Raw genomic sequence first — 72089 nt, forward strand, 5'->3', positions numbered from 1 at the left:
GAGATGGTCTGCTTTGGAAAGAAACTGGAAGTAGATGAATCAGGTAGAAAGTACCAGTAGATTATACTAAGGTGACAAGAACATGAGTTAAGGTGTCATTGGCGATGAGGCTGATGAAGAGAGTTTGGCATTTAGAAGGCGGAATCAACGTGACTGATTGGCCAAGGAAATAAAGGATGAGAGACAGGAAGGGTATCCAATAATGCCAACCTTTGAAACTGGGCAAGTGAAAAACAGTGGTTTTACCAACTGCTTATGTTCTCTCCAAGGAAAGTGGGGAGAGAAGAAGAAGCAGTGTAAGGAGTTTAGATGAAAGCTAGTGGGCTAGTAGGCAAACACTTCTGAAGCTACAGAGACAAATAAGAGTTGAAGTTGCTAAACACTAACATTCAGTGGATGTGCAGAGGAAGAAGACCCCACAAATTAAAGTTGAAAAAGTTGGAGGACACCGAAAGAACTAACAGAGAGGCATTTCACAAAAGCGTGTGGAAGAATAAGTTTTGAGGAAAAAGGAACAGTTTGAGAATCAAAGAGAAGCTACTATGAGGAAATGTGCAGCCCATTACGAGCAGTTGTGAAGGGTCATGGGTCGCTGGCTTTGGCTGACAAGTTAATAGGAAGTGAGGACCGTGGAGTCCGTGAGTGTAGATTGCTTTCATTACAAAGCTTGGTGGAAAGGGAAAGAGAGAAATCAAGGGTAGCTAGAGGCAGGAATAAGGCAAGTTTTCATTTCCTACAATTTAAAAGAATTAAGTTTGTTTATAAGGTGAAAAGGGGACAAGACTCTGAAAGGAGAGGGTGACATTAAAAATAAGAAAGGGGAAGGTAATTAAAAATGCAGTTCTAGGGACACTTGGGTGGCTCAGTCAGTTGAGGGTCTGACTTCAGCTCAGGTCATGATCTTACGGTTCATGAGTTCGAGCCCCACATCAGGCTCTCTGCTGTCAGCACAGAGCGTGCTTACGTTCCTCTGTCCTCCTCTCTCTCTCTCTGCCCCCTCCATTCTCATTCTCATTCTGCCCCCCCCTCTCAAAAATAAATAAACTTTAAAAAAATGCAGTTCTATAGAAGAAATGAAGGGCTGGGATTCAGAGCCTTGGTGGAAAGAATAAACTAAAACAGGAGGGAGCAATACCTACAGAAGCAAATCTCCCACAGTAGGGGGGTGGAGTTGGTATATGCATACCCAGGGGTCAAGAGGAGGAAGTTCTGACGTGCTCTCTCCGAGGCCCCGCTTGTCTAAGGCTGTGGCCCACTCACGAGGCACGCCCTCTCCCATTCCCAACTCCCGTCACTACTCCCTCACTTACGCTTCCTGGAATCACCACCCCAATAACCTCCTTGCATCCCAATCTTTGTGTCATGCTCTGCTTTCGGGGGAACCCCAATTTTAAAAGATTGTGAGTTAGAACATTATCCCAGGCTGTCGGATTCCAGGTTTTGGGCTTTCTTTCAGCCAAATCATAATTTATCACTTTTATTCATTTTTTTTCCAAATGGAATACATGTCATTGCCAACAAACAAATTGTTCATTTTGCTTCTAGGTCTCTGTCCATACCGGTCGGGCTATATCATCAGATGAGGCGTCTAGAATAAGACTGTCCTGAAAAGAGATCTGTGAAAGTAGCAGAAGCTGTCACTCATTGTGTGTCACTCGCCTTCACTCCCATGGTTTCTGAATCTGACCCTTCATTTGGGGGGATAGTTAGATTATGTCAATATCTAATCCTTCATCTACTCCTTCCCCTAGGTCTAAAGTTACATAACCTTTTCCTCTACAAATATGTCTATGTCAAAATCTATATATATCTACATTTTAAAAAATAGATTATCAGCCAGGGCGGGACAGGAAGTTGAGAGAAAAATCGGAACAAGGAGGTAATAATGTATCAGAGTCCTCTATTGGTTTCTGACTGGCTAATTTAGGCAGAAGTGAATTTACTATAATTTACTGGAGAATGTGGGACTCACAGAATCTGAAGTCATCCGTACTTCAGACTTCAGGATGAACAGGAATTAAGGGACCTATGGAGGGGTGTCTGAGTGGGTCAGTTGGTTAAGCATCTGACTTTGGCTCAGGTCATGATCTTGCCACGGGTGAGTTCGAGCCCTGCACAGGCTCTGTGCTGACAGTTCCGAGCCTGGAAACTGCAAAATAGAGAAAGGGGGATAGGAACTATGGAAAGCCAAGGAGCAGGAGGCAAGGAGAGAGCAGCCATGTCATAACCTGAATGTCTGGCCAGTATACCGCTGCCTCTACTCTTTCTGGGATGAACAACCTTCCTTGTGTCTCTCCTGAAAGGTGCAAGTTCTCCGGAGAGAGCACTCAACTTCCTCATGCAACTACCCACCAGCGCCCCTGAAGGGGTGAAAAAAGATCTCGCCCTTTTGGCTTTTGCCAGGGAACTGCAGAATTATTTTCCCCAAAAGTCCTGGTGAAGCCCCAACTAGAAACAGAGCCGCGATTCGAAAGGAGGATCAGAAGCCAGGAGACAAAAGAAGAGCAAATGTCAACTGCAGATCCATCAGGTAACCAGACAAGGCTGTTGGCTGCGGCTGTCTGCTGACTGCAGATGACACGGGACTGGCCCCTGATAAGTGAATAACCATAAGAACTTTATAATCTAGAATGCACAACAATCCTTGGCCACTATATGTGTAGTATTTAAAGGACAGACTGAGAAATACGGAATACATCAAAATAGGCTTTAGTAGTGGAATAAAATGATGCTAAATAAAATCACCTTAGAACAGGAAAATAGTTATTGGCATGTTGCTGTGTTTGGAACTGCAGGTCAGAGTCGGCTACATCACGGCTCCTACGAGAAAAGCTTTCTGCAGGCTGAATGAGCAGCCTGGGCAAAGGCACAGAGACAGAAAGTACAGCTTGTGATTGGGAAATGGCACGTATCCAGTTTGGCTGGGGTGCAGGGAACATGAGATGGTTCAGATATAAATTTTTTTGTAGGCTTCAATTCTTTCAAAAGCTGAACAAATCATTTTAAGACATCTACCTGCTTTGCAAACCGGTTTTTCATTCTCACTTAGCCTACACAATCGAATAAATACTCAAAATCTGACACTAGATCTCACCAATTGAAGTTCATGGCTCCTATTTTGGCCTCTTGCTCTCTTTTGTTCTCTAGCAGTCACTGAAAGTAATTACAAGGCAACTGACATATTTGTACACCAGTGTTCATAGTGCGTTATTAACAATAGCTAAAAGGTGGAAACAACTCAAATGTCTCTTGATGGATGAACAGGCAAAATTTGGCTTATACATACCATGGAATGGTATTCAACTTTAAAAGGAAAGACATTCTGGCACATGCTACAACTTTGATGAACCTGGAAGACGCTGTGCAAAGTGAAATTTGAAACAAAAGGACACGTATGAATGATCTCTTGTGGGAGGTACCTACAGCAGTCAAATTCATAGAGACAGAGTCAAATGAGATTGTCAGTGTCCGGGGGAGGGAGGAACAGGAGTTAATATTTAATGGGGACAGACTTTCAATTTGGAAGATCAAACAATCGTAGAGATAGATGGTGGTGATGGTCGCACAACAATGTATGTGTACTAATGCCACTGACCTATACACTGGGAAACGGTTAAAATCGAAAAAACTGGTTAAAATGGTAAATTTTATGCTATGTATATTTTATCACAATTTGTGAAAAAGGCAGTAGTCTTTTCACTGAGTCACCAAGAAGGTACAGCAAGAGGCCATCTTTTAGGGTATCTGGACTCTGCTTTTCTCCCCAGAGCCAATGACTAATTCCTGTAATTAGATGTAGTGGAAATGGTGACACAGTGCCGCCAGGTCCCCTGTCTTCACGGGAAAATTTGCTGTCCCATGGCTTGGTGTGTGTAGTCAGGGATCCTCTCAGATGCCCACCTCCTTCCGAGGTCTCTCCCCTTCCTGGGGCAGCCCCCACGAAATGATGAATCCAGCAGGGGGTATGGCCCAGACATTTGGGTCCAAAGCAGGCTACTTCTGATGGACTGTCTTCATTCTAATGGACCATAGTACCTCCACATAGGTTCTCCCTTCCCCCAGTCCTTGTAAACATCCTGTGCGCAAAACTCTTCGAGTCAGCGTACTGAAGACACCTCAGTATCCCTCTAATCAATCCAACCATTTTTTAGAATTTTATCTAACTTTTCAAGTTTTTCTTGGTAGCAGCGTTGTGCTCCACAAGCTCTTCCATCACCGATGATAGAAGCAGAGGTTCCTGTTACATTTCTCTGTTGGAATGTAAGACCCTTGTTCTGCTGAAAACGGGAGTGAATTGGGCAGTGTTAGCAAGTGACTTTAGGAGCAAGGTGTCCATCTATACTCACTGCTTCTCCAGCTCACAAATAATTGTAGATTATTAAAAATCATTTTCTTCCTTCCCTTATGTAAAACAATAGCTTTTTTCAATTTTGTGTTTTATTTATTTTTGAGAGAGAGACCAATCGAGTGGGAGAGGGGCAGAGAGAGGGAGACACAGAATCTGAAGCAGGCTCCAGGCTCTGAGGGGTCAGCACAGAGCCCGACACGGGGCTCGAACTCACAAACCGTGAGATCATGACATGAGCTGAAGTCAGATGCTCAACTGAATGAGCCACCCAAGCGCCCCTATAAAGTAATATCTTTATAAAACTATTATCTGCGTGTATATATTGCTGCCTCACCTTCAATAAATGAAATTACAGTCCTGATCTTGTTTTAAGACAAAAGGAAATTAAAATTGATTCTGTTTCTTCTGTGTATTAGGCATTCTGGTAAGCTCTGCATGTAAGTTACCAAGTTTGAAATCAAGTGTGAATATTTATACTACATGCTGCTACAGATGTGGAATTTTACTGTTCCATGAATAACAAATATTCCTGAGCTTCTCCTGCGTGGAATGTGTATGCTGGATTCTGTGGGTATAGAAATAGGAAAACAAGTCCCTGACCTCTCTCAGTGAAGAGAGAGAGTTCAGTTCACAATATAGTGATGCACAATGTAAGACAAGAAAACACATAGGAGAAACATGTAGTCTATGTGGATGGGGCTGGGGGAAGGACATGTCCCCAGGGGAGTCCTGTTTCATACAGAAGGGCTACATAGAAATTATTGAAATAGGAAAATAAATGAGAGGTCTGGAAAATACATATATGCACTCATACACATACATGCAGACGTATATGTATATATGTGTGTGTGTGTGTGTATATATATATATATATATATATATATATATATATATACTCTCAGTAATAATAAAAGGGCACATCAATGTGATTGATTCGTTGGCAAAAACAGTCATGGGACATGAGATTTTAGGCTTGTCAGGCATCTTTATGGAATGAGACAATCTTCTGCGAAACTGGATAGATCCTCCTTTCTTTACTTTTTAAATTCCCTGATGGGGTAGTAGGAGCCTGGGACACGCTGGGAGCCTTCCTTACGTATAAAAGGTACCACAGCAACCATGTTTTGTGAGAATCTCTATCCCTGGATCCATCCTTTGTGGGCAAGAGAGCAGAGGCGTGGCCCGGATGTGTGGTCGCCATATGTCTCTGTGTACACTGTCTACGTGCAGGTGACTGAGCTAACTGGATGCTTTCTCCTAGGGATGCAGGATTTGTACAGAATGACAGGGGGGCTGGATTTGCAGTTGAAACTAAAACATGTCAAGGGCTGCCTGCTACAGAATAAATTGCAGGACTCCTCTTGCCGAGGTTCTTAGAGCTGTCCTTATTCTGCCTTCCCTCTGCACGTTTGGTCCAGTCTGTTATTGGTTCTGTTACTTACTTCGGCATCTCTCTAATAAACCCAATTATTTTCTTTACTCCAGATGGCTGGATGAAGTTTATTTCTTTAGCTTGCAAACAAAAAATATATATATATATTTTTTAAAAGCCAGTGTAAGTGAATTACTCTGAAATTGGCCCTTGATCTTTCATAATCTTTGATTGTTGCAGCTAGGGCCCAAGGGTCTACTCTAAAGGTTCTAGAATTTTCCCTCGATATCTAAGGGGGAAATAGGAGAAAATACTTCAATATTAGAGAATCACCTGATTTTTTATTTAAAAAAATTTTTTTAAATGTTTATTTTTGAGAGACACAGAAACAGAGTGGGAGTGGGAGAGGGGCAGAGAGAGAGACAGACAGACAGAACCTGAAGAAGACTCCAGGCTCTGTGCTGACAGCTCAAACTCACAAACGTGAGATCATGACCTGAGCCTAAGTCAGACACTTAACTGACTGAGCCCCCCAGGCGCCCCGAGAATCACTTTAATACATACTCTTGTGTCTTGCACATGTGAGTCAGGTCCCTTTTTGTTTCTGATGTAGAAAAGTAATTATTAGTAAAGTAATCCAAGTATAAATGTAAACTTTTTAAGTGTAAAGTTTAATGTGCCATCGTCTGGTCTCCAACATACATGCCGAAAAAGAAGTTCATTGTAATGAGCCATGTGTGGGCTCCCAAAAAAATGAATCGGAATGTGCATGTAATTGTGCACAATGAACTTTTCTTTTTCCTCAGCACATGTACAGTTATTTTGAAATCAAAGCAAGGAGCTATATCTCAGGGCATTGTGTTAAAGTGGTCTTATTTTTTCTAAGAAATAAAAAATAATAAAAGATGAATAAAAATAAGGGCAAATCATAAATTCAAGCATGCAAATACATTTTTTCAAATGTATATTTTTAAATTCTCTGCTAGTATTCAGAAATTTGGTTGGAATAATTAACAACCCTGAGAACTCTACTTTGAGATGTGGTCATAAAAGTATGAATCATCATGTGCTTTCCAATTAGTTGAATAATGTTTAAGAGGAGGTAATATTTAAAGAATCTGAAACTGGAGGCAAATAAGCACACATGGAGAGTTGATTTACATATATGAGTGAAAGAGATTAATACAAATTTATCAAAGCAGAGAATTCATACTGTGGAGTAGAATAAAAAAGACATTTTGCATTCCCCATCTCTTTTACATGCAAAGGCATACTTTAAAATGTGATTTTACTTAATGTGAACTTGATTTCTTTTTTCCCCCACATATTTTTACACAAAAGCTGAATTTCTTCATCATGTGTTTAGTGTAAAAAATCTGTTTTCTGTTGGGATTAAACATTTATTTGGTGGCCATATTTTTAATAGCATAGGATCTTATGGAGAAATTCTTCTTTAATAAAAATGATATTTATTTTTCAGAAGCATAAAATATATGCAATTCTGAAATTCTTGCATACACATAGAAAGAAAAACATTCCTTAGCCAGAGCTCTTTTCATTTTTTGCAGGGAAAAAAATTGAAGAAGAAAACATCTTCTGCACATTGCTCCCTTAGGGAACCAATTTAAACTTGGTTAGATACCAGCGGGAAAAAATTTCAGGTAGACAAGGATACTCTGAAACGAAGAATAGTGAATAAGCATTTCATTTTAACTGTTATGCAGGGAAGGCTACTGTGCCATCTGAAGCGACACATTTTGGGTAATCTGTCCAATTTCTACCAGGATTACTTTTCACAGGATTCATGCAGCAGGTGTAGGGAGTGAGCAATCCAGATCTGAGCAGAGGAACAGAGGATTCCAAGATTAAGTGCTCTAGAAAAAACTGCGTTTGGAAAATTCCTTCTCAGAGATTTGGTTTTCCTGTTTGGGATTCTGTATCAGTCAGAAAAGCAGAACCTCTAGGATATATAAGGGATGGTTTTATGCAATTGTGGGGGCTGGTGAAGCAGTCTTTAAAAGTCCCTTTTCTTCACATTTGATGCTGGAACTCAAAGTATGCCAGGCAAGTTAAGTAAGAAGGATAGATAGCTGGCTGTAAGGGAAGGAGGGTTGACTGAAACCTGTTTCAGATCTTGTTTCCTCTGCCCTTGGTGATGTGGGACTGAACCTTTATCTTGAGCTGAATCCATGACCCAGGGCAAGACAGAGCAGCTGTAGGCCTGACCAAAATCTTAGGCCAACAGTATGAGCCAACAGATCAGCAACAGCAAATGAGAGCCACAAAGATGGCTGCCTTGTTCCTGACCTCCAAGTCTACAAGTATGTCAAGCGTGGCTGACCCTTGGGCAACAAAGGAAAGGGAATTCTGGGAAATGTAGTTTAGCCTAGCCAAGCTGACACTTTACAAAGTCCCCCACTTTTTCTTTGTTCCTTTTCTTTGTCTTGCTCTTGATGGATATCTGTGCTTATTTTTCTAGATCATATTGTGTCAGAGTCTTCCTCAGAGACTACATAAAGGTAGTTTTGGGTTTTTTTTTTTCTAGTCCTTGCTTGTCTGAATTGTCCTTATTCTGTCTTCACGCTTGATGCTAGCTTGGCTGTAGAGAGTCCTGATTTGGAAGATATAAACTCCCTCAGAATTTCTAAGGCATTCTTTCTGTGGAGAAGCATGATAGTATTCTGAGTCTCAGTTCTTTTTAGGTAATTTCATTCCTTGTGAAAGCTTTTTGCAACTTATCACTATCATTGTTCAAAATTCCATCATGATATGCCTGAGGAGTGGGTGGGTGTTTTTTCTTTCTTTCTTTTTTTTTTCCTTTTAATTCATTGTGCTGGGCACTGAATAGGCTCTTTCAACTTCATCTCTTTCATTGCTGGGAATTATTTTTCTATTGTTTCTTTGATAATTTACTCCCCATTGTTTCCTGTGTCCTTTTTGAAAGTTCTATTATGCGTATGCTTGACTCCCAAAATAAAACCTAATTTTCTTATCCATGCTTTCGTATTTTTCATACCATTGTATTTTTATTCCGCTTTCTGGAAGGTTTCCTTGAATATATATTCTAATCCATTTAGTTGAGTTTTATGTTTTGGTTTTTAGTTTTAACTATTTAATATCTTTGCCACTCTTTCTGCTCTGAACTAATTGTTCCTTTAAAAAAAAACAGCATTTTCTTATTGTTTCTCACTTCTCAGATAATACTAAATACAGTTTGCGGGGGTTGTCATGCAAACATCCCCCATCTTAACAAAATACAATGTTTTGTTTCCCCTACTTCCTCTTTTTTTCATATTCATTTATTTCTTTATTTTTATTTTTTTAATGTTTATTTTTGAGAGAGAGAAACAGAACATGAGCAGGGGAGGGGAAGAGAGAGAGACACACAGAATCCACAAAAGGCTCCAGGCTCTGAGCTGCCAGCATAGAGCCCAAGGCAGGGCTCAAACCCATGAACCCATGAGATCATGACCTGAGCCGAAGTCAGATGCTCAACTGACTGAGCCACCCAGGCACTCCAATGTTCATTTATTTTTTGAGAGAGAGACAGACAGAGAGTGAGCAGAGGAGGGGCAAAAAGAGAGGGCGACAAAGAATCCAAAGCAGGCTCTAGGCTCTGAACTGTTATAGCCCAGAGCCTGATGCAGGGGTCAAACTCATGAACCCAGAGATCATGACCTGAACTGAAGACAGATGCTCAAACAACTGAGCCACTCAGGCACCCCTACTCCACTTCCTCTTATAGCAATAATACCCCTATTTCTCAGTCCCCCTCTTAACGTTTGCACTAGTTGCTCTCTGCCTGAACTGCTTCCTTCCTCCCCCTGTCCTCAGGCATCCCCATGCCTTACTTTTAAGATTTTGCTCAAATGCCATCTCAGTGGAGGCTCCTCTGACCCACTTTATTTAATTTGCATCCCTTTCCCCCATCCACTCTTTAGTCCTCTCCTCTGACTTACTTTTCTTCACAGGATATAAGAGACATCACTCTCTAACATATTGTATAATCTGTTTATTTTGTTGAATGTTTACTTCCCCATCTCTGCTAGAATGTAAGCTCTATGAGGGCAAAGACTTGTCAGTTTTGCTCATCGCAGTTTCTCCAGCATCTAGAACACTGCCAGGCATGTAGTGGACTCTCAGTATTCAGTGTTCCTTGGTTCCTTCTTCCCTCTATGCTTGTTCTTAATATCTGGTTTTCATACTGGGGAAATTCTTCAAATGCCTGGCGATCCTTGGCTGTCACTATGTGAAGCATCAAAAACATGTACTAAAAGCTTTATGTTCATGGGTAGAGTTTGTGGGCTACTGGGCTTTAATAGATAATCTAGAGGTGAGCTGGCATATCTCCAGAAGGAACTACTATATTTTAGTGTCATTAATTTTTTTTTCCCTATGGGACCATTCCATTTCTCCCAAGAAGCATTCTTGTCTCCTCCCAAGAAATCTAAAATGGTCTGACAGCTATATGGTTTGAAAAAGGTGGTTGGGCACATTCGTTCTGTGCATGTTTTCATTTAATATCTCTGTTTATGGCTCCTACCTTCAAATATTCCTGATATCCCCAAATGAAACCTTCCAAATCAGATTTTTATAGGAATAAAAGATGAGCAAATGGTACGTAAATAAAGAGTTACATGGGGTGGGGAAGGGCTATTGGGTCCAAATACACCTTTTATATTATTTCATCAATCCCTCCCCCAACCCATTTTCAGTTCTTTAGAGGTACCCTTGAATTTTGTGGTTCTGTTAAAACCTTTTCTGATAAATTGTAATCTCTTATCTTCTCTTGTATCATTTCTGTTTACATTGCCATTGTAGGTTTATGCCTTTTTATTTCTTTGCTGCCATGTTTGAGAAGGTTTGGAGAGAGAGCACAGGTAAAAGTGTGTGGTCAGTCCACCATATTTAACAAGGTTTCGGTGACAATTTTTTGTTTAACTAGGGGCAAATCATATGTATCTTTGGAAGAAAACTTTTCCTTTTCTTGGTGGGTGACATTTTAATGGGCTTTTATAATACAAACTATAGCCCATATTATATTCTGAAAGGGAAAGTTCATTGATGTAAAGAGCAAAATTTCTCAACATAACCCTACAAATAGTTTCTTTTACTGTGGGCATAGCTGTATCACTAGTGCTTATGACTTGGTTGGCTGGGAAGATAGAATTTTTCACCTTCTTATGAAGCAAGAAAAGAGTTAGAGGTAGGACATGGTCAAGGGCACTTCTGCACGTGGGAGGTTACATAGCTCCCTCGATATGGCAGTAGTTTGGGTCCATGGATATAATGAGAGAAGCCTCATGGGGAATCTCTGTGGAGAAGAGAAAAGCCATGGTTAAAATACCTGCTTACATTTTCCTTCTCTGCATTGTCATTTCCTTCCATTATCCTCAAGTTTCAGAACAGTTTTGCAAACATCACAGTCTACTAAGAGCTTGTATTGGGGTTTCAGAATGGGGCTATGTCCAAATCCAGGTTAGATTAGGGAAAGACAAAGTAGCTTTTCCCCATGGCCACCACATCCATTTTGAAATTTCCCTGGTGGCAACAGCAGTATTTCAAGACACCACCATGGTCCCAGAACATCAGCCATTGGTGAGGAACAGAGTAACTTTTTTTAAACATAATAATATGGGTTTTCCCTTATATAATGTTATGTGTCAATTGAAAACATTTTAGAAACAAAGATTTTTACTGGGTAAAATAATAATAATATGGGTTTTCCAACTAGATAATTACAGAAGCTTTGCCCTTGCCTGCTTAGAGCACCAGAGAGGCTATGAAAGAGTTTGTAATTTCACAGGACTCTGTATCCAAGTCTCAGCTCCAGTCTAGTTGACTCATCCATTACACACATTTATCCGTGTTGCCTAGTTATCCATGAGCTCTCCTAACTTTGATATAAAACTTTAATCCTCATTATGTTCTAGGGAGGTTCCTTGTAGATAATAATAAATGATCAAAAGAGAAGAATTTCGGAGTAGGAGTGGATTTGGGGGACTATCTGATCGAATAGCTCTATTTTACAGATGAGAAAGTTGAAGTTCAGAGAGCCACCACAGAGCCTGAATATCAGGGCAGTTCTTGCAGTTTTCAGTAAATTGTTTTCACTCATTTGACTATATCATTCATATTGTCATGGCATGGGTTAATTTCAGAGCTATTTACTTAGCATCTATTAATTTAAGTTTTCACTAGTTATATGGACAATAGAAATAGGATGATTCCCTGTAATATTGGTTTAGTTTTACCAATTTTAAAATGCTTTTCAGGGCATCTGGGTGGCTCAGCAGTTAAAGGTCCACCTTTGGCTCAGGTTATGATCTCTCTGTCTGTGGTTTCGAGCCCCGCAGCAGGTTCTGTACAAATAGCTCAGAGCCTGGAGCCTGCTTTGGATTCTGTGTCTCCCTCTCTCTCTGCCCCTCCCCTGCTCACACTCTGTCCCTCTCAAAAATAAATAAAACATTTAAAAATAATAAAAATTAATAATACGCTTTTCTTTGGAAATTTCTCAGACCTGTGCTATGTGAGACCAAGTTTTGTATCCTTAGAGAATTCTGCCTGAGATGATACCCAAATCAACATTTCAGGAAGGAGTTTTGTTACCTCTACAGAGAAGGCTCTGTTAGTTGCCTGAATGAAGATAGTTCTTTGCTTGAAACTTACAATATGCTGCATTCTAAATATTTCCGTTAAAGGCACATTTTGAGTTTAAAACGTGATTGCTGTATTCAGAACACAGGATTTTAAAAGTCCCATAAAGAGTGCATGTCCCCGAAGTGGGAGTTAAGGTTGGAAAATATAACCGTCTGAAATATATGCTGTTGCATACGCTAAGGGATATAAGATCAGTTGTCTGAGTCTAGGTTATAATGGGGCTGAGGACAGACATGTTTGCTGCCCGAGGCTCGGGCTACCTGGAGGGGGTGAGAGCTGGAGTTAAGCCTTCCCCCCGGGACTGGGTCAGATATCAGATAACCGGCAGGTGTCCAATCCAGGGCCCAGAGGGGTGGATGACAATTATGCTATAACTGATGTATGAACCAAGAGTTCTTTGAATATGATCTTCCAAAAGGAGAAGGAGAGAACTTGTCGGTGCTCATCCAGTCCTGTGCAGGAGCCAGAGCCACCTGGTCTTGGTGCCACTGTATCTCTTGTCAGGGGAAATATTCTCAGGCCACAGAAGAAAAGTCTATTTAATTACTTAACTCTGAAAACCAAAAAGGCCTCTCCATGCCTATTAATGTTCTTTGTGCACCCAAACTGCTTTTGACTTGATGTTCAGGGTGATTTGCATGCAAATAACTGAACAGATGATCTTACTAAGCAAGTCTCTTTTTCTAAATTAATGTGTTAGCTTTTCTGTTTTATACATCCCTTGAGAAACTGCTGAGTGTAAGTTAGTTGCTGAGAAACTAATCACGCTTTGGGTAAATGCATAAAATGCAATTTCTAGACAAGCTCATTTAAGATGTAAGCCTTAAGAACCTAACTATTTCAGTGAAGCCACATTAAGATTTGTGCCTTAAAGTGTGCATCCCAGTGCTTCTGTTTCTGGTCCATCTCCTCCAACACTGAATGCAACCCGCTCCTCTCACAGCATTTCCTCACGCTTCCATCAGCCAGTGATCTCAGGTCTCATTCTGTTTTATAGCATTGGTACAGTTGTGCAAGGTCACAAATTTGACCTTTCCTGTTAACATTTCTTCCCGCATGCATCTGTGGACTGAAGGAATAATGTTTCTCCTAGCAAACTCAATGTCTGGCATGCTTTCCAGAACACTGTTCCTAGATTCGGTATTACTGTCTGACTAGCTTTTTTCCAGGTTCTCCCTGAGGCAAAGAGCCTGGCTCAGTCTTCAGTAGACAGAATTGTCTATTTTTAATGGTGAAGAGCATAGATTCCCATCCCTACTGACTTTGAATCCAGTCTCTACCTGGTGCTACCAATGTGACCTTGGGCAAAGTACTTAAGCCTTTGGGCCTCGGTTTCCTCATTGGTCAAATGGAGATAGTAATAATATCTACTCAAAGGACTGTTGTGGCTGACTGGGTTATGATATTTACCATGTCTGGTAGATAAGTATGACACATGTGAGACTTATTGTTATGGCTATTCCCTCTTCTGAAGAAGGGAGCACCGGGCTTAATTAGGTGCCTGAGTGGGGAGAAGGCAAAAGAAATAAAGAAGGCGGAAATAGGTTTGTATTTCAAAATGTTTCTTTTCCTATTGAGGTAATTATCAAGTCAGCCAAATGATCCCCGCAGTTTTGCTTTTGACATTTAATGTCAGCAGCTTGACTTCTCTACAGTTACGAATGTATAACCTCCACTCCTGTGTGCGCACATCACTTTGTCAGGGAGGAAAATTTTTTCCTTCTTCCCCTCCAGGTTCTTTGACTACCCTACTAATTAAATTATCACACGACAGATTAACAGGAAAGGAGCACATTTTGTATGTATGAAAGTCCCAAAGGCAGGTCCACAAGGCAGCTGAGGCTCAAATGCCGGGATGAGCCAAGAAGACTGATGCAGGGTTGGGACTTCAAAGGAGAAGAGAAAGTCACGGGAAGAGAAGCAGAGCACAAGCTTGGTAAACAACGTGTTTGCTAGTGTCTTTCCGATAAAAGGTTATCTTTAGTATTAACTCCTTCCTGGTACAGACCCTCTATTAACATTCTTTTAAGCAGTAAAAGAGAAGGCAAACGGCTTTCTTTTGTCTGTTGGGCTTGATTGTCTTGAGCTCAAAATAATCCACATGCCAAAGAGGCATATTGGGGGGTCGTGTTTCCTGCTTCCCCCTCAACTTCAGCCTAACTGCTCTTTTTCCCAGAAAACCATCAGGATTAGCTTTTTCTGAGTGAATGACAGGAACGTGTTCAAAGGGCAGGTCAAACATTGGTAAAACTTGACGGTAGAAAACAACTGAGAACAGAGAGAAAACGCAACTTCCGCATTTTACTGGAATCTGAGTTAATAAATAGGGATCACAGAATGAATAGCAAACAACAGCCCGAGTTACATCAGAATGAAAAAAGAAACGATGAACCTGGATTTCCAGTCTGAAGCCATTTACTCAACCAGAGGAGCGCACAAGTCGCCTGTTACACATTCAAAACTCCTCTAGAGTTGAAAACAAAAGGAACAACTCGTTCAGAGTTAAATTGATGCTTCCAGATAAATTTCATAATTTTGCACCTCAGAGAATTTTTGTTTTTCTTAAAGATTAAACTGACCATTTCTTCTTGGCAATTATTAGCTTGACACATTTTTTTATAACTAGGAGAAATTGGCCTTTCTCCATAATGTAGGTGAAATGACATTTTAATCCGTATCTTTATAGGTAAAACTTTATTATCATTAGTACTATAAAGCAAAGCTTCAACTGAACTTTGGTTTTCCTTCATCTTCAGGTGAGCATTGCCAAAGTTCAAGTACAAAAATTCTCTGGATGAGCACAAAAATAAGAGTTAAAAAAAAACCCAACAGAGATGTATTTTCCTAATGATATATTATTAGCTCTTTTATAAAAATTCTTATAAGTAGGGAAAAAAAAGAAAAAGATCAGAGTACTGCAATTTGTCATTGAATCTCCTTTTTTAGCTTTCCTTCCAGTTAAACTGATTTCCTCATATATTTGTTTCCAGAGGAAAGCCAGAATCAACATTGCCCCTATTTCTAATCAAATAACAGAGAAGCAATTACAAAATCTGAATGCAATTAGAGAATCCCGGGAGACAGAGTGCAGAGATCTACCCTGAGCTGTGTCTCTGACCCATTTTTGACTTCAGGCAAGGTATTTAACGTCTCTGTACTTTTGACATAATTGTATTAAAGCTGATTGATTTTATAGGTACGATATTAAGTGTAATGCAAGAAACAACCGTGGCTTCTTAGAGAGGTCAGGTTAACTAGAGAGAAGCCTGCCTTTGCAATTTGGAAAATAAATTTAGGATTATCTCTCCTTTCCATTCTCAGCACATTTTGAATGAATTGGCTGGGAGTTTGATGTAACTAATAGAATTTGCAGTTTTAATATACAAGACAGAAAATGGGTCATGGTACAATTTCCATTTCAGAAGTAAAGTCTTCAGAAATGCTTTTCTTTATTTCTACCTTTTGGGAATCTAACCTATTTAGCTTTTTAAGGTTTTTGCTGAGTGTAATTCTTAAGATAAATAACAAAGATCTTGTTATATTCCATTTTCAGAAAAAGAAAAAAAATTGGAAAAAAATAACCCCAAAGGAGTCTCTAAGTCTGTGTTTATGGCTGAATTTTTAAGTAACTGTCTTTCATTAAGGGTGTAGTCCATTTATGAATGCTAATTTACAAACCATGTTTCCTTCAATACCTCTTTTCTCTTTTTTCTTCCTTTTATCTTGTATCCTTTCATTTTTAAAAAAGTACGTTAATATGTACTTTTGTTTTGTAATTGTGTTTTTTAAGGTTATATCAGCTGTACAACTTTTCAGTTCCAAACTTAATATTTTTGCCTTTAAATGTAATCCACCACCAACTAACTTAAAATATTTTTAGTGGGGAGGAAATTGGACTTTAGAGATTTAGAATAATTTATATCAAATAATACAGTATGTCAAAAACTAGCCATTTGAAAACTATTTTAGTTTTATAAAACTTGAAAGTTTTGAAATAGCCCAAAGCAAAAACATTAAAAAAAAAACAAACACAAATGTATAGTCAGGAGTTATATTATCTGATACAACTTAATCTTAAACCAGATTTGCAAAATAATAATGGTTGACTCTGATGAATCATAGAGACCAGACTTCCAAAGCATTTGAAATACCTAATACTGAAACATTTCTTCAACATTGTAGAAGATGTTTATGATTACAATGAGGGCACTGAGGAATTTTAGATGACTTGAGATTTTTAGATGACTTGAGATGTTGAATTATTCTAACAATGATTATATTAATATAATGACTTTAAAAAGTAATTTTGGGGGGCGCCTGGGTGGCTCAGTCGGTTAAGCCTCCGACTTCGGCTCAGGTCAGATCTGACGTTCGTGGGTTCGAGCCCCGCATCAGGCTCTGTGCTGACAGCTTGCTCAGAGCCTGGAGCCTGCTTCCGGTTCTGTGTTTCCTTCTCTCTCTCTGCCCCTCCCCCTCTCATGCTCTGTCTCTCTTTGTATCAAAATAAATAAAACATTTTAAAAAAAAGTAATTTTGGGGCACCTGAGTGGTTCAGACGGTTCGGTGTCTGACTCTTGATTTTGGCTCAGGTCGGATCCCAGATTCATGGGATAGAGCCCCGCATTGGGCTCTGCACTAGCATGGAGCCTCCTTGGGATTCTCTCTCTCCCTCTTGGCCCCTCCCCTGCTTGCATGTGTGTGTGTGCCCTCTCTTTCTCTCTCTCAAAAAAGTACAAAAACCAAAAAAAAACAAGCTTAAAATTTTTATGACTCTGCAATTGATTACATGCCAAGATATTTCCATCATGTGTGAGGGTACTTTTTTACTTTTTATAACTTGAACTTTATGACAAATTTACAAATTAAATGATAAATAACCATAAAGGTACAAATGAGATTTTAAAAAAATAGCAGCCTAGCTGTGGTAATTCTGCCGGATATTTATCACCAACCAAAAACTATGAGTCAAACTAATAACTTATTATGAGATAGGTATGATAATGGCTTCAGCCTATTAAGATAGCCAAATTTTAAATACATCAAGTTTTAAGTTTTCAGTTATTGATTTTTTCTTGGGATTTATAAATTCAAATATCACTTTTTAAAGGCTTTATAAGCCAGCACACACCACAATGTCATATTTGCAAATCAATACAAACTTCAGAAAAGCCATGGAATATTATTAAATGTTCTTAGTCACCACTAAAAGATGGGAGATGGCAGAGGGCATCTAATAGGGACATCTAACAAATTCAGCCAACAAAAAGAGTTTGCTGTCTAATAAGCAACAGTAAAATTATAATAATGGATGCTGGGAAGTTCTAAAAGTCTAACTTTGATTCACAATTTTCTTCTCATTGATTCAACAAATGTTTTGTTGAATAACCTGAACCGAGTTGAATTGTGTCCCACCAAGTGACACGTTCAATCCCAACTCCCATTACCTGTGAATGTCATAGGGTCTTTGTAGATGTTCAATCATCTTTGTTCATAATTACATCTTTGTAGGCGTAATCAAGTTAAGACAAGGTCATATTGGATTAGGATGAGCCCTAATCAAATGGATTAGTGTCCTTATATGAAGAAGAAAACTTAGACACAGAGACACACAGAGGGAAGATAGCCATGTGAAAGTGGAAGCAGAGTTGAATGTTGCTACCATAAGCCAAGGAAGGCCAAGGACTTCTGGCAGCCACCAGAAGCTAGAAAAGGCAAGGAGGCATTCTTTCCTAAAGACTTACAGAAGGCACACAGCTATATTGACACCTTAATTTCACACTTATACCCTCCAGAAATGTAACAGAATAAACTTCCGTTGCTTTAAGCCCCTCCACTGTATGAGAATTTGTTCCAACAGCCCTATGAAACTAATCCAGTACCTATCTACCCAGCACTGGGATAGATCAGAAACAAACAAGATCATGTCCTCCGTTTCATGGCACTTACATTGTAGACAACAATGGGGGAGGGAAGGGTAGAGGGGACAGACAATAAACATATATATAATATTTCATTACATTTGAATATATAATTTCAATTTCTTTAGTGCCTTGCTGTTCCTTTCTTAATACATTAGGTTGAACTGTAAAAAAATGTCATTTGTTTGAACATTTTTGACCTACAACAATGGCAATTGCATGTACTTCAAATAACACATCTTATGAATCTGACTACTCTAGGTATTTCCCATAAGAGAACCACACAACAGTTGTTCTTTTGTGTCTGGCTTGTTTTACTTGTCATAAACTGTTCAAGGTTAATATTGTGTGTATGATCTCATTCTGATTATCCATTAGTCTGTGGATGGACCTTTGGATTTTTTACATCTTTTGGCTGTTATGAATAATGCTGCTATAAACATTGATATACAAGTAACTGTTCATATGCCTACTTTCAATGATATCTGTTTTTTACATGGTGAAGGTTTAAATTTTCTTCTTAAAGTTAGAATTTTAAAATCATAGTTTTATCACAATTTTACTTAGTGCTGAACAATATGTTAACTGAGAGAATTAACAATAGTATTGAAATAAGTATAGGTAAGTCAGAAGATGGGCAATATAGCAGAATATATTGGCCTTAAAGTGTTTCTGATTCAAATAGGGAAATACTACATATATTTTATAAACAACTAAGACAAGTTCAAATCTTACATAGAGAGCTTTTCCTTCTTGATGATCTTTAGAGGGCACCACTCATCATCTCAGCTTTTCTTAGGAAAGATCAGTCTTGTTTCCAATGAAATACTATAAATAATTATTAGAATTTACTACAGGCAACAATGGACACATTGACAACCCATATTGTTCTCCAATATGATTTATGGAGAGTAAACATTGAAAGTAATTGGATTGTATCTCTTTGTAGCCTCCCATTTTTTTTTCTCTTTCATTCTGATGGAGGAAAGGAAGAAACATATTTTAGAAATGGTTGTATTTTATTAGGACTTAGTTATGTATAATTATGTTTAAATGAGCAAAACCATGGGCATAGGAAGTCTTTAAGAAAATGAATCTTCCTATAACAGTGTTTGATTGCTATGCCTAATTTGAAAGACAGAAATGTCATCATACTTAAACATATACAATACATTTAAAGTATATTATTATGGGGCACCTGGGTGACTCAATCCATTAAGCATCCCACTTCAGCTCAGGTCATGATCTCATGGTCCATGACTTCCAGCCCCACGTTGGGCTCTGTGCTGACAGCTCAGAGCCTGGAGTCTGCTTCTGATTCTGTGTCTCCCTCGCGCTCTCCCCCTCCCCAGCTTGCACTCTGTCTCTCTCTCTCTCTCTCATTCTCAAAAATAAAGAAACATTAAGAGAAAAAATTAAGGTAAATTATTGTAATTGTCATAAGAATTTGTTCTTCTGTGGGCTCTTTTTCACAGACTCTTGACAGATGAACCAGTGGTAGTGACAGAAACTTCCAGGAAACTCCCGGACGAGAGAACCATGAAGCTGCCCCTCAGCGCCCTTGGTTAGGGAATTCATTCCTACCTGAAATTGTGCTTAGGTTGTAAATATCTCAGTGTCTGCAATGCAAAGTTGAGGACGCTACTATATCGTAAATAAGGCTTTTTAGTGCAGTTGGTGCTGACTTCTTAAAAAAAATTGATCATGGTTTTCATGGCAATTGTAAAAGCTACCTAGAAAAGTTTTAAAAACAAAATTGCAAGCTTATTTTATCAATTAGAAAATACTAGTTGATAGTAGAGTTATTCATCTTCTCAATGTGCTCATACCTCTATTTCTTGGCAAGTCTTTTCTCACTTCTGTCCCCTATAAAACTCACAGACAGAGGGTGTTTCTTTACATTGGAAACAGTTTTAAATGTCATAATTAAATTTAATTTTCTCTATATTTTAATATGTGCTAATATTTTAGATGTCATTCAAATATATTTAGTATAAGCGATATATAAAAGCATAATGTGCATAGCACCTGACATAAATGGTTACTTGAATTTTAAGTAGTTACAAGGAAAACAGAGTAAAATACCAATTTTCCCAAACTACATGACTATAAACTATATCCTGCGAATGTATAAAGGGATGACTTCCTGGGGCGCCTGGGTGGCGCAATCAGTTAAGCCTCCGACTCAGGCTCAGGTCAGATCTCACATTTGTGGGTTCAAGCCCCGAGTCAGGCTCTGTGCTGACAGCTAGCTCAGAGCCTGGAGCCTGCTTCCGGTTCTGTGTCTCCTTCCTCTCTGCCCTCCCCCTCTCATGCTCTGTCTCTCTATCAAAAATAAATAAAGCATTAAAAAAAAAAGGATGACTTCCTGAAAAAAAATGCATCTAACAAATGCTTTTTAGAGCTTTTCTGTAATGATGTCACAGATGATCTAGTGTTTTGTCTGATGGCTTTTGCCCATTTCGCTGTGTAATTTACTCAGCAGTCCACTTCTTTCTTCATTTACAATGTTTACTTTGTTTACAATGTTAGATGAAAGGGTTAAGTTAAAACAGGTAAGTTATACATCTTCAAGGTGAATTAATTGCCATTATATGGATTTCTGCCCAGTGTTACACAGAACATTTGGTCATGGAGTAATTCTCTTTAGATGGTTAAGTAAATATAGATACAGAAAGAAACTTAATTTATGCCTCCCTTCAGAGAGAGCTCCTTGGAAAGAAATAAGCAAAATATTGTGCCTGTACCTTTCCTGTACATGAATGAGGCTTGGCAATCCACCAGCTTCTTTGGAGAATGATTAAGCAAGGTCAAGACTCTTTAGTTGGAGAATTATTCTACGTTAGCCTCTCATGCTCTTTCTTGTGAGCCTATTCATTCCTCTGGAGATAAATCTCATGGTCTCTAGCCTGGAGAGAGGTGGAAGGAGTAGAGGGACGGCTGTCTGGATGCCAGGGCAGATGGATGCTGGTGGCGTAGGGGGAGGCGTCTCCACCTAGAGAACAGAGTACTCTCCCTGACCTCCCCAGTACCTGCCGTCTCTGGTTCAACCTCAGTGAACAGTAAGTCTTGCTCAGGATGCTACTGGCACAAGGACAGACACAGAGATCAAGGGAACAGAAGAGAGAACCCAGAAATGGATCCACAAACGTAGGGCCAACTAATCTTCGACAAAGCAGGAAAGAATATCCAATGGAATAAAGACAGTCTTTTCAGCAAGTGCTGCTGGGAAAACTGGGCAGCAACATGCAGAAGAATGAACCTGGACCACCCTCTTACACCATGCACAAAAATAAACTCAAAATGGGTGAAAAATCTAAACGTAAGACAGAAAGCCATCAAAATCATAGAGGAGAAAACAGACAACAACCTTTTTGACCTTGGCCGCAGCAACTTCTTACTAGACATGACTTCTGAGGCAAGGGAAACAAGCAAACATGAGCTATTGGGACCTCATCAAGATAAAAGGCGTCTGCACAGCAAACGAAGCAATCAGGAAAACTAAAAAGCAACCAATGGACCAGGAGAAGACATTTTCAAATGACATATCAGATAAAGGGTTAGTATCCAAAATCTATAAAGAACTTATCAAACTCAACACCCAAAAAACAAGCCAGTGAAGAAATGGGCACAAAACATGAATAGACATCTCTCCAAAGAAGACATCCAGATGGCTAACAGATACATGAAACGATGCTCAACACCACTCATCATCAGGGAAATACAAATCAAAACCACCGTGAGATACCACCTCACACCTGCCAGAATGGCCAAAATAAACAACGGAAGCAACAACAGATGTTGGCGAGGATGCAGAAAAAGAGGTCCCTTTTGCACCGCTGGTTGGAATCTAAACTGGTGCCGCCGCTCTAAACAGTATGGAGGTTCCTCAAAAACTTAACAATAAAATTAACCTACAGCCTAGCAATGGCACAGCTAGGTATTTATCTGAAGGATACAGGGGTGCTGTTTCAAAGGGGGCACATGTACCCCAATGTTTATAGCAGCACTAACAACAATAGTCAAAATATGGAAAGAGCCCAAATGTCCACTGACTGATGAATGGATAAAGAAGATGTAGTATATATATATGTTGTATATAGATAGATGTAGCATATATATAGTATATATAATAATATATAGATAGATGTAGTATATATATAGCATATATAATAATATATAGATAGATGTAGCATGTATACACACACACACAATGGAATACTAGTTGGGGATGAAAAAAATGGAATCTTGCCATTTGCAACAATGTGGATAGGATGAGATTATACTATGCTAAGTGAAATAAGTCAGTCAGAGAAAGACCAATGTCACACGATTTCACTCATATGTGGAATACAAGAAAAACAACAGATGAACCTAGGGGAAGGGAAGCAAAAATAGTATAAAAACAGAGAGGGAGAAAAACCATAAGAGACTCCTAAAACACAGAGAACAAACTAAGGCTTGCTGGTGGGGTTTGAGTGGGGGAAAGGGCTAAATGGGTGAGGGGCATCAAGGAGGGCACTTGTTGGGATGAGCACTGGGTGCTGTATGTAAGGGAAGAATCACTAAATCCTATTCCTGAAATCATTATTGCACTATTGGTTAACTAACTTGGATTTAAGTTAAAAAAAAAAAAACACCTACATCTTGTTTTCTGATGGGGTAAGAGAACAGTATTCATGGAATGCTCAGGGTTTAGGTAAGGATCTGAATGTCAGCCTGTCACCTCCACCCTGCCTTCCATGCTGGCTGGTGCCTTCAGCCCTGCACTGGGCTGGGGCTCGGCAATACTGCTTGGCTCCCTTTACGGCTGCTTGTTCCTCAGTTGTAGCAGGGCTGCCACCTCCCCCACATGCTTTTACAACCTACGAACAGTTGACCTTGCACGCCACTCCCTTTCTCTTTGACCTAGTCAATTCATGTCTTTGTCATTTTTCTTTCCTCCTTTTCTAGTGGGGTTTTGCAAGAAAGGAAATATAAATTCATGTGTTCAATCCAACCAAAAGCCTCTAACTCCTTCTCTTAAAAATTTTTTTTTATTTTAGAGAGAAAGAGCACAAGTAGGGGAGAGTGGCAAAGGGAGAGAAAGAGAGAATCTTAAGCAGGCGCCGTGCTGAGCATGGAGCGCAACATTGGTGGGGGAGGGGAGGGTTCCATTCCAGGACCCTGGGATCACGACCTGAGCTGAAACCAAGAGTTGGATGCTCAAATGACTGAGGCTCACAGGCGCCCCAAAAGTCTCTAAGTCCTCCCTCACATTTACTTTCAAAAATACACTTAGCCCATTGTTTTCCCCCTGACCAGGATAAATATAGAGGAGGAAGGAGGAAGTATTGTCACTGCAAACAGACTAGTTTTACAGCAAGAAAAGCACATTCTCACCTCTGAGAAAGAATTTTCCTTCCTGGGGAAATGTCTGGCAGAGACAACCAAAAATTTATAGGGGTCACAGTAATAAGTTAGATGCTGGGTATACAGTAATTAGCAAGGTGGGGACTTTGCCTTCAAAAATCTTATTCTAAGCAGTTTTTCTATCTAGACATGTGAAAAACTGACCAAATGATAATCCATTCACTTGGCTCAGTGCCTCCAACACAGCAGGCATGCAAACAATGTTTACTGAATGGACAAATGCTATTTTGGTCTGTAAATATAGTTTGGGGAGGGGGGGGGGGTCACAGAGGAGGAAGTAATTAATTTTGTCCTGAGGGGTGGTCTAGGAAAGTTCAGGTTTTTTTATATTGAATTACATAAGGTTTCACGTATGCTTAATTTATACTGTCCTTAATTTCCATTTTAATAGTCATTGTCATTTATTGCATGAAACATTGCCTTAAAGAGGCTGCTATGTTTATTCTTCCACAGCGCATAGCACAGAATGGAGCAGAGAGACAGCGGATAATGAGTAAATGTTTGCAAACACTACATCCCCTGGGATTGCCTCTGCGTCAGGCCAGCTGCCCCCTCTCCTGCCAGATGAACCGAATGTTCCTTTGGAGAAGTGTGTGACTCAGGAACAAATAAGTCACAGCCATGTTCAGGAGTGAGACTTCTGTTCCCTGGAGAAGGCGAAGGGGAGGGCTCCCGTTCGTCCATGCAGCCTGTTTCCCTGTGTATTGCAGGCATATGTGGATAACGAGGAAGGCCGTGTGGAGTTCAGGTTAAGGGCATGAGCTGTCAAGGTGGAAAGCCCTCAGCTCAATTGCTGCATATTCCATAAAGTGGCTGTGTGACCTTAGGGAAGTGACTTAACCTCTCTGAGCTATTCATTTGTATGATGGGGATAATGATACTTGCTATATAGAGTTATTTGAGAATTGAAGAATGTGCTTATAAAATATACAGCATATTTCTATGCTCACAGTAAAACAAACGTCAGCCAGAAGTAAAATTATACAACTCTATTACTGTCTATAACGCGCATATTTCACACACTCTAAAAATTCACACTCTAGGGGCCTTTGTGTGGCTCAGTTGGTCAAGTGTCCGTCTATCTCTTGCTTTCGGCTCAGATCATGATCTCACAGTTTGCGAGATCGAGCCCTGCATTGGACTCTGCACTGACTGCTCAAAGCCTGGAGCCTGCTTCAGATTCTGTGTCTCACTCACTCTCTCTCTCTCTGTCCCTCCCCCATTTGCACTCTTTCTCTATCTCTCAAATATAAGTAAACATTAAAAAAATTTTATAAAAATCATCTCAAGAAGGGGTAAAGTGAGTTTTCGTCTACAACTTGAAACAGAGCTGAAAGCTTTACAGTATCTTGGTAGCTTGCCTATCCATTAAGACATCAAGAAAAACAACGTCTTTAGTTGTATTTTTTCCCTTTATTCTTCTTTGAAAAATAAAAGCAGTCTTCCATGTACAAAATAAGTATTTGTTAGGCACGTATCCTATGCCAGGGTATCTAAAAATATTACGTCAAAGTTGCCACCATCCTGTCAGGTAGAAATTGAGATTTCCATTTTATAAATCAGGAGCATTTTAGTGGATTGTATGGGATCCCACAACCAGGAGTGGCTCAGCCAAAACACGGAGCAGAGCCTTCATGATTACACAGCCTCTGCCTTTTCTGCACAAGTGCCACATTAACAGTAGGACCCTCAAAGAGTCAGAGTCCCTTGTCTATTTCTTTTTGCTTAATGTTTAGTTATTTTTGAGATACAGAGAGCATGAGTGGGGGAGGGGCAGAGAGCGAGAGGGAGACACAGCATCTGAAGCAGGCTCCGGGCTCTGAGCTGTCAGCACAGAGTCTGATGCGTCGCTTGAACCCCCAAACTGAGATCATGACCTGAGCCAAAGTCAGAAGCTTAACCGGCTGAGCCACCCAGGCGTCCCTTCTCTATTTCTGCAATTGGACAGGTTCGAACCTATTTAAGGTCACACAGAACATCATCCTGTGTGAGAGACGCATAGGGAAGCCCAGGAGAATTCCCCCAAAGACTCTCAGATTAAAGATGGCCTCGCATCTGGCCTCCTGGATCGCCTTGGGTCTGAACCCAACTCTGGTCTCATGAAAAACTCCCAGTAAATAAGTTAATGAAAAAAATTTTTTTTTTGTTCCTGCAGTTGATTCGGTGGAGAAAATGGCAAAGATGTTCAGTTTTCTCCTTGTCACCACTGCTCTGGTAATGGGCGGGAAAAGCTGGGTAAGCTCATTTATTTATGTTTCTAGAATGCCTGCTTTGAAATGGATCTTCTTTAATTTTGCAGAAAACCTGTATTAATTTGTCACTGAAAAAAATTAACTAAGGGGGAAAAATGAAAAAGGTTTGTGGAAGCACAAGCATGTAATAGGGCACTTAACCAAGTGCTTTCGATTTTTTTCTTAAGGTCAAAACCAGTATTCGGGATAAATAAGCAAAATCTTTTTGGCTTTACTAGGGTTTTTTGGGTAGTTAAATAATGTTAGAAGTTTAAAACTATCCATAGTAATTAAAATTGACTCATGGCTTTCCCAATGTTGAGCTTTGCAACACTGACCACTGTTAATGTAAACTAAACAAATTATTTGATAGTAATTACAATGAACTCACATACTGCCTTCCTCTAGTCACAAGTAAAAGGGAGAAAACACTCATTTACTCAAAGTTCTGGGAGAGAGAAAATGCCTAAATTTTAAACAATCTCACGAAGAACACGTATGCAGACGCTTTTATAAAGATCAAAGATACTTACCCTGCACTTTCAGTTATTTGTAAGTTGCACACTGCACTATTTTTAACAACATCACAGCCAATGGCCACCTATTGGAAATGAAGTGTTTGCTGCTCATTTTTTAGACTGGTCAGAATCTGGAAGCTAAGTAAATAATTCTTTCAGAGGGGCCCAATCCAGGGGTATTGAAGAAGGAGCACCACGAGCAAATAAGAAATGGTCTTAAAGCAACAGCTAGGAGACATTCAGGGACTTGGACTTGAAAATGAGAGAAGAACAATTCTCTCATACTCTTGCTGTGTGACTTCCCGTTTTGAGGTTGAATCTCTGGGTTTCCAGGATAGGCTTTCATAGGATGGGAATATACCCCTTTGTCCCAAATAGGGTGTCCAGCTGTGCTATTCTGACCAACCAGTAGAGGGCCTGGAACATACTGGGACCTCCTGTTTATCGAAGTGCATAAGGCAGTACATAAAGTTAGAAACCGAGAGGCAATTGTAAACTGGGAAATATATCTGATGGCTGTTTCAGTTAATAATGTATATAAAGGTAGTAGTATAAAGCAACTACACATGAAAATTCATAGTTTCTCAAAAGTAAACATTTACACTTAGCACAGGAGATCATTACATAAGTTGTAAACAGATGTCCAGGTAAAAGTGAAAAATGACCCCAAAAAATTGTATTTTGTCCCTTCTCCCTCCACTATACCTCTAGTAACTCTTCCAACACTGAGTACCCAAGAGCCTTTCTTGCAGCTTCTGGCCTCAGTAGCTCCTCCAGGAGACCCCCCTGTGGAGCTCACCTTCCCAATTAATTCCCCCTGCCCTGCCCACCACATTTGCTTTCTCTTCGGAGAATTCTCAGTCAGATGCCAGTTCAGAAAGGATCTGATAAATTCTTGCACAAGCAATATTCTTGGGTTTTTGCCCTTTTGGAGAAGATAAATGCCTTCGCTGGAAAATTCAGGCTCCTCCCACCCTTTTCTGAAATAAATGAAGGGAAAACAAAAACTAAGCAAAAAGTTAAAGTGACTTCAGTAGAATTTCCAGTCACAGGTAAATGTGTGACATACTCAGGGATATGAGGGTCTAAATTAGCATCTTCTAATAGAGGCGACCACATGTCATCAGATTATAAGTATTTGATTAAATTTTTAAAACAACACCAAGAGGTCATTCAAAAGCCCTGTTTATTTTTTTTTAATTTTTTTAATTTTTTAAATATTTTATTTATTTTTGATACAAAGAGAGACAGAGCATGAGAGAGGGAGGAGCAGAGACAGAAGGAGACACAGAATCTGAAGCAGGCTCCAGGCTCTGAGCAGGCTGTCAGCACAGAGCCTGACGCGGGGCTCGAACCCACGAACGTGAGATTTGACCTGAGCCGAAGCCGAAGGCCCAACTGACTGAGCCACCCAGGCACCCAAGCCCTGTTTATTTTCGATCCTGACACACAAGGATGCCGTGAAGCACTTAACTGTCAAGAAAGCATTTAGGTGGTGTCAGGTAGAGACTGAGAGTAGGGATCTGGAACTGGATTTGAATCCTGACTCCTCCTCCTGCTGGAAATTCCTGGGCAAGTCTCTTTCCTCACCAGGATTGAGCCAATTCCCCCCTCCCGGAATCATTATGAGGACAAAATAAGATGAGTCTAAAGCTCTTAGTGTGGTCATTTAGATTATTTCATATTAATGTTTAACTTTCTAGTTCAAGCACTTTACTATAGCCATAATTACTTATTCTTCAGATAACAAACCGTATCCGTTTCAAACCACGTTCTGGTTAGAATAATATTCTGAAATGGGAGTGGGGACAAAATTGAATTATTAATTTGTCCAACTTGTTAGAGCGTCTATTTCCCAATGAGAATGAGCGGCATGTTCCTTTGCAGGCTCTGGAGGACTGTCTCCGGGAGCAGGCCCGGCTCAGAGCCCAGGTGCACCTGCTAGAGACCCGGGTCAAACAGCAACAGGTCAAGATCACACAGCTTTTGCACGAGAATGAAGTTCAGTTCCTTGATAAAGGAGAGGAGAATATTGTCATTGATCTTGGAGGCAAAAGGCAATATGCAGGTCAGAACCTACTTTTCATCTGTGTGTCAGTAACTTATAATTCCCATCCTTTTGCACTGGTGGTGTTCACTACTTGGTCAATTCAGGTTTTGCTGAAGAGCTTTTCCTATTCTACTAACAAGCAGCATGAAGCATTATACCAAATGTAAGTGTGGTAGAAATTTGATTTTATCCTTTTCTCTCTATTATCTCTGCAGGGGACATTTAATATCAATGCTAAATATCTCAGAATGTCTATAGTTTAAAGAGAAATCAAAGACAGTGGATTGTTTACATATGGTGTACAAATGACATATCTGAAAATTTTAGTTGAGTTTCATTTTTGTGTAGCACTTCTCATTACATTTGTAAAGTTTTCCCTTCTGAGACCCTATGTGCTTTAGGGTAGTAAATGAGGTAATAGAATTAAAGGGCAGGGAAAGAAAAAGGATCACAATTATTTAGGGAAATACCAGAATTGTTTTTATGTGCCTATTTTATGGTTTGATAATTTTCCTTTTGATTAGGTCAGTGTTTCCATCCAGAAACTTAATGATCACAAACTGTCAACACATTCAATGCACATATCATTATTCTTTATAGAAAACTATTCAGTTGCCTTCTCCAGGCATCTTTTAAAGTAAATAAACCATAGTTGTCAGAAACAAGAGAACGCCATCCAGAGCACTTCATTTATATGTCTGCTCTGGCTACTGCCATGATGTATTATAATTCCTTTGTTGATGAGTCTATCCTGATCAAGTGAGCAGGCACTTTGTTAGGATGATGTTTCATCTTCCCTATTGCTCATTAGAGCACCTAGAATATAATAAAGCCTCACATTTATGAATGAAAGCAAGGTAGTAGAGAGATAGGAATCAGTACATAGGCAAATGTAAGTTGGAAAATATATCTGACTGTAATTGAAAAACTGTAGAGGCTAAAGAGATTCCGGGCTGATAGAATAAAGACATCTTTTTTTGTGTGTTTCTAAATATACTCATCAGTGAAGGATATAAGAATTATGAGAATTTTAGAAACGATGCTTCAGTGAAATGTTCCCTTTTTCTTTCTTTACCAAGAACCTAATCTCTTTCTGGTCAGACTTTTGTCCAGGGCTCTGGACCCTGTTGTCTAGCCAGTTGATTTCTTACCCTTGATTCTTAGAATCGACTGCCCTTCCCCCATTTCAGGATCAGAAGGAGGCCTGTGGTAGAGGGAATGGATGTAGGGTGAGGATGGCTCGCGGCTCTGAGGCATGGAACAAAGAGGAACCAAAGACAACTTGGGTAAAAATAGGCTCGGGAAACAAAGGAACTGTGTGAAGCAATCTTGGGGGCAAAGAACAGGAACTGGAGCCTAAGAAGCCAACAATGAAAGGCGGCTCAGGAAAGCAATCCAACTAGGAGCACAATCAGTTGAGATTCCTAGCCAGGTCCACAGTTAGAATCACTCAGTGACCTGTTAAAACGCCAACACCTATGAAGAACGGTGGAAGGTCTGAGGTTTTACTCCATTTGCAACTTACTCCATTTGTAGTTAGCCGGCCTAGGTTTCACGAGGGCTGGCGGAAGTTAAGAGACTCTGGGGTCAGAGACATGAACTTCCTGTTTGTACCAATATCCCCTGATTGTGAATACTAAGGGAGCAAGTGGAGAATGTGCAAGCAGTGGACTATGTCACGGTTGAGGAACCCTGAGTTTAGGAAGCCTCAATCTTCTATAAAGGGTTACAAGCAAATCTGCTCAGTCTTTTCTCCTTTACAAGAGGTGTTATCTCTATGAAAGTGGGCAGAACTAACCTGTCATCTGCTCTAGAGGGAGACACTGTCTCTATCTTATAAGGCTGCTTACTATACAAACCTCCCTGAAAAAATAGTTCAGAACATCAAGTCTGCTTGCAAAATATGGAGAAAGGCAACTGACCCATGAGAAACTCTCTATAAGTAGTGCCCAGGTTCCACTCCAGACCAAGGAAAGGAGAATCCCTACAAGACTGCAAAGGATTTGCACTTTTGTTAATGCATGTGGATGAGATTGTTCAATACCAGAATCAGGTCAGGCTTCTCTCCAAATTTCTTCCCACAGGCTGAGGAGAACCAAGATTTCCTGAAGCCACCTAGTATAGAAGGCTTTAATTCTTTTCAAGTAGGAGGTAGGGCATTGTAGCAATTCAATACATTTTTCATTGGATGAATGTTGAAGGCCTAATTGTAATTTAGTCAGTTATATACTCAGCAGGCTTCAACTACTTATTCTAAGACTGTGGAAAGTGTGAGTAAAATACTGATTTCAGGGTGGGATCTCACTGGCTTAATTAGAGCAATCATTGTTGATACCAAGGCTGATTCAGAGAAGGGGATAACCAGAATGGCCATAAGGCCATTTGACTGATGACTTTGTCGTATGGGCTGAGTTGTGTGCCCCCCCCATTCAAATGTTGAAGCTCTTACCCCCAATGTCTATGAATATGACTGTATTTGGAGATAGGGCCTTAAAAGAAGAGATTAAGTTAAATTGTGGCTAGTAGGATGGGCCCTAATTCAATGTGACTGGTGTCCTTATAACAAGAGACACCAGGGCGGTGGTGCACAGAGGAAAGATGATTGGAGGCTACAGCAAGAAGGCAGCCATCTGTAAGCCAAGGACAGAGGGTTCAGAAGACGCCATTGTTGCTAGCACCTTATGTGATTCCAAAAGTAGGTACATAGCTGATCCCAAGGGCAAGAGAAACACCATTAGTCCAAATTTCAAACTAAGCTCCAAAACCAGATATCTATTTAAACGTGATCTGAACAGGTTGTGAACACAGATCCAAGTGTTCAATAATGTCAGGAGGCAGGTGACTGGAGGTTTATTACTAGGACTATGCATGAGAAAACTCAGTCATGGGAAGACTCAGGTTTAGGAGATAGAACTCCAATCCCTGTGTCAGAGTGCTGAACAGAGATCCTCAGAAACAAGAAGTCACCAAGGAGTAAGGCAGAAATCAGGTACTAGGAAATGAAAATACCAAGATCAGAGCAGGACTGACTGTATACACAGGGGTTGGATGGAAGAATCGTATGGTCAGGGTCTAGACAATCGATTGTAGTGTGTGTCTGTCTTATACTATTATACATATAAAACAAGATAGATGATAGACATTTTCTGGTTTGGGATATAATAGCTAAAAAGAAAATTCCAGGGGGGCCTCTGCGTGCCTTAATTGGTTGAATATGTGACTCCTGATTTTGGCTCAGGTCATGATCTCACAGTTGTGAGATCGAGCCCTGCATTGGGCTCAGCATTGGTCATGGAGTCTGCTTACGAGTCTCTCTCATGCTCACTTGCTCGCTCTCTCTCTCTCTTCCCCTCCCCCAACTCAAAAAAATCCAGAAATTAGTAGAACTATGTGATATTCTTCATATATGCTAGAAGCATGAAGAAGAAGGAATAAATTATGAAATATAAATATAGTTTAACTGTACTTTATTTTGTAGCATATAGGCAAATAGTACTAAGAACCTACTAAAGGCAAACCCTTGATAAATAAAATATATAATAACCATAAATTCTAAAAAGTATGTATTTAACATAAAATATAATGTATAAAATATATAAGAACTTGCTACCAAAGTTTACATTTTTGGTCTCCTTAAAAATATCAAATATTCATGGTGGCACCTGGTGGCTCAGTCAGTTGAGTGTCCAACTCTTGCTTTTGACTCAGGTCACAACCTCACAGTTGATGAGTTCAAGCCCCACATTAAGCTCCGTGCTGACAGTTTGGAGCCTGATTGGTATTTTTTCTCTCCCCCTCTGCCTCTACCCCTTCCCTGCTTGTGTGTGTCCTCTTTCTCTCTCTTAAAATAAACAAATAAACAAAAAAATTAAATATTCATGTATACCATCTGTAGAAATATAAATTTCTTTGTTCTTATTTGCAAGTTACTATTTTATTACTAATTTGTTTTCTGAATTCTAATTAATCTCACAGTAGAAAATACCTAATTGCATACACCCCAGCAATTTGTGCAAATAATGCACTCAGATGATTTTATACAACATATAATTAAATGTATCTTTTTTTGAAGGTTTTGGCTGCTATTAAATTATGTACTTAAATTAAAAAATACCAAATTCACAGTAATTGGTGACACTTACCATAGCCTGTGGTGTTACATCTTGTTCTGCCAACAAGGCCACTGGTTTAACCAGGTCCCCTTCTGCAAGGCCTTCACTTCAATCTTTATTAGACAGTCTCTTGAAGTATGTGACTGATTAAGGTGTGGCCTCTAAAGCCTGGTTTGAAAGGCCGGCTGCCGTCTTGCTAGCTGTGGCCTTTGGGCAGGTTACTTAACCTTTATGTCCTTCAGTTTTGCCATCTGTAAAATGGGAATGATCAGAATGCTTCTTTGTTGTGACCATTAAGAGTTAACACATGGAACATGGTCACAATAGCATTTCGTACAAAAGAGGGGCTCAGTGAATGTCAGTTATCTATCCACATTATTATATACTCTCTCCCTTGTTTTCAGAGGAGAGAGCCTGCTCACCCTACCCTTCAAGAAGCTGGCCCTCTCCAAGGAAACAGCGTCCTTTCTTCTCTCGTTTCCTTCTTCATGTCACCGGCAGAGGGCAGGGGGATGATGACCTAGCCTACAGCAGGCTAGGTCTCGAATTTCCCAGCATGACCTTGGGGGCAGTTGAGCTCCTGCTGGCCTTTATTTTAAACTCTAAATAAGGTTTAGAATTTAGAATGTGGGGGACTTAGTGCCTTCAGTCTTCAGCTTTGAGCGCAGCCACCATTCTGGGGCAAAAGGGAAAAGTCCATTTGGCAAGCCGTCATGTCACTTTGTGAAGCTTGAACACACGGCTCCCAACAGGGCTTGCTTTCTGCGTGATCAGAGCAAGCATTCGCCTCATCCAGTTCAGCGTAGTGTTTGTCACAGGACAGGCAGCCTTGGCCTCACTCTAGTATTATGTAAGTATCCAAAAATCCCTTTTTTGTTTTTTAACTCCCAGAAACACAGAGCTTTCTAATCCTGCCCTTGCCTGCTTATTATCTGGGGAGTTGAGTGGGTCAAAACATTTTGAAAATCATAGTTTCAAATATCTAGTTAATGTTTTACACACTACACTGCTTGAACATCCTGCTATCGAGGAGCAAGTCCTATTTTCACATGTCCCCAAGGCAGCCTCCTTATTCCTAACTTCTTTCTTATGAGCAGTTTTGCTACTGGTGCTTCTTTTATGTGTGTGTGGTTTTTTTCATTTGTTGGGTGTTTTTTGTTTTAGTTTTTTTGTGGTTTTTTTTTCCTTTTTTTTTTTTAAGTTGAAAGCATTGCTCTGGATCTTAAATGGTGTTTGGCTTTTTCCTCCGGGAAGAAGGACAAATTTTTAAAAACACAAGCTTGCAGTTGGCATAAAATGGAAACAAATAGAAAATGTTGGCTACACATGCTATATTCACAAAGAGGCAAATGTTTGAGCTAATCGTTTCCATATTTGCCTGGAGAGCAGTCTGAACCTTCGGAGTCTTGACTATTCAGCTCTTTGGTTAGAGGTTATATGGAAGCAGAGAGCTCCATCCTTAACAAGGTTAAAATGTGCTTACTTTAATGAAAAGTATTGTACAATCTACTTGACCACAAAATGCACACTTTTGAACACTGAACTAATTTTAAATAATGCTTTTCTTCCTGTTTAATTGCCAAATAAGGATCTCTCTCTCTCTAAGGATCCAACATGCATAAAGAATGTACTTCTGAATCTCAGAAATAAATATATGAATAAAGCCTAAATCATTACAAAGATGAACATCTCACCAAACAGTAGTACATAATTGGTCTTAACCTGGTGAGGACTTTAGAAAGTGACAAAGGTTCTTTATTTTCTCTTCCAATTCCTACAGCCTATTCCACCTATTTAGTGGGCAGTATATTTTACTTGTAACAAAATGGAGTCATAGACAATTTGGCATCAAAACAATGAAAATGAAGAAAGAACTTTAAAATATGCTAACAGAATGGAATTCTCCAATCAGGAACAGAAAATGTTGGTTGTTTTTTTAAAGGAAGGAAATTAACAAAATACTAAGGGTAAAATGTGAAAGTTAGCTATGATTTAAGCTATAGTATTTTGACTCAAAACTCTGTAATAAAGGTTTTTTTGTTTTGTTTTGTTGGTTGGTTTTTTTTTTTTTTTTTTTTTTTTTGAGAGACAGCACAAGCAGGAGAGGGTCAGAGAGAGAGGGAGACACAGAATCTGAAACAGCCTCCAGGCTCTGAGCTAGCTGTCAGCACAGAGCCCGACATGGAGCTTGAACCCATGAACCATGAGATCAGGACCTGAGCCACCCAGGCACCCCTGTAATTAAGTATTCTTGAGACCACCTCTTTATCATGGCCACTACCTCAATCAACCCTTCCATAGCTTCCTGGACATTGAAACTATAGTGAGGCCCATACTGGTCAAATTCTCTAGGTGTATACAAGTCAGCCTAGATGAGACCCAGTGGATATAATTTATCCTATCTGAAAGTAGTTTAAGAAATATATACTACTTTTTGGTGACAAACTGGTAGCTATGTTTGCTTCAATGGTCAAAGAAATATGGCAAAGAAGAATGCAGGCATAAAAGGAATAGCAGAAACTTGCAGTTTTTGGCAAAAGCATCTAAGAATGCATGGACTGTTAGAAATTTCAGTGGGTTAGTAAAAAAATCTATTGAAACTGGGAGGTTATAAGAATCTAACAAGAAGATTACTATTTTGAATTCATCTGCAGATGTTCAGAATGATTTATAATGCTCTAAGTCAAGATAACCCTTATTATATTACTTGCTTGAGGTTCTAGCTCTGCTTTAATTTTAGCTTCATAGGAGAGATAAGTTTTACTATTCTGTCAGATAAGGCCATACGTTCCACTTAAATATGCTGAACGTATATAATTTTTAAGTGTTTTGCACAAAAATCAGAAAAGAGAAACCAAATCTCTATTTTATTTCTTTTTTATTTTCATAAGCACATTAAGGAGTCAGATATAATTAAATATTAGGAAAGGAAATAAGACTTTCCTAATACCTACTGGAAGATATACAAGATGCAATTTTAAAAAGCTGATTATCTATACCAGTGTTTATCTATTTCTGTTGGTATTGAGTAGTTTTATCCAGAGGCTCCTACGGAGGAAAAATATGTATATAACAAATGTTACATTCTTGTCTTGCAAACAGACTGTTCAGAGATTTTTAATGATGGGTATAAGCGCAGTGGATTTTACAAAATCAAACCTCTCCAGAGCCCAACAGAGTTCTCCGTTTACTGTGACATGTCTGATGGAGGAGGATGGACTGTAATTCAGAGGCGATCTGATGGCAGTGAGAATTTTAACAGGTGTGCTAATTATGCCATAAGAATTTATTTGGAGTAGCATGTGTGAGATTTATAACAAGTAAAGCCTTTTTATTATATCCTGAGGTCTATAATCAGAATTTCACTCTTTCCAAGTAAGAATACTGAAAGTGCATTTGCTAATCAAAAAAGTATGAGGGGTGGTAGTTGGGGGTGGTGGGCACCTTGGTTGCTATTGCAAAAGTCCTTTTGGGTTCTGCTAAAGTCAACTTTGACTTTGAATTTTTTAGACACTGGAACGACTATGAAAATGGCTTTGGAAATTTTGTTCAAGAAAATGGTGAATATTGGCTCGGTAATAAAAATATTCACTTACTGACTGCACAAGGTAAGGTTTGCCTGGTACCAAATTCACTTGAAGTGTAATTAAAAACATCAATAACACTAAAGGACCACATGGGTGGCTCAACCAATTGAGCTTCAGACTTTGGCTCAGGTCATGGGCTCATGGTTTGTGGGTTTGAGCCTCACACTAGGCTTTGTACTATGACAGCTCAGAGCCTGGAGCCTGCTTCAGAGTCTGTGTTTCCCTCTGCCCTCCCCCCCCCCACCCCCGGCTATCTCAAAAAGAAAAAAAAAACATTTAAAAAATAACAATAAAAAACATAAAAATGTTTTCTATTAAACCATAGGCAATGGAACGAATTCAGTCATGTGTATTTTGCAGATGCCAATGATCCCTTGTGGGCAATAATCCGCTTTATAAAATGTGACCACTTAAAACTAGGACTAGAGGAAAAGAAACTAGATCTGGGCTGGGGGCGGGAGATTTCTCATATATTTATTTTCTATTTCTGGAAAATATATAATGTCATAATCCTTTATTTGAATGCCTCAAGTTCCTCAAAATAGCCATACGGGGTCAACTATCTATTGCCATGATTAAGTGTGTAACAAGTCACTTCAAGATTGACTGGCTTAAAGCCACACTCATTTATTATTCCTCACAAATCTACAAGTCGGCTGGGAGGTTTTGCTCATCAGAGCTGTGTTCTGCCGATCTTGGCCGGGCTTGCCCTTGGGTGTGTGACCACTTCCTGCTCGGCTAGAGGCTGGCTCTTGTAGCTGGGCTCAGATGAAGGACTTGATTAGGCTGGGCTCTGTATGGCCTCTCATGTTCCAGGTAGCTAGTCTGCACTTGTTCATGTAGCATAGGCAACGTTCCAAGAAAGAGAGTGCTAGTACAAAAGTTTCTTGAGACCTACCCTTGGAATTGGCACATGGTTATTTTCACTGCCTTCATCTGGTAAAAGAAAGTCACAGGCCCAGCACAATTGAAGGGGGAAAGAAGTAGACTTAATGGAAAGAGTTACAAAGTTGCATTGCAAAGGTTGAGGCGAAGAATTGGGCACTTGGGGCTATTTTATACAGTTAAGTACCCTAATCAATGTCCTGTCTCCACCCCCATCAACTTTAATTTGAAAATTTTCAGATACAGCAAAACAGAAGATTCAACTTACCATCTAGATTCTACACTAACATTTTGCTGGGGTTTTTAAAACTGTTTTAATTACATATCTATCCATCCATCAAGCCACTTTATTTTATGGATATATTTCCAATTGCAGACATCTACCCCTTTCCCCCATGTGCTTCCACGAGAGTTCAGTATTTGTCTAAAATATCATTCACTGAACTTTCTAAGCTTCTCTTTCCCATGTTCATTTACTCCAGCTCACTGCCTTCCTTGCTTCAAATGTAAGTCTGAGGTTGTAGGCAGCCCCGCTTGGGTCTGATTTAGAATGTTTCATAAAAGGCGATTGTGTTGCTCAAGAAAGCATGCTATATCACACTGGCAATGCATTGAACATTAAAACAAGGGTTTGCTTGTTTCATTCAAGTGAAGGAAAGTGACTGGTGTTTCTATATTCATAATTCCTAAGTAGCATTATAATTACAGGGATCTTTGAGACACCAGAATAATAGGTAGAGAAGATGGATAATCCTAGAAGCCTGCTTGTCCTTCTTGTGATCAACGCTATCTAAATTTATATAAGATTTCCCTTCCTTCAATGTATTTATTTTCCCAATTTTGAGTATTCTATGATACATATAACATTTATCATGGTTTCCTATTGGAACTATGAAAACTCCAAGAAGTAACCCTTGGCTCCTTCCAAACATACAAAGTTCAAAATTATCTGTTAAATGATTATTAAACGCTCATTCACCCAGATGCACTTTGCCAGCACATCTGCTAGCCCGTCATGTTTTAATTAGTATTCAGGCTGCTACGCTCATGACAGCAAGAATGTACTTATCAGTTCTAGGTTTCACAACCACATATCACATCATCTAAGGAAAAGCATGCCTTCGTCCCTGCATTCTTTAATTGTGAAAGCACGTAAGGCACGTCAATTTACTCTGAAAATAGCTTTGTCTCCATTACATAAATTTTGACCGCACGTGCTTGCAATAAAATTAATTTAGGAATGGTCTATAATCATCTTTTTATTCATTTATTGACCATCAAGATATTTAGATCGTTACCTGAAGCCCTGAGATTGACTTTATGGCTCTTCCATAATGCAAAGTATTTTGTAGGGGAGTTAACTTGGCCTGCCTTACTGTTCTCAACTACTTCACAGTCTTGGCTCACATAACCGTTACTGCCTTTGGATCATATTAGAGGGGCCTCTTCAAAATCCCACCTTAGAGAGCTCCAGGAGAAGCAGGGTCTGCGGTGCTCAAGGGCCAAGACCAATGGAAGCCCACACTCAGTAAAGGGCAATTCGGCACTTCCTGCCCCAAAAGCCCTGAGCTTCTTTCCAAGACCTGTTCATGCCTCTTCTTCATCCAGCCCCCTTGAGAAGATGGTGTTGCTGGTGTACACACCTGAGTCTGAGGGGAGGTGAAGCAACAGCTTTAAGTGGAGGTGTAGACAGAGCTTGGATGGACAGCCTAAAATGTCCACAAATAGGTCAAGGCCCATTTTTGTGCATGATGGAGATAAGAGACAGGGATACAAGGAGAGGAGGCTGGCCATCTAAATGACCTACGTGAGGGGGTGCAGAGGATCTCTCTCCCTGGGCCTCCATGTTCTGGCTTGGATCCCAAGGAGACTAAGACTCTAAGTTCAAACTTGATCTTCAAGGTCATTGTGAAATATTATTTATTGAAGTAGGAGGATAGAACATATATTATCTAACAATTGGTTTGATTTATAACTTGCTGGTTCCTGACTCTTTTCAAAAAGAAGAAAGAGTAATATTTGTGATTCATAAATGATGGGATAATGGAGAAAAGATTACTTGACAATAGCAACTAGTTCAATTATTATTTACTTTTAAGATCAACATTCTTACTGAAAGGAATAAAAAGAAGATAAATGTGTAAACTTCTTAAAACTTCTATTCTTTCATTGTTAGACATCTTAATCTATTAGCTAAATAATGACTTAGTTTCTGTTGTTCTTTGTCAAGTGAATTGTGCTAGATTTTACCTATGATAAATCTAGTAGAAATTTTCCACCTTCAGTATTGTGTCCCTAGTTCTTTTCAAGTAAAATACACAGTGAAATGTTCATGGTGTAAATACAATGGAGGCACTGTTTCTTCTTTGAAAACTGGTTTATGGCAGAAGGAAACAGTTTTTTTTATTTTTTTAATGTTTTATTTATTTTTTGATACAGAGAGAGACAGAGCATGAAAGGGGGAGGGGCAGAGAGAGAGAAGGAGACACAGACATGGAAGCAGGCTCCAGGCTCTGAGCTAGCTGTCAGCACAGAGCCTGACGCGGGGCTCGAACCCACGAATGTGAGATCTGACCTGAGCCGAAGTCGGAGGCTTAACCGACTGAGCCACCTAGGCGCCCCTGGAAACAGTTTAAGTAAAATAGAGCTATGAATTGTTTTTAAACTTCAATAAATCAGTGTCATCTCACACACCAATAATATCCTATAATTTCTTGGTTTCTTTTTTTTTTTCAGGAGACTACACTTTAAAAATTGACCTTGCAGATTTTGAAAAAAACAGCCGTTATGCACAATATAAACTTTTCAAAGTTGGAGATGAAAAGGTACTAAAATTTTTGAATAAGTAACATTATGAATTAATGTATAAAATACAGACCCTGAAGTCAGTGGAGACAAAAATATACCATAGAACCTATCTTGTGTTTATTGAATAAACCTATTATCAACATTAGCATTAATTATTAAATTAACATATTACAGTGACCACTGATAGTAGAAGTTCCTTCTTTTCCTTTAGAATTCCTATGAGTTGAATATCGGGGAATATTCTGGAACGGCTGGAGACTCCCTTACAGGGGATTTTCATCCTGAGGTACAATGGTGGGCTGGTCACCAAAGAATGAAATTCAGCACACGGGACAGAGATAATGACAACTATGAAGGGAACTGCGCCGAAGAAGATCAGTCTGGCTGGTGGTTTAACAGGTTTGATGATTTATAAACACAGTTGTAATGGTGTTGATGATATCGCACTAGTGGGCATTAATTATAACGTGAGGTCATGCTGTCTTCTTTGTAGTACTGCTATTAAGTAATCACACTTATTAGAATTCTTCAGTGATGAAGTATTTTTGAGGATTTGTTCATTGTGTGCATGAATAAAGCTTGAAAGGTGTTACAGAAATAAATCCAATTACTACTTCTGCAAAGATTGCTTGCACCCTGAACTGTGGTTGAGTTATCGTAGTTGGCCACAAATTGACATGAAAGAATAGGGAACATTTATTATAAGAGAAACATTTTCGGTGTTCTAATAGCCAGTTTGGTCTTTACCTTCTCTTACCATGTGATAGCCGGGTCATTTTTGTAAAATTTTCTGTGTAGTACTACTTTTCGATCACTGTGACTTCCATTAAAGCATTGAGTCCAAGCTCCTCTCAGTACGGAAAATTCCTGTACAGTATTCCTGGCACTTAATTCCACCCTCTGGTTGAATACTTCAATGTTACTTTATCAGCCAGCTCATTCCAGTTTTTTTTTTAATTGTAGTAAGTTTTTCCTTTTATTCATCTGGAATCTGCCTTCTTGTACGTCACTAGATTTTTTTCTCAGTAGTTAAAGAGTCATTGCAATTCCTTTACAACACAACCCTGCAGGCAGTGGATGAGAAGACATTTATTGTATTCCTCAATACAATAATTCCTCTTCTCTAGGCCAGAGATGCTTGACTCATTGAGCTGTTCTCCGCCCAAGATGGTTTGCAGACAGCTGCCTTTGTTGTCATTACAAAGTTTAGGCAAGAATGGAAACTTCATGCAGTCTTCCTTAAAAATAACCTGATGGGTCTACTATGTCTGCAAAGCACATGTGCCCCAACTGTTAGGCAGCGCAGGAGTTTTGAACATCTTCTTTTCTAGTTAGAAAACAAAGAGGACCTCAAAATGTCTGGACATTTTCCATTATAGATTCTTTAGTGAGTGTTTCTGGAATTTCAGATTTTCCAAGTTAATTGAGGACAATCCGTTTAAGTTCCACAAACCAAATTTTAACCTTTTTTTTCTCATGTAAATACTAAAGCATTTTGGAATCCTCTCTCTTACGAAGTGGAGGTACACCAGGCATATGCTAACTTTCCCTAAAATCATGGGAGACCTCCCTAGGAGCATTCCGTGATTGTGACGTGCTGATTTCCGAGCTGTCGTTTCCATGGAGACACAGCTAGTTGTAGGTAGCATGGTGGGTCAAGTTGAATCTCAGTGGTTGTAAAAAACAGCATTTTATCTGGATTTTGCTTTTTTTTAATTTTGAGTTACCTTTTAAATTTTTGTTCACTTGTAAAGGAACTAGAGCACATACATCAGTGAGAGAGAGAAACAAAGGTAACTTATCTACTTAACAAATCAAAGGTGATGATAGTTTTTTCCCTAGTGGTTTTCTTGTTCTTTTAAAAGGCTCTTTGTCACCTCTTCCTCCTCCTTTTCCTTCCCCTGTCCTTTTAAGTTAGCATTGTGCAAAAATTATCAGCATTATATAAAACTCACCCATAATGCACTAAGTTGCAAGTATCCCTAATGTTTGATTTTGAAAAGAAGCCCATATATAGAAATAACAATCATATCAGTTAATATTACCATATACCTACCTAGTTGACTGGCTTCTATTGTGTCTAATGACAATTGGCACACATATTAACACAGGCAGATAAATGATTTACTTGGCTTTAGATAAAGGGGTTCAGAGATGACAAAGAAAGGTAGCTACTGAGCTCGAGCTGCCTAAGAACCCATCATTAACCTTGAGGTCAAATGAGAGGATATGTCTGTACAGGAGGAAAATCAGTAAAGCTGTAGGAAAAGTCCGTTGTTCCAGAAGCATGGTCCTACTTCTGCCATGTCTCCTATTCCTGTAGTTTAATCCTATCATCTTCTTCCTTCTTTTCCTCTTTTTAAAAAATTCTATAGTTCTTCTAACTTACTTGAAGTGTTGGCACCTCATAATTATTACTCACTTAAAAAACGTTCTTTCTCCACATAGCAACCCAGCCACTGAGTGTTGATGTGTTCTCTGCTATGCATTTGCAAATGCTCACAGCTACTTCACCAACAGAGAGCCCCAACCATCTCCCAATCTAGTTGCAAGTACTGTTCCAGAAACTGAAAGATGCTGGACTATTGGTTTCAGAATAGCTAAGATTTGGGGTGCCCGGCTGGCTTAGTCAGTAGAGCATGTGACTCTTAATTTCAGGGTCATTAGTTTGAGCCTCACATCAGGTTTGGAGCCTACTTTAAAAAATAAAAAGGGAGGTTCCCAGGTGGCTCAGTTGGTGAAGCATCTAACTCTTGATTTTGGCTCAGGCCATGATCTCACAGTGCATGAGTTCAAGCCCCTCATCAATCTCTGTGCTAACAGCACAGAGCCTGCTTGGGATTTTCTCTTCCCCACCCTCCTCTGACCCTACCATGCTCATGCTCACTCTCTCTCTCAAAATAAATAAATAAACTTTAAAAAAGTTTTTTTCTTTTTTAAAAGAATATGTAAGATATTTTATTGACCAGCTTCCTAATGGCATTCAAATCACAGACCAAATAAAAATGTATGTATAGTACATTGTCTCTAGGAAAATAGACCAAAATATATATTCTGGAGGCTCAGTTTAGAGTATTTTCTTTTCTATCATTAACTTTCATGCAGTTTTAAAAACACAGTAAGCTTTGACACCTGCAGATTCAGCATACATGGTTTCAGATATAAATTAGGAGATTGTCAGGGTGGCCAGCAGGAGCAAATCACTAAGCTGGTAAGTGATCCAAGCCAACCATTCAGCATCTATGGGTAAACTATATGCTTTTCTGATTCAATAATTTGGGTACTTTCCATAGATTTTTCAGAACTATCCCTTGTGAATGTTCTCCTGATAGCCTACTGCCTGCCATCTTTTCATTGGTTAATCAATACAGAAATACATAGTAACTCATTCTTAACAGTACACAGAAAATTATCACATGCTCTTAGTTATCCATATCAGAGACAAAATTTACAGATTGTAAAAGAGGAAGTGGAACATTTTAAAATTTATGATCAGCTAACTAGCTTATCTAGATTGGAAAAATAGATGTTAAAAAATTAAGTCAGCAACTCTGACAAATGATTATTGGTCGATTGCTGGGGAAACTTCAAATGGTGGTTTAGGTTTTGTTTTCTTACCCTTGAGGTTAAAATAATGGATGTGTTGGCGATTTTTTAAAGAGGGGGGAGGAAGTTTGCAGCACGAAACTATGTCTTGGCGGCAGAAAGGTGAACGCGTAAGTGCAAATTATCCCAGGAAGCTGGCAACAGAACACCACGCCACGCCCTGTTTCCTTAACTCATAGCACTCTTGCAAAGGCCAAAGGTTACAAGGTCATGTTTTCATTTGCTTTTTTGTTTAAAAGCTATCAAGAACAGAAATGCTTCTTTTACAGCATACTAGAGGTGACCTGTTACATCGTCAGACTTGTTGGGACGCTAAAATCCATCAATTAAAAAAGACAAAACAAAACCATCTGCTGGAGAAATCTCCTGCCTTTTGGAAATTAGTTAAACATTCCCTTGTTGGGGCGCCTGGGTGGCTCAGTCTGTTGAGCATCTGCCTTTGGCTCAGGTCACGATCTTGCTTGGTTTGTGAGTTTGAGCCCGGCATCGCGCTCTCTGCTGCCGACACAGTGTGTTTCAGGTTTCTGTTCTCCCCTCTCTCTAGCCCTCCCTTGCTCACGTGCTTTCTCAAAAATAAATAAAACATTAAAAAGAGACAGACAGACAGATAGATATAGATAGTCCCTTGTCTGAAACATGGCAGAAATCATGTCAAAACGACTTTATCATAAAGGCTTAGGAAGGATAGATTTCCACTCTGATTGTCTTGTGTTTATTTTTCTTCCCACTAGGTGTCACTCTGCAAACCTGAATGGCTTCTACTACAAGGGCTCCTATTCTGCTAAAACGGACGACGGGGTTGTCTGGCACACGTGGCATGGGTGGTGGTATTCTCTGAAATCTGTGGTTATGAAAATCAGGCCAAATGATTTTATTCCAAATACGGTTTAATTTTCCCTGTTGGCCTTTCTCTCTGCAGTCCGTCTCACTTTAAAGTAATTTGAGGGGCGCCTGGGCGGCTCAGTCGGTTGAGCGTCCAGCTTCAGCTCAGGACATGATCTCATGGTTGGTGGGTTCGAGCCCCATGTCAGGCTCTGTGCTGACAGCTCAGAGCCTGGAGCCTGTCTTCAGATCCTGTGAAGATCCTGTCTCCCTCTCTCTCTGACCCTCCCCTGCTCGCGCTGTCTCTGTCTCTCAAAAATAAATTTAAAAATTTTTAAAAATTTTAAAGTAATTTGAAAAATAGCGCTTCTGAACATATACATATGTACGTAGATGGCAATTGTTATGTGTGCTACTTTTCATTCCTAATGACCTTGATTACTTACTGCACTTTCAGGAAAGCAAATATGTGTGTCCTTCAAATAAACATGGATGACTGAATTCTTGCCCTTATGTTGAACAAAAAATACAACAGTGCAGAATATGTACCATGTTTGGGAGATAACACAAGCATAAATGCATAACAAATTAAGTATAAATGCAGTTGAAAAAACACGAAAAAATCCAGTAAAAAATAGATTGGTATGGGGCGCCTGGGTGGCTCAGTCGGTTAAGCATCCGGCTTCGGCTCAGGTCATGATCGCACAGTCGGTGGGTTCGAGCCCTGTGCTGACAGCTCAGAGCCTGGAGGCTATTTCAGATTCTGTGTCTCCCTCTCACTCTGACCCTCCCCTGCTCGTGCTGTCTGTCTGTCTGTCTCTCTCTCTCTCTCAAAAATAAATAGCAAAACATTAAAAATTCAAAAAATAGATTGGTAGATCAACAGTATAGATAACAAATATTATGAATTAGGATTTGAACTCAAGTCTCTGCTACCAAACTGAAACTCAGAGACACAATTTAGGGTCTCAATCACTATAAAACAGTATCCTATATTTTTAGGTTGTTTGTGTAGGTTAGACACCTCTTTCAGAAGCCTCATTTTAATTCTTATACCATTCCTGTGAGGTATTATAATCCCCACGTAACAGAGCTGAACTTCTGTGGCTCTATGATTTGGTGACTGCTCAGAGTTACAAAGCTAATATGTACAAAGACTCAAGTCCAAATTCAGAATCAAATTCTGACATGAAATCCAACGTTTCGCTGCCATGCTACAGCTTCTATGGATGACACTTGGATAGGGGAGGTGGAGAGAGAGAAGCTTTCAAGTGAGAGTCAGAGTTAAGGCAAGATACTCTCAAAATATTCTAAAATATATTCGAGGACCATCTGTCAGGCACAGAGGATATAGTTAAAGCCTAAGAAGAACTCTCTCTCTTTTTTTTATAAAGACACACACTCAACATATAATCACAAAAATATAAATAATTTTAAAAACTGATAAGCATGAAGGAAAAATATGTTCCAGGGGATTGTATCACAGGGACCTGACCTGGCTTGGGGGGAGGGGATCAAAAACCCTCCCTGGAAGAACTAGGTTTTTGAGCCGAGATTTTTTTTTTAACTGGCGTATGTGGGAGATCATTGTAAACCTTTGTGTAAAGCACACAAAGTAGGAAAGTGCACAGAAACAAAAGACAGGTTAGAGAAGCAGTGTAGCATAGTGGTCCTTAAGTCCTTAAGCCAAGAATTCTGCCACTGGATAGCTGTGTGAACTTGGGTAGGCTACTTAATTTCTCCGAGCCTCAGCTGTCTTATCTGTAAGATGATTAGGAGAGTACCTGCCTCACTGGGTTAGGCTGAGGATTAACAAGTATTTCAATGGATGCCTTGTGCAAAGTAAGAAATGAGGAAGAACGGCGTATTGGCGAAGTAGGCATTCAGGCCCAATAATAATAGATGTCTTGAACGAATAGGTCACATAAAGATGTTCAAGTTAGTTGTACTTTATCTTCTAAGCGCTGTTTCCAGAGCAGGGCCTCTCAATTTTTAATGTCGTCCAAATTACCTGGGGTCGTGTTAAAACGTAGATTTCAATTTGGGACTGGGCCCTAAGGTGTTTTTGTAAACAAGTGTCCAGATGATCCAGATGTTGCTGGTCTAGGGATCACACTTTGAAAGCAACAAGGTAGGGACGCCTGGGTGGCTCAGTCGGCTAAGCGTCTGGTTTCGGCTCAGGTCATGATCTCCTGGTTCATGGGTTTGAGCCCCGCGTCGGGCTCTGTGCTGACAGCTCAGAGCCTGGAGCCTGCTTCAGATTCTGTGTCCCCCTCTCTCTCTGACCCTCCCTTGCTCACACTGTCTCTGTCTTTCAAAAATAAATTTAAAAACTTCAAAAAAATAAAAATAAGAAAGCAACAAGGTAGGAAACGGAGTTCTATGGAAAGGTAATAATTCCTTAATCAAATGAGTTTGGGAGATGATCTATGGGACAAAATTAAACAGATTTCTTATTTTTTAAAAATGTTTACCTATTTTTGAGAGAGAGGGAGGGAGGGAGGGAGAGAAGGAGAGAAAGAGAGAAAGAGAGAGAGAGAGAGAGAGAGAGAGAGAGAGAGAGAATGAACCAGTGAGGGAGGGGCAGAGAGGGAGGGAGACAGAATCCAAACAAAGCAGGCTCCACACCAGCAAGGTCTGTGCAAAGCCCAAAGTGGGACTCAAACCTATGACCTGAGCTGAAGGTGGACACTCAACTGTCTGAGCCACCGAAGCACCCCTATTTCCCCTTTGTAATATTCTATTGTGCATTCTGAAGTTCTAAGAGGAACATATGGTATGCTGCACTTTTATACCCAGTTAGGAGTACCGTCAACTGTAAGGTGTACATCGCCTGATTACTGCAGTCCAAACAAATAGAGATTTGTGCATCTTCCCTAAGAACTCGGGAGGCAGGACACTGCCAGCCTACCTGCAGCCTGAAAGCTGGTGTCTCTGCAATTCGCTTTGCATTTCCCTGCTTCAAGTCCGCGTCAAAAACAGGAAGAAGGCTGAAGGGTCAACACACTTCAATTTATACCGTATTGGCCAGAATTGTGTGACCTGGTCACTCCACCTGGAAGTAAGATTATGAAAGAAAATGTTGAATTATTTAGAGTTTCGAACATGCAGGCAAGAGAAGTTCCGCCAGGGCTCCTGGCTGTTCATTTTTTAACAGTCTCTCCGGAACAGTGTTCCATACATCACACTCTGGGAAGGAATAATAAATAAGGGGCTCCAGTGACAATTTTAAATATGGGTATTATTTGCTCAAGTAGTAAGTAGCCTAAAGAATTCACACAATTAGGAGATCAAAAGAAGAAAAGCTTTAAAAGGACGAAAAAAAACCCGATTTGACAGAGAAATGGGAGAGGAGTGAATCAAGTAAGTGTTACATAAATCTCAGGATAATAATTTTTCAGTGCAGAAGGAATGAGAAAAAAATGTTAAGGCCATCAAAAGATGAAAGAGAAAGTGTTATAATAAAAGGCCACTGGATTTAGTGATAATGTTTTTGTGTGTGTTAATTCCAATGGACTAGGGGGAGAACAGCCAGAGACCAGAAAATAAAAGCAGTTAGAGAAAATAGATCATTTGAAAATTTTAGATAAAAATGAACTAGTTTAGATATAAACTGCACTGGTTTACCAGTAGCCAAGCGATAAGGAAGACCTCAGTCTGCTTTCAGCACTAAGGAGTTGTTTATTAAGCTCTATTACTTTTTAGACTGCAAATACAATTTTATTTTATTTTATTTTATTTTTTTTAATGTTTTTATTTATTTTTGATACAGAGAGAGATAGAGCATGAGAGGGGAAGGGGCAGAGAGAGAGGGAGACACAGAATCGGAAGCAGGCTCCAGGCTCTGAGCTAGCTGTCAGCACAGAGCATGACGCGGGGCTTGAACCCACGAACGTGAGATCTGACCTGAGCCGAAGCCGGAGGCGTAACCGACGGAGCCACCCAGGCGCCCCACACATACAATTTTAGAAGCCCCTGGCCTGCTCAGTCCGCAGAGCGTGGGACTCTTGATCCTGGGGTTGTGAGTTCGAGCCCCACATTGGATATAGAGATTCTTTAAAAATAAAATAAAAAATGAAAATATGCTTTTTTTAATGTTTTTATTTATTTTTGAGAGATAGAAAGAGATAACACAAGCAGGGGAGGGTCAGAGAGAGAGGGAGATACAGACTCTGAAGCAGACTCCAGGCTCTGAGCTAGCTGTCAGCACAGAGCCTGACACAGGGCTCAAACCCACGAACCGTGAGATCATGACCTGAGCCGAAGTCGGACACTTAACCGACTGAGCCACCCAGGCGCCCCGAAAATATGCTTTTAATTTATATCAGCTGATTACATGTTAGGGCCAATTAACTCCTGAGTTCTTTTTGGTTTTGTGTTTAAATAGAGCAAAATGCATGAAGGCTGGTTGCCTGCCATGGGCAAAGGGGGTTTCTACCAAGAGACAAAAAGCATCTTTAAGAAAAGAAAAAGGGGGTATGTTCCTGAAGCCTGAAAGTATCGACTTCACACATCTGCCTACAGTTTCAGGAAGGCTGTCAATCTTACAGTCAGTACCCATCCACGGGGCCCGTCATGTACCCATCGGCCAGCACTCAGTAAGCTAAGGAGATAGACGAGTCAGCAAGTAGGAATTACACTGAGTCATAAAGAAGACGGCTTTGTGTTTAGCTATTGCCCAGACTGCTAAGAATTTCAATTTTATCTTTGCCATTTTTTTTTTTTACAGCTCCGTGCTGAGTATTTTCATCTCTAAAATATGAATAATATGGGTGCCTGGGTGGCTCCGTTGGCTGAGCATCTAACTTTGGATCAGGTCATGATCTCACAGTCTGGGGTTCTAGCCCTCCCTCGAGCTGGCTGCTGTCAGCACAGAGCCTGCTTAGCATCTTCTCTCCCTCTCTCTCTGCCCCTCCCCCACTCATTCTCTCTCTCTCTCTCTCTCTCTCTCTCTCTCTCTCTCTCTCTCAAAGATAAATAAACTTTAAGAAAGCTTTAAACTGTGAACAATACTATAGCTATCCCACAGTAATGTTGGGGGGGGATTAAATGAGCTGATACTGTGCTTGGCACACCCAGTAGAGCCCTTCCCGGCAGTTTCTGCAGCCTCCGTTACCTGCGGTCATCCACGGTCTGGAGGCAGCCGACCCTCCTCCTCAGGTGTCCTCAGGTCACCAGCAGCCTAACAGACATCACAGCACCTGCGTCGTTCACCTGGCTTCCTCTCCGCACGCAGCCATTTTCTAATCTCACAGCATCTCCGGAAGAAGGCTGAGTCCAGTGCAGTAAGATACTTGGAGAGGGAGACCACATTCATGCAACTTTTATTAAAGTATATTGTTATCATTGTTCCATGTTAGTAATAGTTGTTATTGGGCTCCTACTGTGCCTGATTTACAAGTTAAACTTTATGATAGGCACGTACAGGAAAAAGCATAGGAGGCACGTAGTAGGGCTGGGAACTATCCACAGTGTCAGGCATCCATGAAGGGTCTTGGAAGATACAGACACCCTGGAGGTAAGGGGGAGAGCTACTGTGCTAAGTGCTCTGTGAACATTCACTATGATGATAATGGTGGTGGCAGTGGTGATGCCAATGAAGGAGAAGAAGGTAAGAAAGGAATACGGTCACGGGGAATTGGAGTGCTGTGTGGCCTTCCAAGGGTGGAAGGTGTGAGAGGAGAGGAGATGGTCAGAGATTCTCCAGAGAAGATAGCGTATAAAATGAATTACGGCTCTGGGTAAACTATATCTTCTTACGAGCCCAGTAGTCCAGGTTCTTAATATTACTAGGATTTAAAATCCCCCCTAGTTAAATAAGTCAGTCAGAGAAAGACAGGTATCACATGTTTTCACTGTTATCTGGAACTTGAAAACCTTAACAGAAGACCATGGGGGAAGAGAAGGGGAAAAAAAATAGTTTTAAACAGAGAGGGCAGGAAACCTAGAAGAGACCCTTCAATACAGAGAACAAACTGAGGGTTGATGTGGGAGAGGAAAACAGGTGATGGGCATTGAGGAGGGCACTTGGTGGGATGAGCACTGGGTGTTGTATGAAAGCAATGAATCATGGGACTCTACTCCCGAAGCCCAGAGCACACTGTATATATACACTGTATGTTAGCTAACTTGACAATAAACTACATTGAAAACAAAATTAATTAAATCCTCAAAAATGAGAGGTTGAAACCTATTGTAGAGATTGTCTGCTTTCACGACCTCTCAAATGGGCCCACGGGAGCCTTAGGTTTTGACAATGTGTCTCAGGCTCCTTGCAGGAAATGCAAAGGTCTTTCCCTTTCTTCCTTTCTTCCTTCATTCCACACAGCACAGGGCTTTTTTTTTTTTTTTCTATTTCATATACAATACTTTGTGATTTTTTTGTGTGTGTGTTTGAAAAAAAAAAAGAAGAAAGCTTTTCATCTCTAAAAGGAGGTTTGGACTTCTCCCTTCCTTTTATAGATCAAGAAATTCTCTGCATTTTTCTGAGGACAGGTATTTCTGGGAAGAACTTCGTTACTCCGCTGACTCAGATGAATTCACGAGCCCTGCAAGGCCAAGACTAGACTGCGTGTTCTCACGGACGCCGGCGCTTCATTTACAACACTGCCTTCAAGAGCATCTGCACCCAGTACAGATTCTGCTCTGGGACGGGCAAGTCCCCGACAAGCTGCAACTTTTCAAAGAGGATAAAAGAGGGATTCAGTTGTAACAAGCCAACCTCGTCTCACGGAGAAAATGACACAGGGTATTGTCTCTTTAACCTAACTCCTGGGGTGTTGGCAAAGTTTGCAGTCTCTATGCCTTTCTAATTATAGACGTGGTATGTAACATTGCCTCCACCTGTACCTAGAACACTAACAATGTTCAGCACTTAACATTATCAAAGGCTTTCCCAGCTTGAACTAATTAATCCATACAGTTCCAACCATCTGGGACAGGTGGTTTTCCTCAGGTTATTCCTCAGGTTTTACAGGCACAGAAAACTTCAAAAGAGGTTTCTCCAAGATCACATAGGAATTGGAATGGGCTGGGAGTGTATCTTAGAGGTACTAGATTTTTATATTCATTAGAAGGCGACAACATTATGCAGTTTAGATTTAGGAGTAATTTGATTTTTTTCCATCAGGGTGCTAAACAGATACTGCTTTGTGGGTAGCTCACTCTGTGGCTTCTTTTGTAGCTTGTATCTCGAATGGAATGATTACACGCTTAGGAATGATCACACACATCAAAATTCTTTGGAATAGCAGGTCCTTTTTGAGCTCTTAAAGGTTAGCTGACATAGGCCAGCTGTTTCAAGTCTCTTACTTTCCTCCTCTATTACACCTGCAGCATCTCTTTTCACTTGAGTGATATAGAACACAGAGCTCTTGAAATGTAAAATGAAACCCCAGAAAAGTCAGTTATAAAGGCTTCTCTGTCCTCTCCTGGTAGCCAACCAACTAATTCAGATTCTTAGGAAATCACATATTCCTCAAAGAAGGTCCTTTAGAGAGAACACCAGCTAAAGAGCTAAAAACGAAACTCACTAGTTTTTAGAAAGATTAAAAATACCCCAGGTTTCCCTAGTTTTGAGAAAGTTAAATTTGAAACAACACTAAGTAACTGATTGGTGGAAAATCACCACCATGACCTTGCAGCTTTTGGGCTGGTCTAATAGTTGTGGTCTGAAAGAGTATCACATCTACTCAGGGTGAAGACGCAGGCAATCCTATACTTGAAAATATAAATAAATAGTCAAAAGCTGACAGACTTTTAAATTTTTTTAATGTTTTATTTATTTTTGAGAGAGAGAGAAAGAGCATGAGTGAGAGCAAAAGACAGGGAAACACAGAATCCGAAGCAAGCTCCAGGCTTGGCTTGAACCCACACACTGGGAGACCATGACCTAAGCCAAGGTGGGGTCGCTCAACTGACTGAGCCACCCCCAAAAGCTGACAGACTTTTATAGAGGCAATGATTATGCAAGGTAAGCAATGTCAAATTAAAATGATATCTTAATAAGAATTCTATGTTGACTTGGACTAGTAGCACCAGAAAAGAAATGGTTCTGAAAACTTTCAGGATATGTAAGGAATTTGGTTAATATGGTTAAGAAGTTTTTCTAGATAGGGATTTTTTTTAATGTCCTTTATTTATTTTTGAGAGACAGAGAGAGACAGTGGGAATAGGGGAGGGTCAGAAAGAGAGGGAGACACAGAATCTGAAGACAGGTTCCAGGCTCTGAGCTGTCAGCACAGAGCCTGACGTGGGGCTTGAACCCACAAACCGGATGCTCAACCGACTGAGCCACCGATAGGGATCTTTTGAAACCTAGGTTTAAAGAACATCTGCATACGGTCTGCATGTGAGCCAGCATGCGGTAGGATGTGTAACGCAGAGGAACGTGGAGTTGGGAAGGGCAATGAGTTTTACTCTTAAGGCTGTTTCCAATATCAGGTTGTAGGTCTGGGCCACTTAATTTTTTTAAGTTTATTTATTTTTGAAGGGGGTGCAGAGAGAGGGAGAGCGAGAAAATCCCAAGCAAGCTCTGAGCTGTCAGCAAGGCTCAAACTCATGAACTTGAGCTGAAATCAAGAGTGGATTGCTTAACCGACTGAGCCACCCAGGCGCCTCAGGGCCACTTAATTTTTAAAAAGTTCCGTAAATAGATCTGATTCACTCCAAACTTTCAAGATGCTTGGTGTCATTCCTCAATACTCTTCTCCTCCAGAGAAGAGGAACCCTTTGATACATTGGTTTCAGTTCAAGGACACTTTCCAGGGTGAACCTAACTGTGAGAAAAGTGCATGTGAGAAGCTCAGATCCATGTTCTCACACAGGTGTGTGAAACGGAGTACGAACACAGTGTGCGGGGTGATTACAGAGTGCACCTGCCTCTCAGCTGTGCTCCCCACGTCTTGACCAGCTCGGGGTAGGGGGGGGGCCCAGGCAGGATGCTAGGACAGTGGGTAAGTTCTCCAGGCTCATTCCTGCACTTAGCAAGCCTGGAGCAGACTACCTGCCGAGGGGCACGGATGCCAGCTTCTCCTCTCATTGTTTTATAATCGAATAAAATATGAATCTGGAGCTCACTGATCGCTTTAGGGTTTCATAGGAAAACATCCACACCATGTTTCTGTGTACCATCTTCGCCTGCATCCAAAACTTCCTGAAAGAACCTATTTAGAGACTTAAACTTTTCCATGCTGGAGGCTGGCCCAGGGGGAGGTTTTTTTTTTGTTGTTTTGTTTTGTTTTGTTTTAAAGTGTGCGGCAGCTTATTTGGCCATTTTCAATTACTCTCCTTTTCCTGTCTCCATAAATAAAACCTGTCAAAACACAGTCTTCCATGCCAAGATGTGAAGAATACTTTCCAGGTTAGACAGTGCTTTAAAAGATGGTAATTTAAATAGTTTAAAATAAATATTTGTTCATTTTACCTAAAAAATATTTCGTTAAAGTTTCCTAAAGTAACAGAGAACAGAAGGAGCCTTCTTCGGCGTTGGCAGGGGATGGTGCGCGGTGGTTGATGGAGAAAGTTTCCAGCAGTGACAGGATCTGAAGACACTCTTGTTAGCTTTATTTTCACACTGGTGTTGGCTGGCAGGAAAGAGGGTGCCAGACCTGGGGCCCCTCACAGGGTGGTGACACTGTGGCCACTGTCTCCAGAACCGAGTACGGTTGAGACCTCTTCTCTCTGCCTGCACAACGTGAGCTCTAGCAGAGAGAGAGAGACGGCTCTGTGGGTCTGCTCCTCCTGCCTCCTGGGTGGGGTCACACTACCTTTGTTTACCCTGCAAAGTCACAGCGGTGAGAGCTGCCACCCAGAGTCAACTTTCTTCATAGATCAAATTCTAGGAGAATCCAAACTTTTCCCCCTCCTGCCTCTGGCCCTTCTCTGTAAGCAGACGGCCTGGTGAACTCCCTAGAGGCTGGCCCAGGCCGTCACGGGCCACGTTGTCTGCCACAGCTGCTCAGAGTCTTCTGGAAGCCTCCATGTGTGGCCCTGGGGACAGGCTCACTCACTAGGAGCTGGTGTCAGGGGCTTAGTCCCTCAGGTAGTATCTTTCTTGCACTTTCACAGGTTTCTTCTAAGGTAATAAGGAAAGGCTGGAATGTCTTCCCTTCCTTCTCAGGTAATGGAAATGCCCTTCAAGTAACAGCTTTATTTATTTTGGTTCTAACATTAGTGTCGGTAATTTCTGGAGAGAAAGAAAGGAAGGGAGTTGTGTCTGGATGCAGCCTGGAAACATCAAAGACACGGACACCTCCTTTTTCAGTGTTCCCTATCACCTCGGTGCACCCCAGAGCTCAATGTCAGAAGACCTTGTTTCAATGGTTTCTATCCATTATCATTTTGAAGTATTGCTTTCAAGGCTAAGCTGGAATTGAATATCAAATTTATTATATTGAGTAGAATTTCAGGTCTGAAGACACCCATTCCTCTGTGTTCAGTACAGCAGTTGCCACCCAAGAATATATATTAACCAAATAAAATAAGATAAAATAAGAAAAAGTAGGAAGTACCTATAAAAACACAAACAACATAAATACAACATAGATAGAAATAATCTTCTAGGCATTTAGTTTAAGGTCAGATTCATTGCAGACTCCTGAAAGGCACGCTTGTTCTCTAAATACGTCCTCTTGGTCCAGGCTATTGGATGACCTGGAACTGCCCAGGCAGCAGAATTCCCTGAAAGTTCCCGCGGCGTCAGGTTTCCTTGGCACAGGTCTGCCCAGGGCGTCAGTCAGTCTTCTAAAGCTGATTGCTTTGCCGCCGTGGGTACTGACTGTCCGCTGGAGGCCATCCCCACACTTACATAATGTTTCCAATGGTTGTACACTTGGATGTATACATACATAAGGCATACACTTGACTAAACCTTTGGGTTTAATAATCCATTATCCTGATGCTGATTGGCTCCAAGCTCTGCAACCCTTCAGCTGGATGGTTTGGTATAAGCAGGCCTCTAGGAAAGAAGATGGACTTAGTCACCTCGGTGGACCTCTTCTACCAAAATTTTCACATGACATTGTGGAACTGTGATGATTGCTGATGAAAGTTACCTTTAAAGAGCAGTATGAAGGGATTAATTAAATGTATATTTGACAAACATGTTTTGAGTAACAGATATCTTTTTTTTAATTTTTTATTCTGTTTTTTATTTATTTATTTTTTGAGAGACAGAGAGAGACAGCACGAGCAGAGGAGGGTCAGAGAGAGAGGGAGACACACAATCTGAAACAGCCTCCAGGCTCTGAGCTAGCTGTCAGCACAGAGCCCGACGCAGGGCTCGAACCTACAAACCACGAGATCATGACCTGAGCAAAAGCCGGACTCTTAACTGACTGAGCCACCCAGGCGCTCTGAGTAACAGTTATCTTATTAGTCACCACAACAAAATAATGAAAAATTAACCTATGCAGAGCTCATAGTCAAATGCAAGAACACAATAAAATAATTAGAATAAATTAGAATAAAAGCGCAATAAAATAATCAGAATGCCTTTGCACTCTGTCTTACAATAGCAGTCTGTACAACATTCTATGGAACTTGCAAAGAATGACCTACAAATTAGATCTGTACTGGGACCGTGAGTTGGATAAAATCTATCCACTCTTCTTCACAAAGATTATGTAGCTGCCAAAAATAAGCTAATATGACCTTAGGGTCCATTAACAGAAGTATATTTAGAATCAGAATAGTACATATAGGCAGTGACTATTTTGGACTTACCCAACTATATATGGAATATTAGTTCAATTTGGGGCCAAAAGTAAAAGGATATTTGTAAACCATAAGCTGATTCAGAAGAAACTATCCAGAGGGGCACCTGGGTGGCTCAGTCGGTTGAGCATCTGACTTCAGCTCAGGTCATGATCTCACAGTTTGTGGGTTTGAGCCTTGTGTCGGGCTCTGTGCTGACAGTTTGCTCAGAGCCTGGAGCCTGCTTTGGAGTCTGTGTCTCCTTCTCTGTCCGCCCCTCCCCCACTTGCTCTCTGTCTCTCAAAAATAAATAAATGTAAAAAATAAAAAAAAAAAAGAAGAAACTATTCACAGAGGTGGACAAGATGAATAATGTTTAGCTCATCTGGTGTAACAAGAGAACTCTAGGAGAAGCATGTTAGCAGTCAGCAAATATCTAAAGATTTTTGATGAAAAGATGTGCATATTTTATCCAAGACCTCAAAAGTAAAATAAAAAAATTGATTAAAATATATGAGGTATGGGAACTAAAAATATGCTAATTTTGGCTAAACTTAGAAAGAATACCCCAGAATCAGAGCTATATAAAAGATAAAATAATCTGCCTCTTGACTTCATAAGATTGTCATCATGGGGTTTACTTAATTGAGGCTAGACCTTTTGCAGAAAATACTGCAAATGTGGCTAAGCATTTGTTGCGAAGTTAACCCACGTGATCTTTTGGTCTCTCCCAAATCTTAGATTTTATGATTTGGAGTTGTGCTTTCAATATTACACATTATTTCCAAGACATTACAAAGTAGGTGAGTGTTTTTTAATCTTTGCCTTTTGATTGTCTTATGACCAATGCATGACAGTGGTGGGTGATAAATGGATCACTTAGCCAGGGACAGTCTTAACATACTATATATACCAAGGTCTGGTGGTTAATAAGGTCACTCTCTAGCACCCAGAGAATCTCATGATTCAAAACTGTTGGGGAAAATGTACACCAAGAAACAAACAAATGAAGTCAGCATGTTGATGTAGAGCAAAGGCTAAGTTAAGGCTAAGAGAGAAACAGCATCGAGGGAAAATCAGGGGCAAAAGGCTGACACCTGACATGATGTTTACCAAGCGCCAGATGGTGTTCTTGGCGTTTCATTTCTGCGTATACAGTGATCCTCCAAACAACTTAGGAACTAAGATTTATAATAATCATCCCCTTTCGATGAATGAAGAAACATAGGCACAGAGAGGTTACGTAGTAATGCCTAAGACCACACAGCTGGTAGGCAATAAACTGGAATTTGAACCCAAGCATCCCTGCTCTAAAATTCACACACATAACACCTACATAAAGAATCTCTAAGCTGAGGAGAAAGAAACAAATCATAGAGAAAGAAAGAAGGGTAAACATAAAAACAACAACACAAAGCTAAGGAAAAATGAACAAGCAATTACAATTCTTTAAATTCTGCCTAAAAAAGAAAGGTAAATAACCATTATACATGAATGTTTTATTTAAAACTTGGAAAAAATTGGGAAGATTTTTATAATAAAATTCAAATTTTGCTCTGTTAGAATTATTTTTAACAGATTCATTTTTAAATGTTTAGCCACTTGTCAACTGTGACTCATGGATCTGACCTAAGGCCCTCAGATGATTTAGGCCTGAAGCAATTCCCTTTGCAATTATCTACAGGGACAAAAGAAAGACAGCACCTCTTTTGATTGTTATCTGTGTCCCAAAGCCCAAACTCAGTCAGGATGAATGAAAATTCAGGCACCCTCAGATGCAGAGCAATTAGAAAAGATTATGTCTTTCATGTGGCTGGTGGTGGGGATCAATAGAAGAAATTGAAAATATCAAAATGATATTCCACCCTATAAGCGTTGATCCGTGCCTGCTGCTATGGGACAGAAGAACATAACGTTCAGTCCTTCCTCTGGATCCTACATATCCCATCCCCCCAACAAATTGGGTACAGTCAGTGTTGAGTAGGGGGAAAAGTTCACAAAAATTTTTCACTATTTCTAATGTACTGGCCTTGCAAAAACTTTATTTTTTTAAAACATTTATTCATTTTTTTTGAGAGAGAGCGAACGAGCAGAGGAGGGGCAGACACACACACACACACACACACACACACACACACACACACCCCAGAATCCGAAGCAGGCTCCAGACACACACACACACACACACACACACACACACACACACACCCCACCCCCTACCCCCCCAGAATCCGAAGCAGGCTCCAGGCTCTGAGTTAGTTGTCAGGGGAGGGGAAAGAGGAAGGGAGGGCCCGATGCCAGGCTCGAACCCAGGAACCGTGAGATCATGACCTGAGCCAAAGTCAGTCGCTTAACTGAGCCACCCAGGTGCCCTACCTTTACAAAAACCTTAAGCCATGCTGCCACGCAGAAATTTTAGCTTCTCGCTTCTACCTGACTGGCAGGATATATCCTTGAACCTGAGAGTCAGATCTGACTGAATTCTACCTTCACCAGTTACCTTTGATGTGCTCCAAGTTAGTTTTACAGAATGCAGCATGATACACCAACATATTAGCATTCATAGAGACATCGCAAGAAGTTTTACTTTGGTGGTTGTAACCTTTAAAGAAATTTCTAAAAGTTTGTTAGTTGAAATCTTGTGGGACCCTAATGAAATCCCACCTAGAGCCTCTGCAACAATGAACAAATTAAGTCCAAAGTAAAAATCCAATTGTCACCTGCTAATTCAAATCCAAATGTCCAGTCTGTGTTACATTATGAGTGAAGAGGGCAGAGGGGTGGGAAGGGAGAGAAGGGCCCACAGGGAAGTCTATGTAATATCTAAAGGCATCTGGGGGGCCTAAGCGTGTGTCATCTATTTATACAACTTGTATTTTAGAATGTGGAAAACCATAAAATCGGACTGAAAACTCTTAATAAGAGTCAAAGCTAAGAGTTTGTGGTCAGTAGGGGTGCCATGTGGGAGAAGGGGGTGGAAAGATTCCATTTCCTCCTCCTCCAGATTCTGACTCACCAATTTAAAGCAATTAGAAACAAGCATTACTCAACAGAAAGCATTGTGTATTAGTTATTCAGTCTTCCCCCCAAACAGTCCCCTGATGCATTGCTCATAATGCTAAGGCTAAAGTGTATCATTATCATGTCAGTTCTATAGTTTGCAAAGTCAGTTGTGGATCCTCTGACTAGACTAATATTCAATACATTTTCATTCTTTTAAACCTACCAGAGCTAGAAATTATTTAGCATGGAAATATATACTTCATAATATTAACCAGAGAGATTGGTTTTGTTTTCCTTTTTATTGAGGTGGAACATATATGCAGTGAAATGCATACACTTTAACTGTGCACCTTGATGAATTTTCATTTGTGTTCACCTGTGTAACAACCACCTAAATCAAGAGACAGTGTATTCCAGCACCCCGGAAGTTCTGTTATGCCCCTCCAATTACCACTCCCCATCCTCCAACATTCAACACAGCCCCTATTCTAACCTCTATCACCGTAGTGTTGCTTAATCTTGAATATACAAAGTTATATATATGTGTGTATAAATATATAAACATGTATGTATGTGTATATATACAAATGCATGGTAATACATACATATATAGAGAGAAAACAATAGAGTAGCTACTTTTATGTCTGACTTCTTGTACTCAACGTTTTGTCAGTGAGATTTCCCCAATTTGTTGCATGCAAAGGTAGTTCATTCCTTTTTACTGCTTGTAGTTTGTTCCATTATATGAAGATAACACAACTTACTTGTCTATTCTGTTGGTAAGCATTTGGTTTGTTTTCAGGTTTGGGTTTATTCTGAATATAGCTGCTATGAACATTCTTGAGACATTGCTGGGTATGCCTCTTGGTGAGCAAAAACATGAATTTCTCTTCTGTGTGTACCTGGTTCATAAGTGGGTGTATGTTTTGCTTTAGTAAATCCTGATAGTTTTTCAAAGCAGTATTTCAACTTAAATCTCCATCAGCATGTATGAGAGTTCTACTTGCTCCATGTCACCAGCAGTTGGTATCATCAGATATTTTGTTTTGTTTTTGTTTCTTTTACACATTAGCCATTCTGGTGGGTATGTAGTAGTGTCTCAATCCAGTCTTAATAGGCATATTCTGGTGACTAAGAGGCTGACTCGCCTATTCAAGTCTTTTCCCTATTTTAAAGTTCAGATGTTTATCTTTTTCCTAAAGACTTTATTTTTTTCTCTTTCTTCTTTTTATAGTTTATTGTCAAGTTGGTTTCTGTATAATACCCAGTGCTCTTCCCTACAAGTGCCCTCCTCCATGCCCATCACCCTCCCTTCCTCTTTCCCCCTCCCCCTTCAGCTCTCAGTTCCTTTTCAGTATTCAAGAGTCTCTCATGATCTGCCTCCCTCCCTCTCCCTTACTCTTCATCCCCCTTCCCCTCCACATGGTCCTCTGTTAAGTTTCTCCTGTTAGACTTTCTTTATAGCCTCTAGCTATAAGATCTTTGTTGTGTGTAAGTTCAGCAAATATTTTCTCCCAATTTATAACTTGCCTTCTTACTCTCTTAATGGTACTTTTTGAAGAATGGTTCTTGAAATAAACAAGTACAAATTATCAATCTTGTTTTTGTGGTTAGTGTTTCTTATGACTAATTTAAGAAATCTTTGCCTATAGCCAGAGGATGATGAATTTCTGATTAAGTACAAGATATATAAAAGAATCATTATGAAGTTATAGTTCTTGATTGTTTCGTGGTTATATGCTAAATGATAATAATTTATATGGAGAAACAAATGATCTAATGAAGCATTTCCTTTGATTTTAGTTAGCTAAGTGTTTAGAAATTATCTGACATAAAGGCCCCTGATGACTCAGTTGGTTGAACATCCAACTTCAGCTCAGATTGTGATCTCAAGGTTTTTGAGTTCCAGCCCCACTTCAGGCTTGCTGCTTTCAGCCTGTCAGTGAAGAGTTACTTCAGCTCCTCTGTCCCCTTCTCTCTCTGCCCCTCCCTCCCTCACTCATGTTCTCTCTATCTCTCTCTCTGTCTCTCAAAAAGTAAATAAAATATTTTTAGAAAGAACAAAGTTATCTGCCATTATTGATAGTCACTTCCATGTCTATGTCAAAAAGATAAGAGAGAAGTGTAGGATTTGGAGGATTTGGAAAAGAGGGGGTCTTTGTGCACTGTTGATGGGAATATAAACTGTCATGCCATCTGCGGAAACCAGTATGGACATTCCTCAAAAATTAAAAAATAAAACTACCATATGATCAAGCAACTCCACTTCCCGGTGTTTATCTAAAGAAAACGAAAACACTAATTCGGAAAGATATATGCACACCAGTGTCAATTGCAGCATTACTTATAATAGTCAGGATATGGGAACAAACAACTAAGTGTCCAATGATGGACGAATGGATAAAGAAAACGTGGCATATATATGTGATGGAATATTATTCAGCTATAAAAAGCGAAGGACATTTTGCTGTTTACGACAACACAGATGGAACTTTAAGGGCATCATACAAGATGAAATAAGTCAGATGGAGAAAGACAAATACCATATGATTTCACTTACATGTGGAATCTATAAAGCAAAACACAACAAAAACCCTGGCACACAGGCACAGAGGACAGATTGGCAGTTGCCAGAGGCGGAGGGTGGTGGGTAGAGGATGGGAGGAGAGCACTGGTTAAACAGGTCAAAAGGCACACATTTTAGTTATAAGATAGATAAGACATGAGGTTGTAATGTCCAGCATGTTTGACAATACTGTGCTGCGTGTTGGAAAGTTGCTAAGAGTCAATCCTAAAAGTTCTCATCGCAAGAAAAAAAAATGTGTAACTATGGTGACAGATGTTAACTGGACTTATTATGGCAATTGCTTTGCAATACACACAAATATTGAACCATGAGTGTTGCTGTACACTTGAATCTAATATGTTACATGTCAATTGTGCCTCACTTAAAAAATGTTCAGAAAAAACACTTACTAGAAGCTAGAAAAGAATGTAACACCCAACGTACAGATATTGTCCGGATTCAAAAGCCTTCTATACCATGGTCTTATGATACAATATTATACTGTGTGTGCATGCACGCACACACACACACACACACACACACACACAAAATAATATATTATACAATCACCTAAGCACATGTGTTTTCCTTACCTTTGTAATAAATTATATCTGGGGGATTTAAAAAATAAAAAGAACATGAGGCGCCTGGGTGGCTCAGTTGGTTAGGCGCCCGGCTTCGGCTCAGGTCATGATCTCACGGTTCATGGGTTCAAGCCCTGCATCGGGCTCTGTGCTGACAGCTCAGAGCCTGGAGCCTGCTTCAGATTCTGTACCTCCCTCTCTCTCTGACCCTCCCCTGCTTGCGCTGTCTCTCTCTGTCTCTCAAAAAAAAGAAAAGAAAAGAAAAGAAAAAAAGAACAGAAGGCCATTTACATATCAGACTTGGAGAAATTTCCTAACCTCTTTGGGCTTCAGTTCACTCTCTAAAAATGGGGATGATAACAGTACATCTCTCATAAGGTGGTTATGAAGAGTAAATGAGTGAATGCATGTAAAGCACTTGGTAAGTATACAATAAATATTAGACATAATTAGGACCATCAAGGAGCACCAAACTTGGGGCAGTTACAACTTTACCCAGTTTTAGATGAGGAAACACCATGAGAGATGTTAAGCTTATAGGACCTTAGCAGTAAAACTTGTCTTTCAGCCCACATCTGTATTTCACGGGCTTTTGATTCACCATGTGAAAATTGTAAATTGTTTATTGTCACTGAACATCGACAGATCTGAATTTGGGTAAAAATTAATGAGAAATAAATACAAGGGATGCCAAAGCTTGTCACAATTTTATTTGAGTTATGCTTTCTATGCAATTCAGTGTTAGGAGAAGCATGTAAAGGAATCATCATCCAGGGACTGTCATTTGTTGAAACTAGATCCTGAGTGCTGGGCACAGTGCTGATTCATGGATCACTGAGAAGATTCCAGAGAGGCTCTTTGCCTTGACATGTTATCTTTAGATCCTGCTACAGAGATTTAACAAGGTTTCGCTTCTGTTTTGCATGATCTGATTTCTAACTCGTCACACATTTTTATTTCTGCTCTGGAGTGTGAAGAGTGTTCTACCGCACAGGGGACTCATTGTCGATGGAACAGATGGGACAGTGATTCTCAAAGTATGGTCCCCAGACCCAGTAGCGAGGTCACTGAGGAACGTGTTTGCAATGCAGATTCTTGAGGCCCCTGGGTGGCTCAGTCGGTTGAGTGTCTGACTTCGACTTAGGTCATGATCTTAAGCCCCATGTTGGGCTCTGTGCTGACAACTCTGAGCCTGAGGCCCGTTTCAGATTCTGTGTCTCCCTCTCTCTCTGCCCTTCTCTGCTCATGCTCTGTCTCTCTCAAAAATAAACATCTAAAAAATTTTTTAAGAAAGAAATGCAGATTCTTATGCTCCACCCCAGAACCTGTGAATCCGAAACTCGGAGGTGTAAAGGCACGTCATGGTTTTTAACAAGCTCCCGGGTGATTCTTTGTCCCCCTCTCTCCCTTGGTGATTCGGATGCTTACAGGTTGGGAAGAATGTGCTGGAGAAAGATTACTAACTTACCCATCTAACTATGTGAGGTAAGTTGGCTTATTTATTAATCAATTGAACATCAAATCTCCAGAAACCACGTCTAAAATAACAATTTTATTTGCAGCCATTTGATTTCATTTGTTAATCTAATTTTAGAGCTACATAACTAGCACGCATGAAATATTTTAAAAATACAAAAAAGCATACGAAGAAATCTCTCCCCTTTACTCTTGTGTCCTAGAGGTGAATCATGATGAAGTTTGTTTTGTATCTTTCCAGGGTTATTTAAACTAGCAAATATACACTAACAAAGAGACTTGCTTTCTTTTCTAACAAAGTGTAGCATGCTCTATACTACGTGTCCAAATGTGGCCATCTTTAATTGGGCTCAATGTATACAGGTTTAACATTAAGTTTTGTGGTCTTCTTCATGTTTTGTAAAAGAAGGTATGCTTTATAGAAACTTCTTAAAATAGGTATTGTTTTGCATTTAGATGCTTCCATTAAACAAATACTAATGCTGGACACTAACAATATCTTTTCTTTTTAGTTGATTTTCAGATATCCCATTAAAATGGTCAAGTGTATAGAATTATCATTACCAGGTATGATTTCCTGTACATTGTGCCTCAAAAGCTTAGCCTTCTACAAATGTCGAGGTTTCATCATACATAACTGATTTAGTTTTCAGATTAAGATTTGAACCATGTGTTATTCATTCAGTGATGCTGGAACTTATTCCAAATTATGCTGGAGACCACTGGCTTTTAGCTTCCTATTAAGAATTATATTGGAACTCCATTTTGTATTTACTTTTATCCTGCTTTCCCATACCTGGCATAATGCCAATTCAGTTTTTACTAGAAAATGCCACCATATTTTCCTTCTTTATTCTTTTAGCAATATTGTAACCGTGACACTTGGTCTCTGCAAGTGATTATCTGGTTTCTTCATTTCTCCTTTTTAATATCTTTAAAAGAGTGGAAGCATTTAAAATAGCCCTCTGGTCTCCACCAGAATGTTCCCAGCTGTCTCAAAATATGAACCAAATTATACCAAGGTACTTATCTCTTTAAAATAAAGCCCACAGGAATGGTTCTAAATTCCCGAACTTTGAATTCAAGGCCTGCAATAGTCTGCCTTTTGAGAAATATCTCCCCTAACCGAACTCTCAGCTCAATAAATATTATGCTATTTTTAGCTTCCCCAGTTTTTTTAAGTTTACTTATTTATTTTGAGAGAGAGAGGAAGAGAGCTCGTCAGCAGGAGAGGGCAGAGAAAGAATCCTACACAGGCTCAGCACAGTCAGCGGGAAGCCCAACTTGGAGCTCAGTCTCATGAACTGTGAGATCATGACCTGCACTGAAATCAAGAGTCAGATGCTTCACTCACTGAGCCATCCAGGCGTCTCTAGTTTCCTGGGTTTTTGTGGTGTGTTTCTCTTCCCAGCGCTTCATGAAGGCCATTCCCCATGCTCATCTGTTGACTTGTTTGCTACTCGTATTTCAAGGCTCCCCGCCCCGTGACTGAAATGCCCCTGGATTGCTAACAATACTACTGCTTGTAAGTGAGTATATTTTATCATATTAAATTTTATTTTTTAAATGTTTATTTGTTTTGAGAGAGAGAGAGAGAGATCATGCAAATAGGGGAGGGGCAGGGAGAGAGAGAATCTCAAGCAGCCTCCACACTGTCAGTGCAGAGCCCACCGCGGGTTCTCAATGCCCAAACTGTGGGATCATGGCCTGAGCTGAAATCAGGAGTTGGACACTTACCAGCTGAGCCACCCAGGTACCCCTCTTATTGAGCTTTATAACCACCTTCCGAGATAGAAACTGTGAGCATCCTTGCCCCTATTACCAATGAGGAAATAGAGCCCTAAAGGGCCTAATCCTTCTTCTGGACTCTTCTGTGTTGACAAGCAGCTCCACACACTTGGGAGGGACTCACTCCACACCACCTCATGTTACCTTCCTACATGCGTATGACTTGTCACCACAGCTCAAGTCCCTTAAAAGACACACCTTATTTGACTGTCCTTGGGTTCTCCTCCTGTGACTTGAACTCAGTAAATATGGTGAGTTGTTCAACTAGTTAGAATCAAAGAGTCATAAAGCTTTGAACAAAAAGGGAGCCTTACAGATCACCTAATGAATACTTGGGTTTCTCAACAGGTTTGAGGTGTGCACAGCCCTGCAGGTGAACGGTGCAATGCCACTCATTTTTATTAATAAAAGATTTGAGATTAAAATTACTTTAGTTTTTAAATAAATACTGACATACAATGGTATGGAATGCAACATTTAAATAAGTTTGAAGATGAAACATGAAACTTCAAAGAAACTCCACAGGAATATCAGAACTGTATCCAGTTCCTCCAGGTTACCCGGACTTCTAGGAGATAACTATTTTTTCTCTTCTGCAGTTGGTGCTATTTCTATTGAAAAAGTTGAAAAATATAAAATGCAATGCCAACTGAAGCCCAGAGAGGTTGAGCACATTGCCCTAAACCACACATTAACTCAACCGATATTGCTTCAGCATCTGCAGCTCACTGTGCAAGCACAGGGCTAAAATAATGAGCAAAACAGATGCAGACACCAACCTTATAAAGTTTTATGCATGTGGGGGCGAAGGGAAGAGAGAGTCACTAAGTTAATATTCAATGTGTAACCCATGTAACCAGCGCAGCAGAACATGTTAAGTAAAAACAACTCAAATCTGTATTATAGCCTTTCCAGGAAATACACAAGAGAGAATCCATTACTATTGCACAACAAAACCTCTTTAGCATCTTTCTCTGTATCTTACATGTTCGATATGGCTTTCGGCAGCAAGTCACTGACAAAAAATGAACTTTCCCAATGTTCTTGACCTTCAGCCTGAAGAGCCTCCAGCACTTAGGCCTCCTACACCCTCTCTTTTCCATTCTAGTCAGTCCTTAAAAATGACGCTCGATACTCAGAAGACACTTTAATGGTTGGGGCAGTGGAATAAAAAACATGGGCTCTCATGAATTGATTTTTGTACCATCATGTTTTTAATCCACAAAGCACGGTAAATGTAAAAGTGCAAAGTATTTGACCTAGACTGGAATTAGGGTAGACTTCTCTGAGAAAGGGACCTATTCAACTGAGCTCAGACTGTTAAATAAGTAGTAATCGAGAAAAGGAAGTAAGAGCAGGGAAAGGCTTGGGGAATCACAGTCAATGAGACTTCATGGTGGGAAAAGGATGGAATTAATAAAAGTCGTTGTGGCTAGACTGCAAAGTAAGAGGGTGAGGGGAAGAAGCTGGAGATGGGGGCAAAGTCCAGTTATGCAGGGCCTTTTGGTCCATGTTTAGGATTTGGTTCCTTTCTCAGAGAGCAGTGAGTGGTTATCAGAAAGAAGCAGGACAGTATTGGGATCAGATCTGCATTCTTTTTAAGAACATTTTTTAAGTTTATTTATTTATTTTGAGAGAAAGAGAAAGAGAGAGAGTCCATGCCTGCGTGAGTGAGAGAGGGGCAGGGAAAGGGGGTAGGAGCTCAAGCAAGCTCCGTGCTGTCAGTGAAGAGCCCAACATGGGACTCAATCTCACAAACTACGAGATCATGACTTGAGCCGAAATCAAGGGTCAGAGGCCTAACCAGCTGAGCCACCCAGGAGTCCCTGTGATCAGGTTTGTACTCTGATACAAAAGACTGATGGAGACTAAAGGTTTGGGAGATTTGCAGGAACTTCTAAGTAGACTTAGGTTGAGTTAGATGGTGCCAGAGGAGATAAAAAGAAGAGTAAAAGAAAAAAAAAAAAGAAGAAGAAGAAGAGTAAAAGTTCAGAAGCTATTTGGGAAGAGGTGGTAAGGACTCTGTACTTGACTGGGAATGGGTACAGAAGGAGAGAGACGAGACATCAAGGATAACTTCCAAGCTCCTGGCTTGAGCAACGGGATGGATGCTGATGATAGACATTGACACAGGAGATTCTAGGAGAGGAATAGATTTTGTGAGAAATTTTGAAGGTCATAATGGCTTCATAAGAGAGAAAAAAAATAGTGATTTTGCTTCAGCTGATCATGAAACTTCAGAATTTCTCACTTATTCTTGCTTGGCTTGCTTCTTTTATCTCATCCATCACCACTTAAGAAACACATACAAACCACTTTGAGTTTACTTGGCTATTTTATTCATTGTTCTCAAACAATGATATACATATAGTATCATTTAGTTCAGTAAAATTAGTAAGAAGCAGGCTTCATTCTAAATTTTGTATGTTGTACCGTAAAATGTAAGCATAAATATGGTCTATATTCACAAAAGGAGTGGATAAGAGATGTTGGGTAATCTATTATTGTGTAACAAATAACTCCAAAACTTAGTAGCTTAAAACAACTATATTATTTTATCACTATTTTTCATGATCCTGGGGGCTGACTGCATGAATGTAGTTTTCCTTTAAAACTTCCTTCATCATGTGTCTGGCTGGTGATACTGGGGTTTTGACTGGAATGCTCACATAAGACAGCATCTTAGCCTCTCCATGGGGCTACGCTTCCCCACAGCATGGGAGTTGGGTTCCACCTGTGATCACCCCAAGAGAACAACACAGAAGCTGCATTGATCGTTATGACCCAATCTCAGAAGTCACATAGCAAAACTGCTGTCGTCACCGGCCTGCCTGGACTCCAGGGAAGGGAATATAGTCCTCACCTCTCAGTAGGAGGAGTGAAAACTTCACACTGTTGGAGGAACAGGTAGGGTGGGAGACGTTTTGGTAGCCATCGTGAGATACACAATCTTCCATGAGAGAAAAATGCAGATGGAAATGGCCTCTTCCCTACTGGCCAGCATCTACCTTGGCATTAAATAAGTATTTGTTCAATGAATGAATATTTAATTAGAGGATTTACCATGTTCCAAAGCTGATTCATGTTTATTATTTTTCACAATAAGCTACTTTTTATTGAGACTCTTTCTTTTGTAGATTAACAGGTGAATTAAAGGAAAAAAACTTAAAACTGAATAATATATACAATTATAAGTTTAGCTTTGACATTTTTCTCAAATTTCTATGAAGTAATTCCTAAATTATTATAATTCCAAATATCTCATTTACTGTTCTGGCGGACGGAGACTGAGTAGTTAAAACAGTCTGTGTTTTAAGGCTCAATAATGGCCCTTCAGGTCTTACTACACAGAACCTATGAATTTACCTTATGTGGCAAAAGAGACTTTGCAGGTGCGATTAAGGTAAGGACCTGGGGAGAAGGAGATCATCTTGAACTATCCCAGTTGGCCCTAATGCAATTTCAAGGGTCCTACAAGAAGGAAGCAGAGGGATATGGGCACCAACAGAGGAAAAGCCAATGCCACTGAAGTTGGAAAATGGAGGTAAGGACAGCCCGTGTCCCCTCGAAGTAGAAGAGACATGGATGGAAGACAGTCTTCCCACAGGCTCCAGCCGCACGACACCTTGACACCAACCCCTTAAGACTTCTTTTGCATTTCTGCCCTCCAGACTGTCAGAGAATAAATTTGTGTTGCTGCAAGCCATGAAGTTTGTGGTAATTCATTATAGCAAAAGCAGAAAACAAATACAGTTCATAAAACTGCTGAGATGGAAGAAAAACAGTTTATATTCCAAATAATTCAAACCTATACCTTCTGCTGCTGACATAAATAGGAGATTGATATAGTAGATTTAAGTGCTGAATAAAGATTATACATATTAAAATGAGTATATTGGCTGTAAAACCCTACATCATCTCTGTTAAGAACTTCTCTTTTGAGACAGGCAGTATAGTAATTAACCTTCACCTTTTCAAGTTGCAAGTCCCGGCCTTTAAAATCTTAGTTGTAGTTTTAGTAAAATCTTGTCTATGTTCCAGCCCTAAGACAAAGATACATGGGCCAAGAGTTACATAAATTTAGATGACTCTGTTTTGCGTAATGTTTTATTTTGATATTTCAAACTTACAGAACAGTTGCAAGAATAATCCAAGAAACTTCTGTGACCCTGCACTCATATTCAGTCCAGTTTGCTCCAGCTGCCTGCACACATTCTCTCTCCATACACACATACATGCACACATGATTTTTTGAACCATCTGAGAGAGTTGGAGACAGGTTTCTCCTTTACCCTCAAATACTCATATATATTTCCTAAAAAAATATATATAGACAGTCTCTTTTGCAAACACAGTAAAAATGTCAAAATAAAGAAATTATTATCCATCCCCAAACCCACATTCAGATTTTGTCAGTTGCCCCCAAAGTGTTCTTTCGTAGCTCTGTGTTCTCCAAGCCAAGCATCTAATTTGGTAACACCCACTGTGTTCAAATGTCATAGTTCTGAGACTTCTTTCCTGTGGGACCATTATTCAGCCTTTCTTTGTCTTCCCTGACCATGACACTTTTGAAAAGTGCAAGCCAATTATTGGGTCCAGTTACCCCTTGGTTTGGGTTGGTCTGAGGTTTCTTTCTAGTTCCGGTTTGCATGTGTCCTAGTTCAGGAGGCACAACACAGAGCCCCTCAGTGTATCTCAGGGGATCAAATCAGGAGTCACTTGATGTCAGTTGGTCTATGTTGACGATGATCATTTTGGCTACCTGGCTAGAGTGAGGTAGAGGAGGTTTCTCCACGGGCAAGTTACTATTATTTTTCCACTTAAATGAATTAAAGGAAGTTGTGGGGAGAAATTTGGTGACTCTGTAAACATCCTTTTTTCTCCATACTGTGACTCATGGCATGATGATTTTCTAATTCCTGCATTCTTTTCAGTGTTTGTCAATCAGCGTAGAAGAAAGCTTTCCTTTCTTTGTCTCTTCCTTTGTTCCTTTCTTCCTTCTTTCCTTTATTCCTTCTTTTTTCCTTCCCTCCCACTCTTCCTTCCTTCCTTCCTTCCTTCCTTCCACCCTTTCTTTGTCTCTCTCTCTCTTTCTTTCTTTCTTTCTCAGCATGGACTCATAACTTTTAACCTTATTCAATAGGTTATAATCCATTACTATCATTGTATTAATGCTCAGTTTGTTCCTGTGTTGGTCAGTGGGAGCTACTTCAAGCTAACTTCTAAGTCCTTTTGATTTGTGCTCATCTTATTTTGAGCCTATCCTTACAGATCCAATAAAATGCTCCTGACGCATCTTGTCTTTTTCTCGCCCCAGTTTTGCAATCAGCATTACTACAAGGTATTCAGATTCTATTTAATGGGGAAAAGGTCATTAGAAACAATGACTTGGGTAACCGGTGTGCTCTTTTCTAGAAGCTCTTCTGGGCTCTATGAGCAGCCATATCTAGGAAATGATACACACAGGTACACACACAAGTACACATATCTAAATTTATTTCCACACCTGTAACCGTTACTCTCCATATCTATGGCCTGGTCAGTTTTGGCTGCTATACCAAATTATCGTCTTAGACTGGGTGGCTCAAACAAGTATGTATTTCTCACAATTCTGAAGGCTGGAACCAGCGTGGTCAGGTTTTTGGTGAGAACCCTCTTGCTGACTTACAGACATCTGTGTTTCCACTGTGTCCTCACGTGGTGAAAAGAGAGGTAGCTGGCCCTCCGGCTTCCTGTCATAAGATCACTAATCTCATTCAGGAGGGCTCCCCTTTTATGACCTAATCACCCCCAAAATCTCCACCTCCAGATATCATCATATCGGGACTGGAGTTTCAACAATGAATCTGGGGATACAAATATTCGGTCCATTATAATGTAGCAATATATATCTAGATATTAAAAACCACAAGTTAATATTTGCATCTCCAATTCCACTCCAGTACACAGGATACAGTTCATTCTTCCCCCTTTCAATATTTCTAACTCCCTTCACGAAAAACGAGAAACCTGATTTTCATTATCCTCAATATATTTACACACTTGCTCAACTCTAGAATATACAGAGTAGTTTCAGAATTGCTAATCCACTGAAAAAAAGGAAACCTACCAGGGTTAATATTTGTTTTGGGGGGCACCTGGGTGGCTCAGTTGGTTGGGCTTCCGACTTCGGCTCAGGTCATGATCTCACGGTTCGTGGGTTCGAGCCCTGCATCAGGCTCTGTGCTGGCAGCTCAGAGCCTGGAGCCTGCTTCAGATTCTGTGTCTCCCTCTCTCTCTGCCTCTCCCTGCTCATGCTCTGTGTCTCTCTGTCTCAAAAATAAATAAAACATTTAAAAAAATTTAAAAAAATATTTGTTTTGGGTCCTTTCTCTTCGAGGTAATTTAAATACCATGAAATGCACACATCTTAAGTAAACTATCTTAATCAGTTAGGATTGCTGTAACAAAGCGTCATAAACCAAGTGGCTTATAAACAAGAAAAACTTGTTTTTCACAGTTCTGGAGGCTGGAAATTGAAGATTAGAGTCCAGCATGGTCAAGTTCTGGTGAGAGCTCTCTGGGGTCTCTCTGATAAGGGCACTAATCCCATTCGTGAAGGTTCGGCTCTCATGACCTAATTACTTCACGAATGTTCCACCTCCTATGC

The 72089-nt window shown here is 40.1% G+C and overlaps 1 protein-coding gene across 1 annotated transcript; it reads left to right on the plus strand.

The window, feature by feature from the left end:
• Positions 1–15454: 15454 nt before the first annotated feature.
• On the plus strand, positions 15455–44521 carry FGL1 (fibrinogen like 1). The gene is made up of 8 exons (XM_029933313.1): positions 15455–15519; positions 25866–25945; positions 28347–28527; positions 35724–35883; positions 36132–36229; positions 39830–39918; positions 40113–40300; positions 44239–44521. Exons 2-8 carry the CDS (start codon positions 25883–25885, stop codon positions 44396–44398), a joined length of 939 nt encoding a protein of 312 aa, XP_029789173.1. The 5' UTR covers positions 15455–15519; positions 25866–25882; the 3' UTR covers positions 44399–44521.
• The last annotated feature ends 27568 nt before the right edge of the window (positions 44522–72089 follow it).

Source organism: Suricata suricatta, chromosome 1 (assembly GCF_006229205.1).
Source record: "Suricata suricatta isolate VVHF042 chromosome 1, meerkat_22Aug2017_6uvM2_HiC, whole genome shotgun sequence".
NCBI classification, from domain to species: Eukaryota; Metazoa; Chordata; class Mammalia; order Carnivora; family Herpestidae; genus Suricata; species Suricata suricatta.

What these genes read in the sequence shown, in the direction of transcription:
- FGL1 (XM_029933313.1), top strand. Translation starts at nt 25,883, where the DNA reads ATGGCAAAGATGTTCAGTTTTCTCCTTGTCACCACTGCTCTGGTAATG. An exon ending in AGGCAAAAGGCAATATGCAG is followed by an intron (nt 28,528 to 35,723) that starts GTCAGAACCTAC and finishes TCTTGCAAACAG; the next exon opens with ACTGTTCAGAGATTTTTAAT. An exon ending in TCAAAGTTGGAGATGAAAAG is followed by an intron (nt 39,919 to 40,112) that starts GTACTAAAATTT and finishes CTTTTCCTTTAG; the next exon opens with AATTCCTATGAGTTGAATAT.